Source organism: Phalaenopsis equestris, unplaced genomic scaffold, assembly GCF_001263595.1.
Source record: "Phalaenopsis equestris unplaced genomic scaffold, ASM126359v1 Scaffold000090, whole genome shotgun sequence".
In the NCBI taxonomy this organism is placed as follows: Eukaryota; Viridiplantae; Streptophyta; class Magnoliopsida; order Asparagales; family Orchidaceae; genus Phalaenopsis; species Phalaenopsis equestris.
Window position 1 is genome coordinate 282,098 of NW_018164532.1, and position 72,089 is coordinate 354,186.

Consider the following 72,089-nt stretch of genomic DNA (forward strand, 5'->3'; position numbering starts at 1 on the left):
GAAGATCTCATTTATTCATAATATGTATACTTATTTATAAACCTAACTCCCAACATTATGAAAATACATGTCCGCCCCTAATCATTAAGCTCTCAGGGTATATTTTTTTGTAATTTACAATATTATTTGCATATGATAAAGCTCGGGACTCATTTGATTGATAAATATTGTTCATCTTCTGACAGATCTTGTTTGATTGATTTATGGCCCCGATGAGTGCTCTTCATCGTCGTTTTGCAAGTTGATGACTATCTTGAAGGACTTTTGTCTGTTGTCTCCTGTCGATCGCTTAAGCGAAGGATTTTTGTAGTCGCTTGTGTGGAAATAATCAGTTATTGCTTCATCTGATCGGTCATACTTACTTCCTGGATCACCCTTTTACTTTGAGATTCATGCAAACATATTTTCATGTACACATATTGAGTTTTTTGATTTTCTTGCTCCTCGGAATCTACTCAGCACACGAGGACAAGAAAAAATTTTTATACCATATGCATGAATAAATAAATAAATGATATTATTGCGCAACAATGAACTTTCATGGATTTCCTCGCCTCAACCATTATAAAATAGGGTTTGGGGCAAGGGAAATATGCACCGCTTCAGCTCTTTTAGATTCCTTTGTCATGTGTCATTCTCTTTATTTGCTCTCTGCTGTGTTTGGGGAAGGAGTCTCGCTTTCTGATAAGAGTGTATTTCTTAAAGCTATGAGTGACATACAAGTGCAGACTTGTAAGTTAGACGTGAAGTGTGAACCTTCACGTCAGGCATCTACGAAAGGAGTGGATAGGAAGAGAGTCGCCTTCAAGCGCAAAGCTGACGATCGAGATATTTGATTCGTCTCTTTTGGTTTCTTAGCAAACACTCCTCTTGAGAGAGTTGTGGTCTTACGGACGACTCTTCGACGGGGCGCTCACCTAGGGCGATTATCTCACCCATGGGAGTGAGGCTATTGACTTAGGCGGCTATGGGGTTATGATACCCCAAAGAAGTGTTGGCTGTCAATTCTTTGTCGGCAGATACTGACATGAGCTTAAAGACGATGTGGAGGCGGCGGATCAATTTTTGGTCCATACGGCGATTGCGGCACAGGTCGTTGCGGGAGAAGCATGGTGGGACTCAGCGCTCCGGAGCAATTTGTTGAGCAAGATGCTGGAGGAACAGGTGCTGGGCTCAAGGCGACATCGACATGAGAGAGGGATGGTGTGGGGGGGGGGGGGGGGTGTTGCATGTTTATGGACTTCATATTCTGCCGTTTTGCCGAGATGATGATGAGGTGATCAGAGGGTCTTAATGGTTGTGTTGAACTATGGGAAGCTACGAAAGAATGAAATATAGTATCAAGTGATTCGAACGAATAGCCTGCACAAGTGACATCAAGATTTGATACCAACAGGTGATAAAGTGTTATGTTCCACATATACATCTCTAGTCTTATTTCTTATACAAACTAAAAATTCAAAATTAAGGTATGAATCGCAAGTGCTTCACTCATTATTCTTATCTCTCTAATTTTGTTTGTCACTGGAGCTAACTCAATAGGACACAATGGATAAAGAAGATTGAAGGTTCGTTTATGGTAGCTTGTGCGTTTCAGGATAAGCTGCTTATCCTAAAATGCGGCCCGCGGGCCGGCTGCAGGGGTCGACTCGCGGCCTGCGTTTGATGTAAAAATCCAAACACAGTTTCGGATAAGTTAGCGAAACGCGCGAACCAACCAAACAGTAGGGCGGCTTTTTGAAACCCCCCCCCGCACTTATAAGCTGCCCCAAACGGACCCTCAGTCTAAGGACTCTATACAGATACACATAAGAAGTCAAAAAATAAGACACCTCTCTTACAGCAGAGGATGAAATTAACTATGTAAATTTCCTCGAAAGTTCAACAGATATTAGAGCTGAGGATAGCAATATAGAAAAAAATTAGCATCTTGCACCCAAAAGTAGGGGCTGAGCACTCTAATAATTGGCATCTCCACAGCATGAGAGCTTCTCATGCACGCTACGTTACCTAAGGCCACGACGAACAATTCATATGCCGTCGTGCTCAGCAGTTTAGGGTTTCATGTATTTGCATATCAAACACTCTAACTTTACTTTTTATCTATCTACCATCTAAATGTTATATGTATATTAGAGATGTAAATACATAGAAATTAAGTGACATTTATGTAAATCTTTCAAAATTGTTTGATTGAGAGAGAGTGGATATCAACTAAGATTAAAAATTAATCCGTTAAGCACAAAGTTGTTGTATAAATGATTATATTTATTTATTATTATTTTTTTAATAACTAATCTGAATATTATAAGCCCGTATTAGCTGGAATTATTGCATATTAATAGCGTTGATATTTTCGTTTACTATCGATAATATAATCCAAGGAATCATATTTAAATTAAGCTTTTGCATGCCACAGCTCCCTTGTTTTAATTGTAAGGGAATTTTATGTACATGCCACACAATTCATATGTAATTATATATCTACTATTCAAAGTTTCGTTTTTATATTTATAATACATTGGTATTAAAAGTTCATGCATCTAAAATACATAATTCATTTTTAAAAAGTAGAGATTGTTATTTCTTGTAATCGTTGGGGTGATCGACGATTGTAATTCCTCAAGCTAATAAAATGCTCTGCAACTTCGTCGATGTGGACAATTTGTCGAACCATGTAAATATGTGTGTTTCTGTTGTGTTTTTTGTTTTACGATTTTTCTTGATCCGATTTTTCTCTTTATTGTCTTCGTTTTTCACAAAAACTAGTATCAGAGATCAGGTTTGAATATGAGGGAAAGCGATGGTCAGAGATGATGTGATGACATCGGGGAACGAGAAGTTTAATGACACGGATTTTGATTATTGGAGGATGCAGATAGATGACTACCTCTATGGGAAGAAATTTCATTTTTCATTACTAGGAAATCAACCGAAAAAGATGAATTCTCTGCTAGGGAATCAAACTTGGGAGCTGACAGAACTTATATCGGAAAATAAAATATTGCTCAGCAAGTGGGTGCACTAGGTGAAAACAGCGCTTGATGGTAGTAAAAGGTATAAGATTGAACTTGTTAAAAAAGACTTTCAACTGAGACTGGATATTGCCCATGCAGTGTGAATTGTTAGCAGATACAAGAATATCCCAGGAAAAAAAACTTGGTGGTACAAAGCAATGTTGATGTTGATATATCGATTGAGGGTATTATTATTGAGAAGCTAAAGTTGTGCTTGACTTCAACTGATCTTCTGACATGAAGATCGGGGCTTTGAGTTGCAGAGGTGAATGATATAACGTTTGAAGAAAAGGGCGACGCAGTTGGTGGATGATGTAACCATTGTACCAGTTTCAAAGTGGGAGATTTGTTGCGAATATGAAAACCGGTCAATTGCTCAATTTGACATTTTCTTATGTTTGACAACAAATTGGATTTGATACTCAAAATTAATTGCTCTTAATTTCTTCTATGATTTGTTGCAGGAGAGAAAATGAATTAATTAATGGGGGGCTTCATTATTTATTTGATTAATTCCTCAATGTGCCTAATGACATGATGAAATTAATAAATAGACATGCTAGATTGCCTTGTACTATCTCGGGATTTGGTTTCCTATGCATCACTCTTCGACATTAGTAGCTTTCCAGGTTCTGCTTCTGACGTGCTTCGATTTGAAGCTCTCGGGTAGAGAGAGAGAATGAGAGAAAAGAGAGAGAGAATGAGAGAAGAGAGAGAGAGAGAGATTGTTTTGTTCTTTCTTGTAATTATCAAGGTGATCGACGGGTGTAATTCCTCAAGCTAATAAAATCTTCTGCAGCTCCATTGACGTAGGCAATTTGGCGAACCACATAAATCTGTGTGTTTCCTTTGTGTTTTTTGTTTTACATTTTTTCTCGATCTGATTTTTCTTTTATTGTCGTCGTTTTTCACAACAAAGACGAAATAGATCAAGCTCTTGGTGAGAATGTCGGCATAGGACTTTGACAGATTGTCCATCACAGTGCCTGAAAAGCATAATCCGACCGACTCAAACAAGGAAATGCACGTATCAAATCAGGAATGAGGATTCACTCCATGCCCTATTTATAAGAATAAAAGTCATTGAAATCAATGGAGTTCAATAATTGAATCATTAATTAAAATTTAATGTGATCTACTTTTGTGTTAAATTCTATTTTTCTTATCATAACACCACTTTCAATGAATAAAATAATCGAGGAACTAAAATATATACATAAAGAATGTGTCTACACTAATTACAAAGAGATATAACTCTCCAAAAAAGAAGAGTGCGACAGAGACATGCCCATTGCTAGGAGATCACGAGGCCCACTTGACAAAATAAACAATGTTGTGCTAGCTAAGTCAACTAGGTTAAATTCAGTAAAGTTACGAGACAGACAAGAAAAAGATCAAGTGATCCAAGCACCAACCATCTGACCGGAATGTCCAAGCCATACACTTCAACTAGATACGAGAACTTATCCCCAATGGAGTCAATCCAAAAAAGATCCAGTTCCACATAGCATCTTTAATCATTATGCGGAGACCCCAAAGTCTCATCACTATAAATTGAAGACAGTCAACGAGGTTGGATGAACCATTTAAACCATTCCGACCGAGCCAAGTCGACTGAGCTGACCCCGTTGACCTGAAGTAACCTAAGCTCAGTTGACCGAGGCAGATGACAACCAGACGATAATCCCACACTTCTAAAATACCAAAAAAATCATTGTACATACCCCTTCCAAACGGAGGTAAAAATGTAATATTACTAATGTACTAACTCTTCTATAAATAAGGTAATCATTCTATGAAAATACATCATTGAATACTATACATCATTGAATACTATTCATCGTAATCATTCTATGAAAATACATCATTGAATACTATTCATTACTGTTCGTCTCCCTTTTCCTTTCACCCCCTTTCTCTCATTATTTACGTTCTTTTCATTTGCGGTGATTCATGAACAATCTCAAATTCAACAAAACTAAATATTAAAATATACAAAATTCATAATGAGACGTGCAACATAACATTTTTTTTTTAATATTTTGCTAATATTTGTTGTTTAATGAAGTATAACTATTTGCTTAGAAATAGTCATCCAATACCTTTGATTGCCCCCATAACAAAAATGCTTGGTTTGATTACTTAGAAATGACACTTAAAAACTTTTAAAAAAGTCATTTTCCTTCAAGGAAAGAAAAATGCGCATTGTGCTATGACCAAATCAATTCATAATCTCAAAAGTGTGACATGTATAAATCAAAATTTCATGATGGAATTAGATGAATAAATCAAAATTTACATGTTAAATCTATTCACAAAATAAAATAAAATCACATCTGCAATATAAAAAAAAATATACATATGTTGAGATCAATTAGTTTAAATAAATGAGTCCAAGATAAATGATGACTCTAAGTGAAATCGTTGGGTATGGTCTCTAACTCGATACTGTGGGCTGGGTGGGTGGAAGACTAGCCCGGGCAATTATATCAATGTAGTGGAAGATAGAGCGTGGGTTATACTTATGCGGAGAAGAAAGAGGAAGCTAGCTCTGGCGAAACAATACTTTGACATGTAAGCGATATGACAAAGTAAGAGGAAGGGCGAATATGAGATGATAGCTCGCCTGTGGTTTAGCTCTCATCTTTCTACTATTTTTGTTCTGGTCCTACTTGAAACCATTTAGGAAGGTAACCCTAGTCTTTCTCCCCCTTGATCCAACCGATTTGCGTATGCTTTAGTTCCTCTAAATCTCACAAATCTACATTTTAATTGGATTTACTGAATCATCTAACATCTTGCTACCAAATAAACCTTTATCCAAAAACATAAGAGACTTTTTGGTTCAAAACAAATTTTAATTTATCCCATAAATTCATATTCAGTAAATCCTAAAAAAGATTCAGTATGATGGATATTAAAGACTATTAAATTTTGCAACCTTATTTTAGGAATTAGGGATGTTTGTTGGATATGTATTGAATATTACATATTAATGATCTAATTATTAATTATAATTAAATTTAATTTAAAATTTTATTTCTAAGTATGATAATAATTAATAAACTATTTACTTTGGCTTTGTTTGACCTAATAGTGATGCTCTTTTTCATTCAGTGCAATACTGATATCTTAAAAACTTTCGTTTCTTAAACACACGTCTCTCCCGTGTCTCCCGACATTACTTCAACAAAACGATGAAATTTGGACTTTGTGGATCGCGCAGGGCCTGCCCCGTTCGCGAAAACAACTTTTGAATGGAATAGTGATGCTCTTTTTCATTCAGTGCAATACTGACATCTTAAAAACTTTCGTTTCTTAAATACATGTCTCACCCGTGTCTCCCGACATTACTTCAACAAAACGGTGAAATTTGGACTTTGTGGATCGCTCAGGGCCTGCTCCGTTCGCGAAAACAACTTTTGAGTGGGCCATGCTAAACAAAACCTAAACTAATTAATCATAAAAAAAAAATATTAACCTAATTATTTATCAAACAGTGGTCTTATGCATTAAGTAATTATTGATTATGTATTAAACTAATCAATAATTAATTTTTAATTGTATAAATTAATTAAAATTTTGAAAGAAATTTTATTTGCGTTAATTAATTATAAACCAGTCACACATTAATATATATTTATAGTTAATTTGATAATCTATTTATGGCTTACTAATTATTAATCAATGAAATTTATAAATTAACTTCTGTAAAATTAATAGGCATTTGCTACCACTAAGTTATTATCTATTTAAATAAAGTAACCCCCCAAAATTTTAATATTTATATTCACAATGACTTATTTTACATTTATAACCTCAAAATCTTATAAATATAAAATTTAAATATTAAAATAATTAATGCATGCATTTTTTTTTTCAGAAAAAAATTATATTAAATTCAGAGACCTGTCTGGTCCTTCCCCTCTCGTCCTCGCAAACCTCTCCTATCTGGCTTTCTCCATCGCCTGGTTTCTCCCGAAACCATAGCCTACCTTACCCTTCCCGCTCCTCCCGTGCTCGAAACCCCCGCGGCACAGTCGCGATTAGAGATAGCCGGGAAGGGAACATCGGAATCGAGGCGTACGAAGATATCTAAAATTCCCGTATGTCTCCGCTTTCCAATCCGCTCTTAGCCGACAAACCCTAGTATTTCTCTTCCTTCATCTCAGCAACCTTTGCGTGCTTTTAAACTACCATAAATCCCGTAAATATATAGCTTCCAACGGGATCTACCAGACCAGGGATTTAATACGAAACGAATGATTTCGTCGATTCGATGCTTCCGGTCTTCTTCCGACGCGTTACCTGCTGATCGATCGGCTTGAGGATATTGTTTGTGGGACTATTGAGTTGTCGGATGCGATGGCGTTTTGAAGGACCCTGTGCCGTGCCCTAGATCATGCGATCGATTGAATCGGTGCACGAGGGTTTCAGATCGTGGAGCTGCCGTTTGTTTTGACTCTGCGAGAGTTTCCAATCTGCTGTACCGGGGAGATCAACTTTTGATCCTGGAGTTTTGTGACCCTTTCCAGGCGTTTGCTGTTGTTCTCTACCTGGAAGTTGTCCTGATCTGTGGATTTTGTAGCTGGCTGCTGGATTTCTGTTTTCTGTTCGGTTGTTCTGGATAAAAGGATTGCTTGAGGAGCTACTTACTTCCTTAAGTTTTTTGGCTGCTATATTTGAAGAAGAGTTTGTGCCCTGCAGCGAAAGAATAGAAAAAAGATCATATTATTTTGTATTGGAATTTTTGTTTTTGTTGTTCTTGCCTAATATTGGGCCTTTTTATAATTTTGATGGCCTTTTATTTGCTTTGCAAATCATTTTGAGGCAATTTTGTCCTGTTTGGTAGACCAATTTGCTCTTAGATAAGGGGAAAACTCATTGAAAAGAATATGGCTGTGTACTACAAGTTTAAAAGTGCAAAAGATTATGATTCTATCTCCATAGAGGGACAATTCATATCTGTTTCAAATCTGAAAGAAAGAATTTTTGAATCCAAGCATTTGGGAAGGGGTACTGATTTCGATCTGATGGTTTCAAATGCTCAGACTGATGAAGGTTGGTTTTTTTTAAAATCTCAGGTGGCTTGAATACATTTCTACGAACATTCAATATTGGGAAATAATTAATTTAGTGAGGAGTGATTAGGCAAATGATACATGATATAAAAAAATTAATGCCTAAAAACAATTTATAATTAATTTAGTGGGCGGTGATTAGGCAAATGATACATGATATGATAATCTTTCTACCTGAAAATTGTTTACTTATGATCAAGAGTCCAATTGGGATTACTTTTCTGTTTTATTTTCTATTTTTAATTTTTATTTTGTTTTGTTTATGTTTTGATTACTGTTTAAAGTTGCGCAATTTAAGGCGCGCCTTGAGGTTTGCTTTAGAGCATTTCTGAAGAATAATGCTTGGAGGCGTATGCCTTGAGCAGCTCCGGCTAGACATACGCCTCATATTGGTTGAGGCATGCCTCAAGGTGCGCCTTATCTCAATTCCGTTGAGGCGCGCGTCTCTTGCTCTTAATTTTTTTTTACCCTATATTAGATGGTTTGAATATGAACTGATGCCACACTCTCATGCGCAATAGCTCCTCTCTCTCCAATTAGGCTTCCCAGCATCGCCTTCTGCTTTAGGTGCTACCTCCGCAGCTTACGGCTTCTATCGCCACTATAGTTTTTGATGCTTCTGATACAACAATAGCCTACTTCTTGTGCTATAGTTGTTTGTTGCCCCTGATGCTATCATTGTCGCCAATTGCTTGTGCTGCTGTTAGCCTATCACTGCCAGTTGCTCTTGCTACCATCGCAATTGCCCGCAACTCCATTTTTTTATTATTTATTTAAATCTATGGATGTTATTATGTTGGTTAGACAATAGGAGTGAGATAATTCTGCTTATGTTAAAATCATCTTATGTCTTATTTTGATATTTTATGCTTTTTCACTTCATGTTTTATGTTTGTTTGATGGCTTGATCAGTTGATTTCTTACATTATATTTTTATTTTGTGCAAGCTCTTAAATTTTACATTATAGCTTACAAAATTTGTTATTTCATGTAAACGCTATGTCACTTTTTACCATATATATATATATATATATTATGATGCTAAAATATTTATTTTATCCCTTTATTTTGACTTATGTAATTTTCAAACTGCCTCGGCCCGCTTCGAAGCTTTCGCCTCGCCTCAAGAACGGAAGTCGTCTCAATACCAAGTTGCGCAATTTTAAACATTGTTTTTGATTTAAAATAAAACATATTTGGTATGTTGGATTAAGATATGATTGTTTTTTAAAACACTTAAAACACCTAAAAGTTGTTTTGAGTGTTTTTAAAAACATATTTAATTGTTTTAGGAAACATATCTTTATATCTTAAGAGCACATTAAACAAATATATTTTTAAAACAAAAGAAAAAACATAAAAAAAAAAACTAAAAACAAAATTGATCTGAAAGAAGCCCTAAATTGGGAAGTTGTGGAATTGGGAGCATTTATATGTGATTAGTAGTTTGTTGATTCTTTCCAAACATGTTTATTTTACTTGGGAATGGACTTCATTCATATCTCATTTCACTTTTAATGGATGTTGTGACCTTCACTTTCGTTTTCAGAATATGTAGACGAAGCTGCGATGATTCCTAAAAATACATCGGTACTGATACGCCGAGTACCAGGGCGCCCTCGTATACCTATTGTTACCGAGAGAGACGAGTACTGTCTTACATCCCAAGTCTTGGTCTTTTGTTAGTTTATTTACTTGCTCTCTTAACGGCTAATCAAATTAGGATTACTGAGGTTTTGTACCACATAAAATTGTCGGAGCTTTTCTTGAATTAGCATCTATAATAATAGCTATAAGTAACATTCAAGGAACAAACTTTCTGGTGACAAGATTTTAAACTTTACACTACCTGCAGGCCCACAATTGTAGAGGATAAAATAGAACATACTCTACCCTCTAATAGCTTGATGCTTGGCGATTCATCTACAGTGAAATATGTAAGCTTATCGCAATGAACTAGCCTTAATTACTTTAGATGCCTATATCTTCAACTACAAGTTATGTCATCTGGTAAACAACTGGCACTGCATTAGTAAGGAATGAAAATGAAAGTAACTTGTATCATTTTTGTATTTTGCAGCCTGATGAATCTGAATGGGATGAATTTGGAAATGACTTGTACAGTGTTCCTGATGTCCATCCTCCTCAGTCAAGTGCTGCACTTTTCGATGTTTCTCCTGTGAATAAAGTTGATGAAGAGAGCAAGATTAAAGCTTTAGTTGATACACCTGCACTTGATTGGAATCGGTGAGATTCTTTTGACTTTGCAGCTACCTTGTTTATTGCACCATGTGATGCTCTAGAGAATAGAATATTTAGTTTTATTTGTTTGTCTTCTGGATTTGTAGATATTCATAAAATATGCTGTGTGATTTTATGGTCTGAAATGACTTTTACAGCCAAGGACATGATTCATATGGTGCTGGCAGAGGATTTGGTAGGGGAATGGGTGGAAGGATGATGGCCGGCCGTGGCTTTGGTATTCAATTTATACCCTCTATTAACTGTTCTACTTCTGAGTTTATTATGAATCCTTGAGCAAAGTTTCTTTGTTTTTTATTTGGTAGAGATGTCTCAAAGTTACTGTTTAGGTGCTTACTGGCCCGATTAGGCTAAAGGAATATATTAGAAGGGTTTTTTGGTTAAGCTCTGCATATTCTACTGTTAGTCTTAAATAACTTGTAGCTGTATTTTCAAAGGCACTTTTATCAGGGAAAAATCTGCTAATTAGTTCGTTCATATGGAGCATTTGTAGCTAAAATTACTACATTTTCTTGCTTTTTTTAAACATAATGCACAGGCCCCATTTATATTTGTTCTTCTCTTTCAGCTGCATTTATACTCTTCAAATATTTATAGCCAGATGTTTTTTCATGTCGCTTCTTTAATAGTATTTCACTGAGGATGGGATTCGAAAAAGAGAAGTCTTTAGAACTAGATAAAAAGGCTTACCCCATTTTATTAGTTTCAGCTTCAGTGATTTGCAATTGGCATTTGTAATTCACCGCATATGCAACGAGAGAAATATTGGAAATTAGAAGTATGAATTCCCATGTATATCAGAATAAAGAGATTTGGTGTCTGGATTTGAGACCAACGGGCAACGACAGAGATGTACATTTCATTCTTTCTTTTATTTGCATGCCCTTCCCTCTTTGCTTTCATTTGTTTATTAAATTATGAAGGGCAAAAAAATAAAATTGGACATTTACTGTGCTTCTTGGGCCCATACCCCTTCCTTCAGAAGTGCACTGATTTGATTGACTTCGATCGCTTAGAACTTTCTCAAGGCATGTTGGGCATTCGGAACGATTCTCCTATTCACAGAAAAGGATAAAAGTCATCTCAATAGATTGATTAGATTCCCCTGACCATAATATGGAAAGGCCGTTCATCTACTTGCTGACATTGGTGTAAGTTTTTCTTCTTGGCCCGTGAGTGTTGGATCTTTTCGATGTAGGGCAAGCAGGGCTGCAAATGAACCAACTCGGTGAACAATTCTAACTTTGCTCGATTAATGCTTTATCAAGTTTGTTTAAATTAGTAGATAAATAAGTTTTAATATTTTTTAAAAAATTGAAGATTAAATGAATCAAACATGAACATTATTTAACTTGTTTATTTATTTACGTTCAAGAACAGACTCGTTTAAGTACCTTGTCAAATAATCTATTGTTATATGATATATATTTAAACAAATTTTATTAAATAAAATTTATTTAATTATATATTTTATAGTAACATTATAATTTAATATCATTATGCATATTTATCTAATCCATTTTTTTTTTTGTATTTCATTACTTCAATGAAATATTTTGTTAAGATTTCCTTATATTGTTTAGTTATAAGAAATCTTACTTACAACTTGTTACATTATTTATTTAGTGTTTTTTTTTTGTATTTCATTACTTCAATGAAATATTTTGTTAAAACTTCCTTTTATTGTTTAGTTATAGGAAATCTTCAACTTACATGTTACATTATTTAATTAGTGTATTGTACTGATTCAAAATTCATTCAATTGCTTATATGTTTAGATTTCTAAAAATGTTTATTAATAATTTTATATCTAAAGTCAATAAATAATTCAAAGTTTTATCTTGTTTATTAATTGGTTGAAGTTTCGTCCGATTGAAATAAACGAGTCAAGTGCATAGTAAGCACAATTACTAAAAAATTTAAACAAGCTAAGTAAGAACATTCATGTAGAAGTTTGGGTTGAGCTCGAGTCAAACATGAACAACTTATAATACGACCAAAGCAAGTCCAGTCCATGACATGCTCAACTTGACTTGGCTATCTTTTTTGCTGTCTCATTTTTCTCCATATTAATTGTTTGCCCAGTTTTGTAATTCACATCTGTCTGACTTTGCTTTTTTTGGTTCAAAAAGCTTATTTATGGGACTGATGAGAGATTTATTAAAGATGCATTTTTGAATTTGTTTTTTTAGTAGACTTCCTTGAGTTAGAAATGATAATAGAATAAGGTTGATTGTTAGACCAACGTTATCAATGATTTCAAGCCTCTATTTGTATGAGATTTTGCCTTTTTTTATTTAATTTTGCTTGCATGCTCATCTTTCCTTTAGCAGTCTTGCGAATGTGCCTGAGATTTTTATTGTCTAAAGTAAATGCTAGTCAGCTTGGCATGTTGACACCTTTTATATAAGCATTTCCACTTTTTGTTCTAAGTTTCGACTTTTATGTTCTTGATTGATGCTTTGTTTTTTGTACTAATGAAGGACGAGGTATATTGGAGAAGAAGACGCCTCCTACTGGTTACATCTGCCATAGGTGCAAAGTTCCCGGTATGCTGATTGATTTTTTTTATTATATTTTTGCATGATTATCTTTCATAACTTGCGTATTTCGGTTTCTTTATTCAGGTCATTTTATCCAGCATTGCCCCACAAATGGTGACCCGAATTATGATATCAAAAGGGTGAAGCCACCTACCGGGATTCCAAGATCCATGTTAATGGCAACTCCAGATGGATCTTATGCACTGCCAAGTGGCGCTGTTGCTGTCTTGAAGCCAAACGAGTGAGCTACATCTTTGTCAATTTTTAATTATTTTCATTAGAAATCTCATTAGCTATATTATCGTTATTATTTTATGTAACTGTTGTAGAGCTGCATTCGAGAAAGAGATTGAGGGATTACCTTCCACCCGATCTATTAGTGATCTTCCGCCTGAATTGCGTTGTCCATTGTGTAAAGAAGTAATGAAGGATGCTGTATTAACCAGCAAATGTTGTTTCAAGAGTTTCTGTGACAAGTGTAAGCTTAAGCTTCTGCTTGCTTAAGGAAAATTTCAAAATGACTCCTTTCAAATGATTTCAAATTCTTTCATGATTTTTTAATTTTCATCTGAGATGAAGTAACTCTGCATATTTGTACTTTCAGTTCCATATGGATCTACAAAATCATGGTTTTGAATTTTGTTATTTGCAAACCAACTTGATATTTTCACCCAGGTATCCGCGACTACATCATAACCAACTCAAAGTGTGTCTGTGGGGCAACTAATATATTAGCTGATGACCTCCTTCCCAATAAAACGCTTAGAGAGACTATCAGCCGTATATTGGAGACAACCACAAGTAGTACAGAGAATGCTGGAAGCTTGGTACAGGTGCAAGGTAATTATTTACTTATTTTCTATGTCAGATGGACTGCTTTCTTGTTCCCTGTATTCTAATTCTTTCGCCCTTTAGATATGGAATCTGCTCGCCATGTACAACCCAGAGTTCCATCTCCGACTCTTTCTGCTACCACTAAGGATGAACCCAGGCAGCCTCCTCTATTAGACCAAACCGCTTATAGCAAGGAAGTTGAGGGTGCCAGTGAGTTGAAGGCTGATAATGTTGCTCCAAATATTGTAGATAAGAAGTCAGAGAAAACAATGGATCAAGCTGAAGCTACACCTGATTCGACAAATGCAAAAGAAATAGCATATACAGAAGCTATTCCTATTCCAGAAGAGGCTCAAGAAAAGGTGCTTCTCGGTGATCAAGGTGGGTGGGTGAACTTCTACCATTTTGGTCTTTCTGGTAATATGCACAAATATTAACGTGTATTTTTTAATTTGCAGGAAAGAAGAAGAAGAAGAAGAAAACTCGAATTGCCACTATGGGTTAGTTCATAATCCAAGATCATGTTTTTATCTATTTTTTGTTTTATAGTAATACTGCATGGGAGATATATTTTGTATTCTATTTTGTTTAGGTGGTGACATGCAATGGAGGGGCTTTCAAGATTTTGGGATGGAGAACTTCACTGGCATGCCTATGGGTCCTTCGGCCTACAATCCTTATTGGGGCAATGGGATGCCAATTGGAATGGATGGATTCATGCCACATTTAGCTGCTTCGATGCCATATATGGGTTATGCTCCTACTCCCTTTGATGTTCCTTTTGGGGGAATCTTACCGCATGATCCATATGCAGCACAGGGCTACATGATGCCTGGCTTTCCTCAGAGGTAATTTTATGGTGTAGTTACTTTACAAAAGTTTTGTTTTGGATATTATGATAAAACCGGTAGACATCAAGCGGGAACCTTAATATATTGAAGGTCATGTTTCGTTTATTAATATTTTTCTTTGGCTTTATTTTGTTTTATTCTTTTTTTTTTTTTGAGTTTCGAAGAAAATAAAAACACATATGGTTTAAAAATGGAGCATTTACATACATAGAACACAATTTTTATGTATTTATATCTCACTTTTATGTATTTACATATCTCACTCCTAAACTTTCATATTTATACACATAGCACTCAAATCTTTAATATCATGTTCTGCACCAATTCCACTTTTTAAGAGTGAAATGCACCATTTCATGCATGGGCTTAAAGCTCCAAAGGGTTATGTATGTAAATATGAAAGTTTAGGTGTCAGATATGTACAACGAAAGAATTTGTGCTGCCTATGTAAATTTCCCCTTAAAATTATAATATTAATTTCAATAAAGTGTTATTTTCTTATAATGTGTACTTATTTTATTATTTGGGATAAAGGTTTGCTTATTGTAAATATGTCACTATTCCTTATTCAATAAAATTCCAGGAAAATTATATTTGTTTGTGGTAAATTATGATTTGTGGTATTGTTAAATAATTTTATTGATGAGGGTTAATTAGTTAGAGTATTATATTTTAATATAGAGTTGATTTACTAAGGTATTGTGGACTTAAGAAAACAAGTCCGTATATTTTTGATGGGTTTTTGAATGATTATTGGCTAAAAGCAAGTTTAATAAATCCATTTGACTTTCTAAAAATAAAACCAGAAGACAAGTGGAAAAGAGTGGATTGTGTCAAACACGCCTAAAGTCTTATGGCTACTTTATGAACATTCTTCGGCATGTTTTATTTGATTGGAAATGAATTGAAGTTTGAATATAGTTTGTCCAGTTTTGTGAATTCTAAGGATGCATTGCATTTAATTTGGTTATCTCCTTTGTTGATGCTTGCTTATTTGGAAGAGTTACTATGATTATCAATATTCTCAGGGATCTTGCTGAGCTAGGGATGAATGGATTTGCCATGAATCAAGGTCCTCCACTTATGAGCCGTGAGGGGTATGAAGCTAGGAAAGCTGAAATGAGGAGAAAGCGTGAAATGGATCGAGCGGAGAGATTAGGTGAAAGGTGTGTCTACCTGTGCAATAGTCCCTTAACAGCTATTTCGTTAATGCTGTACCTTTATTTTATTTGCAATATATCTTTCAAACCGTTTGGTGGTGTGGAATTTTAGTTTTAATCTCATTACCAAATTTATTTAAAGCTCTGATCTTAGAAAACTATTCCAAAAATGGAAATGATTTTGTCAGGCTTCTGTTTTTTCTAGCTTGCGTGTACTTTATACTTTATTTTTTTTTTCTTGTAAATTTTGCTTTAATTTGATTTTCTATTGTCTCATTTCTATTTTCATGTTGTGTTTGTGCCGTTTTGGGCTGTGTGATGTATTACTAATGTTTTCAATCCTTTTCTCATACAAATTTTTTATGTGAATTTTCTCCGCCACTTTTGAATTTACAAGAAGAAATTGTCGGCATGTTTACAGATTTTGGAAAAAAGAAATGTAAAATATAGAATTATACAATTAAGACAGAACTGACTGCATTTGTTGGCATTGGAAATAATAAAAATAACAGGATAAACTACTAGTAAAACTAGATATAAATTGTTCATCGGATGTTTGTTGTAGTTTTGGTTGATGAGGAGTTAATTATGCTTCCAAGATCCTTCAAATTTTGATTTAGAATGTTTAATGCTTGTAACTTGCATTTGATTTGCTCTTGCAATTCTCATTTTGTTAAATTTATATGTTAACCATCATCATCATCATCATCATCATCATCATTGATTTTATCCTAATTTTTTCCTCACTCTCTTTTTTTCCCTTTCTCCTTAACTTGGCCTTGCTTATTTTTCATTGGATTTTAACCTTATGAAATGTTTTTAAATATAACTTTTGTTCAAATTATGCTTGTTCCACCTCTTTTTTTTGAATCCTCAACGAATTAAATTTAATTTTATCTTCCAGGTGTTATTCATGCATCTTCTATTGTTTGTTGTACATGACCAAACTATATCTATATATTTTCCACTACCTCTTCGTCAATAATTGTACTCCTACATTCTCGCTTATATAATCATGTTTTAATCTATTATTTTAGGTTGAGAATGTAATAACTTCATCACACTAACTTCAAAATCATAAAATTAGATGGTCTACTTGTAAGTTTTGTCAAGGAAAATTATTGCAAAAGAGTCTCTTTTTAATTTCTCCGCGGAATAGAATCATGAGATTCAAGAAAACCGAAATAAAATTTAAACACAAAAGTACAATCAAAGCAACCAGAAAAGCACACAATGATTTTACATGGAAAAAACAGAGAATAGGAAAAGACCACGGAGCCAAACCACCAGAAATTCTAATATAAAATTTAGGAAATTTTACAATAAGCCCACACAAATTTCTTCTCCACACTCACACGAAGAAACTTACAGGACTTTTATCATCAATTTTCTCTCCGATTTGAAGCAAAAATCGTGGAGTATCATCGAAATTCATCTCTTCGACACTCTTCACATTCATCGGGATGTTCATCGAAGAATTCAGATAGGAAAAAAACAAGCTTTACAATCTACGCTAAAAAATGGCTTAAAAACAAATTTTTCGTGTAGTAACCTCACCGAGCGCTTACGTGCCCAAACTTGACGCCCAAGCGCCAAGCGCTCTGTATCGACGCCCCATAATGGGCGCCTAGGTGCCTGCTCCTCTGTTCAAGCAATACCCAAGTGGGCACTTAAGCGCCCAGAACCCGAACATTTGCATCGGGTGCCTTGTGCTTAGACACCATAACCCAATAATCTCTCACTTGGAGACTATAACACCCAACACCAATCTTGTACATGTACCTCCATCTGAATTACCTTCATAGTCACTTACCGTGGTCACGTACTGTGGTATGGCTCACCACCAATCTCAACATTCATGAAACCCAACTGAAGCCAAGCATATCTTTAGTTTCTCAACAGTCACCACCTTGATCAACATATCCCCAGGATTTTCAGCTGTATGTATCTTTTTCATAAATAATCGCCCATCTTCCAAAAGAGATCGGTTGAAATGATACCTCAGTTGGATGTGTTTCATCTTGACATGAAAAGTAGCGTTCTTAGCAAGATGAATCAAACTCATACTGTCAATGTATAGTCTTTCAATCCCCTGCTTCTTGCCCAATTTTGCCATGAAACTCTGTAGCCAAATAATTTTCTTGTTAGCATCAGTAATAACAACATATTCGACCCCGTAGTTGAAAGTACAATAATCTTTTGCAACCTAAAAACCAAACTCACCGTTGTGCTTCTTAACTTGACGATATATGTTGTTGTACTTCTTCTACTGTTTACATTTCCTGCAAGATCTGAATCTACAAAACCCTGTAAATTGATCCCTGCATTTTCATAGCAAAGTGTCCTGTTGACTGTTCCCCTCAAATATTTGAGAATCCATGTTACCGCCTCCCAATGCATATGCATTATCTGGTGTGGTACCATAAATTAAACTTCCAATTGCTAAAGCATACAAAGTTCTCTCCATCTGTGTTTGCTCTACTTCAAAGTTAGGCGATAGCTCTGTAGATAGTGTGAAATGACTTTCTAAGGGAGTATTAACTGGTTTCACCTCACTCATGTTGAACCTGTTGGATCTTCTCAACATACTTCACCTGAGACAACTTCAGTGTTCTGACACTCCTGTCTCTGCCGATTCTTATCTCGAGGATTTTCTTGGTTGGACCTAAATTGTTCATCTCAAACTCACTTGATAAGTGTTTCTTGAAGTCCCTAATTTTCTCAATATTTGCGCCTACAATCAACATGTTTGCCATGTACAAAAGAAGCAAAATATAACATTTACCAAAGTGTTTGATGAAACAATAGTGGTCTGTTTGACACTTCATGTACACATTGCATGACATGAATCTGTCAAACCTTTTGTACCACAGTCTCAGGTTCTACTTCAAGCCATAGAAGATCTTCTTCAATATGCAAACCAAACCTTCTTTGCCTGGGACTTTATAATCTCGTGGTTGCATCATATATAACTCAAACTCCAGATCTCCATGTAAAAAAAATGTTTTTACATCTATCTGCTCTAAATGTTAATCTTCCACTACTATCAAACTCAACACAACCCTGATATTAGTCATTTTCACTATTGGGGAGAACTCTGAGTAATCCACCCATCCTTTCATGGCGCTTGCTACCGTCTGACTTCTCTTTCAGCATGTAAACCCACTTGTCAGGCATTGTTCTTGTCATTTGATAGTACCGTCAAATCCTAAGTATGATTTGCATAAAAAAATTGCATTTCTTCGTTCATGGCGAGCTCCAACTCCCTTGAATTTTCAACTTGAGCGGTCTCCTCATAGCACTCTGATTCACTACTATCAATTAGTATCAAATAATGTAAAGACAGAGAATACGTGTGTACGGGTCTTGTCACTCAACTGGATGTTTTGATTTCTGTAGTAGGTGATATAGGAACTTTCATTCCTCATTCTGATTGAGCACTACTTCTTTCTCTATCTTCTTGATCACCAGTATCTTCTATCTCGACATATCTGGATTATTCAAACGGATGTTCGGAGTACATTTTCATTTCGTTGATTTTCTGATTTTGATAATCTTATAACTTGTACCTTAACTCATCTGAGTCATATCCAATGAAGGTGTACTTGACAGATTTTGAGTCAAGCTTGCTCCTAGACCGTGCATCAGCAGTCATATATGCAAAACACCTAAATACTCTTAAATGAGATAGACATATCTTTTTGTCATTTCAGACTTCTTCATGTAAGCCTTATTTTAAATGTACTGATGGACTACAGTTTATAAGATAAACAACTGTGTTTACTGCTTCCATCCAAAATTGTTTTGGCAAGCTTGCATGCAATCTCATGCTGCTAGCACGCTTCGTGATTGTTTTGTACATTCGCTCAGCCACACCATTCTGCTGCGGTGCCCTTGGGAATGAACTCATGCCTGAGCCCCTTTGTAGCATAAAAATTCTCAAACTTTTGATCATGATACTCACCCCCATTATCTGATCTGAGATACTTCAACTTCATGTCTGTCTCATTTCTACCTTAGCCTTCCACTTTTTAAGAACTTCAAATGGATCAGATTTCTGCTTTAAGAAATAAACCCATATCTTTCTCGTGTGATCATCAATGAACGTGATAAAATAACGAGAATCTCCAATGGACTGAATTTGAGTAGAATCACATACATCAGGATGCATTAACTCTAGTTTCTTTGATTTCACCACTGACTTTCTCTTGGAGAAAGAAAGCTTCTTCTGCTTGCCATATATACAGTCTTTATAGAAATCCATATCAACTGATTTTAAAACCTGAAACTTATTCTTTGAAAGTAGGGATTTTATACCTTTCTCACTCAATGACCAAGCCTGTGGTGCCTCAAACTTGCAGCCACTCTGGTTCGAGCTACATCAATGAAACTAGTCAGTTTATTGATTATATAAATCGTGCTTTCAATGTTGCCCTAAGCCATTACTAATGTCCCCTGGTCACCCTCCACGAATCACCTGTGAAAGTAGTCATGAGTCCTAACTCTGCCAACGGGTTCACAAAGATGAAATTTCTCTTCAAATTTGTTGAATGTCTAACTTCAATATGCTTCTAGTCTGGCTTGTTTGACAACTTGATATCATCATCACCCTTTCCAACTATGTTGCATGTCTTGTTATTTCCCAGTTAAGCCTTCCCTAGATCACTCAGAGTGTAGTTTTCAAATTTCATTTTATTTGGGCAAACATGAAAAGAGGCAGTTGAATCCACTATCCAGGATTCAGTGCTGACTTGAGATAACACCAGGGAGACATTTTAGATTTAATCTGTGGACGCATTAGTAGAGAACTACTTTCCTGTCATCCATCACTGGCTTTCCTTGGAGCTTTGCATTCATTCTTGAAATGCTCCTTATCGCAGTTCCAGCATTCGCCTCTGCTTGACTTGGCTTTACTTTTTTAGACTTGGATCTTCCTCAGCCTATATTCGTGCCTAGATTCATTCTCCTGCTATCAACATTCAATGCAAAACCTGAAGATTTATCATTCGATGTTTTTATGTGAACTTCATTTAGCATTAGGCCTATGATATCATCTAAGTTCAACTTCGAAGTCCCCAAAGAATTACTCACCGCCATTACGAAATTATTCCAACTTTCCGACAATGAAGATAGTATCACTAGTGCTCTTATTTCATCATCAAACTAGATCCCCGCAGAACACAACTGACTCGTCACAGTGTTGAAGCTATTAAGATGCTTTGCCACTGAACTGTCTTCCACCATCTTCATATTGTTTAATTTCTTCATCAGAAAAAATATTTTTAGAAGCAGAAGGTTATTCATACATCTTGGTCAGTGCCGCCATGAGATCCACTGTAGTTCTCACATTCGCAATGTTGAACGCAACAAATGAGGAAAGTGTCAACCTGATCAAATCTAGTGTTGTTCGATCCAACACTTCCCATTTCTCCATAGACATAGATTCCTACTTCTTTATGATTCCTTGTAGCGGTAAGTACATTTTTTTTAATATAACAAATCCTCCACCTGCATCTTTCAGAAAGCGAAGTTCGTCTCATTGAACTTCGCCACTTTGAACCTTGCTTTTTCAGCTATTGCTCCCACTCGAATCAAATCTCACTTTGATACCAGTTTGTTAGGGAAAACTACTGCGAAATAGTCTTCTTTTAATTTTGTCGCAGAATATGATCTTAGGATTTGAAAAAACTGAAACAAAAGTTAAAACGGAAGCATAAAGCAATCAGAAAAGCATTCAATGATTTTACGGGAAAAACCCTAAGAACAGGAAAAACCCCAGAGCCAAGCCAATAGAAATTCTATTATGAAATTCAAGAAATTTTACAAAGGAATCACACAAGTTTCTTCTCCATATTCACACGAAGTAACTTACAGGACTTGCACCAACAATTTTCTCCATGTGATCCGACAAAAAATCACGTCGAATCACTGAAATTTACCTTTTTGACACTCACGTTCACTGGGATGCTAGTCAAAGAATTTAGAATGAAAAAAACAACAAACCTCTACAATCCACACTCATAAATTGGCTTAAAAACAGAATTTTCGTGTAGTGAGCGCCGCATTTTGCATTGTGCCAATAGATCGACACCTATAGGCACCGTTCTCTCGAGAATAAGAGCAGTGCCCTGCCACAGACTAAACTTTGCTCGTTACCCGTGCGGCTTTAGCGCTCCCCTTTAGCATTAAATCAGTCTAATCTTCACAACGCTTGGACTTGTGAGCACAAAACACTCTTAAGAAGTCTAGAGAAAGGAACACTTCACACTTGAATTCTTGGAAGTTTTTACTGAATGCTTAGATGATTACAAATGAGGGGAGGGACCTCTATTTATAGCCCCCCTCCAAGTTATGGGAATATTCTAGAATTACCTTCTTTCTAGAGTATTCCATACAATTCTTGTATAAATACATAATCCTAGATCCTTCTAGATTCTTCTTGAACTATGCGTACTCCATCATTGAGTTCTTCATGGAGTATTGCCTTCCTTTGATCTCTAGAATTGGGTAGAAGTTTCTAGAGTTGTGTGGAACTTTCTCTTCTACCTTCTTGGCTCTAGAAGGTTCTTGTCATGCATGTCTCTTCTAAAGTTTTCCTTCTCATGCTTGTCTTGTCATTTCCTTGAAAATGTCGGGGTGTGACAGCCCGCTCTATAGCAGGTCCATATTCGCCCAAAACCGGCGCTTAGGCATGGGCTCCTCTGTTCGAGCAGCAACCAAGTGGACGCTTAAGCGCCCACAACCCGGCGCACACGCACAGAGTGCCTCGTGCTTAGGCTTCACAGCCCAACAATTTTATAATATTTATTGCTATGTTTCATGATACTCTCTAATCACATGGTTCTCCCGAGCCACTCCTTGTTTTAATCATCCAGTTTTAACTCTAAAAAATAAAACTTTTCTCCATTTTTCTTAATGATAGATTAAGATTTATATCTAACATACTTAAGGACTACTTTTTAATATATTATTGGTCAACAGCTAGCAATTTCACTTCTTCAGTCTTAAACATCTTCTTGATTTTAGCTTTTCATTTGTTCCATTAAAGGTTCTTTTTTTTTAGATCTTTGATATTTGCAAATGTATGCATTATGGTAGAGCACTTCAAATATTTTTTATAGGTATGTTCATAAATATCACAAGAATATGCAGATTTAATGCCAAAATAATCTCTCCCAGTTTTTTCAAACTTTTCATTTCATATATATTTATCCACTTAAAGTCTACTTTCTATTTACCATCTTATAAAGGTGAAACATTAGATAATTTTTTTTTTAAATTCACAATTTGAAATTATGATTTTTTATATTATATTTTCTGAGAATATTATAAAAGAAGGGAATTAATTATTTAAATAAACAGATATGATGTTGGTGGCAGGAGAGAGAAAATGGCTTTGGGAAAGGAGAGCAACAGCAATGTTGAAGCTGCTCCCTTGCTGAAGAAGAAGGCTAAGCCTGTATGTCTCTCTTTTGGTCTAAAATTCATTTCTTCTTCATTTCCTTGGATCTCTTATTCCTCTACTTTCTCAACTATACAAACCATTCAATTAGGGTTTGTTCTTGAGTTTTTTTATTTTATTTTATTTTATTTTATTTTATTTTGGGAAATTTACATATATACCACACAATCTACCTCTATAGTTTGATATTTATAATTATACCACTTGGATCTCATAAATGTATGCATGAAAATATGTATTCCACCTTCAAGAGAAGTTAATAATGGTGGTATTTTTGATGTGATCTTAAAATTGAGTGTTGATGTGTATGTAAATATTAAAGTTTTGATGCTAAAAGTTAATAATGGTGGTATTTTTGATGTGATGTTAAAATTGAGTGTTGCTGTGCATGCAAATATTAAAGTTCTGATGCTAGATTTAGTCTGGTTTTTTAAACTATGGTAAACACGAATTATGTGGTATGTATATAAATGCCCCCAATTTGTTATTATTATTATTATTATTATTATTATTATCATTATTTTGGGTGGATTCAGTCACTTAGAGTCTGTTTGGGGCAGCTGCAACCTATTGAATAATCTGATAATAAGTTGATTAAAAATAATTTGTTGATAAGTTAAGTCTGGTGACTATCACAAATTTTTATTTTTTATTTTTTGGAAATGCCACTGTTGAAAGAAAGTTGCCCCCGCACCTAGATTGGTGCGGTGTGAAAACGTTGTTTTCAGTGTTTTGAAAATGCATAAGTTGCCAAAATGCGGTTTACCTAAACAGGTCAGGTGCGTTTTCAGAACGCCACCGCACCAAATAAGCTGCCCCAAACGGTCTTTAGTTTTCTTTTATTTTGCTTTCAGCGATGTGTTATGAATTTTGTGTGCAATTTTCCCGAGCTTCACAGCGGGAAATCTACATACGTAGCACACAATTCTTATGTATTACATATCTCACACCTAAATTTTCATATTTACACAAAAGGTATATTTTACTTTTAAAAAGTGATAATAAATTTTTTTTTTGGTGGTATATTGAAAATGTTGAAAATGTTGATGCTGTGTAAATATGAAAATTTAGGTTGTGAGATATGTAAATACATAAGAATTGTGTGCTATTTATGTAAATGCACGTTTTTTTTTTGGATAATGTTTGATGGAAAATGGCTTACGTAATAATGGTCTTAAATTCATTTTAAGATGAGTGCAATGTTAATTTTAATTGATTTATTATATATTATATTCATTTAAAATTATTACTAATAATTTTGGGATTAAATCTGGTTGATTTTTGGTACCAGTATTTTTATTCTTATACGACCGTAACATTTTTTATGGTATATAAACAATTAATTTTAGGACTATTTACATACATTACACTTAATTTATATTTATTTACTTGTGTCAGTTTATTTATACATGAAGAAGGAATATTCCACTGTTTAAAACCCATAATAATGATATTATTGGTGTGATATGAAAGACTAGGAAGGTATAAATGTAAAAAAAATAAAAATTAGTTGGTGGATATATGATTACATAAGAATTGGGTGGTATGTATGTAAATGCCAAATTAGATAAGATTTGTAAAATTAAAATTGTTTAGCCACTTGATAGCACCCAAATATGTGATGAGATTTATAATATTTAAAATTATCCAACTGGTGGCTACATTTGCTGCTAATCCAACCGTTTGATCCAGATCGGATGGCTGGCAGCATTTAGAAAACTAATTAGTAAATATTTTATTGTAATACAATATTATATATAAAAAAATATGTACTGATATGACTTCGGCATTGCAGAGATTGAGATCAGAGGCAGCCAGCATCGACCGGCTCGACCGGGATGATAGACCGGAGAAGCAGACAAACATGGACCACATGGACCGGCAAGCCGGTCCGTCCCGGGACCCGGTTCGGCAGTCGACTCCGCCTCCCCGACTCCCAGTGAAGAGAAAATCGTCCGAAAACGCGCCCGCCGGCGAGCCGTCGGCCGGCGGCGATGTTCCTTCCAAGCCGGAGCGGAAGCAGAAGGGCAGCGTGTTCTCTCGAATCAGCTTTCCGGCGGAGGCCGGCAGGCGGATAGAGGAGGAGCCGGTAAGCGGAAGAAGACCTCGCCGGAACCCCCCAACGGCTTAAAGGATCAGCATGAACGGGAAAGAGACCGGCCGATCGCCAACGGTTACCCTAGTTCATCGGCCGGCCGAAGGAGCGGCGGAGGAGGATACGAGCATGAGTCGAGCGATGAGGAGCGGCACTTCAAGCGGAGGTCGTCGGCGCGGCGGGAGTCGGAGGAGGAAGAAGCCGCCGCCCGGGGGCCGCTTAATAGTAGGGGGGTATCGAGGGAGCGTGATCACCGCGTGAACGATGTCAAGCGTAGATGAGATCGTGGCCGTACGTCGTTGATCGGACGTACGGAAAGACGACGTCTGGCCCCGTTTCGGAGGTCTCTTATATTGGGATGAGTTGAGATGGAATTTCTGTTAGATAGGTGTTTGTGACTTTAAAAAAATCTATTGCGAGTTTTAGTTTGAAATGTAAAATAAAATTGGAGTTATTAAACTGTTGTGTAATGAATTTTTCTTGTTTTTTTGGTTGTATGCTATGTATTTTTTCTTTCATAAATTTAAAGTTTATATCTCTCTCATAAAATTTTGATGTGGTTTTGTTTTAATACTCTAATAAAGGGTATGTTAGTTTTGTTTTTTCTGTTGTATGCTTAGTACTGCTAGAATCAGTGAGAGCAGGGAGTTTTTCAGAGAAACAAGAGTAGATATTGCAATAAATAGAACATGCTGATACATCATTGCTTCTAGTATTAAACTTAAACAGATATTCATATTCAATTAGATTAAATGAAAATTTTAGTAGTGTGTTGAAAATCTCCTTTGTGTTATATAACAATACACAATAATAAACATATGATGCTTGAATTATTGGTTTAACATAATTGATAATTGTTTATACTTAAATTAGACATGAGGATTATATTTGGATATATAAACATATTTAACCAAGTATTTAAATATGTCACAATTATATTCAAAGATTATAAAATAAATTATCAACATTTGAGCGATCTATAAATTTGACATAATATATCTATAATGAAATAAAAAAAAATTCATAATAAACATCACATGTTTATGAGTAATTGAATTTATTTAATTTGACATCTGTTAAACATACTAATTTGGTCATTTTAGTGATTAATAAATTAAACATAATATAAACATCAAATAAACAATAATTTCTCAATTCACCGATTAAATCTAGTGATCTAATTCCAATAACTAATTTATAGCTGAAATTTTATGTAATTAACATAAATAACATTAAATGAAAAATCACAAATTCAACCATCAAGTCCATGATACCACATGTTAGGATTTTTAAATTTATAAAAAATCAAATTTCATGATCCAAAATTCGTACAACACATAACGACCAAAATCTTTGAATTCATGATTTTCACATTCCCATAAATAAAATAAACATGCATGTATTAATTGTTGTAGAATTCGATATGAAGAGATAAAATTTCTCTCTAATTACTTTATATACTTTCTAATTGAGAGAAAAGATATTTTGTTTTTTTGTTTGACGAGGGATGACTCATCTTATTTATCAGAGAAAAGATAAGTGTCTCTTGGGAAAAAAATATGACCCTGTCTCTTGAGAAAAAATATGATCATTCTCTAAATTATCCGTTATTAACCATCATCCATCAGGGTGCTACTAGATAATTTACTTTAATTAATTAAAGCGAAATGATACGGTGTCTATTGGGAAGAAACATGACTCTTTCTCTTTAATTAATTAAATATTATTATTATTAAAATAAATGACAGTGGAGCTCACAAATAAAATAATGAAAAACTAACAATGCGAATGCTTAAGAATTTGAAATCTGGACAATCAAATTAAAGTATACATGTTCTATATGTAAATGTAAGTGTTAGGGTTACAAAATCAGCAAACCTACGCTGCATGTAGATGATTAGGGATGATGAAGAACAACAAGCATACATCTCTTTTATGTTTTCCCTATGTAAATATGTGAGAAGTCTTAAAAATTCTGCACATAAGCACATGAAAGTTATGTGTTATAGACGCAAACCTATAAATTTGATTTTGATTCAGCCATTACATTAGGAAGGAAAACCTTACTCCAATCAAGGGGGTTTTACATCCATCCCAAGTGGTAACGCGGATCGGAAACCTTACTCCTTTTAAGGTGGACTTACTTCTATCATCTAAATTTCTTTTTTTTTTTTTGTTTATGAAAATTTATGTGATTTATGGAATTTGTTGGTGAATTATGAAATTTGTGAATAATATGAAATTTTTAGAGGTTTTGAAATTTTATGGAACTTTACGGGCTTATGAAATTCATGGAAATTTGTTGAATTTACGGAGTCTATGAAAATTTATGGGAATTTCTGAAATTTTATAGGATTTATGAAAGTTACAGAAAAATGATACTGACAAGACTGAAAGATCTGAAGAAGGATTTCAAATTTGATTTTAAACTTTCATTTTGTTTCGTTTTGGAGATTTCTTTAAATTTAATATTTTCTTTCTTCCTTTCCTTTTTTTTCTCATACTGCTCTTTATTCAGCAATTGTTACTGAGGGAAGCTCAATTCAATTGCCTTTAGAAATGATAGTAGAAAGTGTAAATTGTGCATGATGTGCATCAGTGGGAGAAGAAGTTTGGAGCAACATATTTTGTTTTCTTACTTAGAGAGGGTAGTGAGTGATGGAGAGCAAATGTATTATGAGAGTGTAGATAGAAATTGTCATACAACAAAATTAACACCTTAGACTATTCCTTAAGATTGCATATGAGTAAAATCAACGGTTTATAACGGTGGAGTAATATTTACAAATAAGCGTAATTTTGCATATGATATTTTGGCATTTCTTTGCCAGTTTTTTTGTTCTTATCATATGCCACTTTTATGTTTTTTAGCATGTTTACTTTGATATGCATGGTAGTATATTAGGGCGGTCTTCTGCAGGGGGTCATGTCATATATATGCACACACAAAGGTGCAAAAAAAAAGGGGAGGCAACATAATGATTATTAGTTGCTTGTGTCAAACGGGCGGAACCATATGACGAGGACCGAGAGTTAGTTGCTTGTGTCCCGTACTTAAATTTTAAATTTCATCTATGTATAAAATTAAAACTCAGCATGTATATTCGGAGTTCGATAACCTTTTTCTTTTCTAGGATATGTCGCCGACCTAATGACACAAACTTTACTATTATTTTATTTGACTTGCTCTCTTACTTTTTTTGTATGTTTTCATGCTTGGATTGTTTTCTTCTGTTACATTATGGTTGTATTTGGGATGATATGAAAATTACAATTTAGGCTCTTGATAACCTTAAAATTGTAATTTTTTCTACAGTAATCCTAATCATAAAATATTGTGATAATCTACAATTTATGATTAAAATCATCAGAATTTTAAAAACATATTTTTACTTTCCTCCATGGCATTCAGGCTATTTTTAAAATGAGTTGCATAACATAACCCTCACCCAAGTTATATCATAGAGCCTTTTGCCCATGGAACACTATTTTCTCTTGAAAGTCAAAAGTTTTTTTATTTTTATCTTTTTGACATGAGGAAGAAATCCGATTCAAAGATGCTGCCAACAATCTTATTTTCAGCACATTAATTTGCTTTATCATTGCTCCCTTTCTTCTTGATAATACCTTTTTTTTTAAATAGATTACAATTTAAAAACAACATATAAAAAGTAAAAAATAAAATAAAATTCAAAGATATTCTAGTTTTCAGTTTTATCTTTTAATCTTTAAACTGCTTTTTCTTACTTTATAAGAATTTATCTTTTTCATAAATTATAAATATTTTTTACATGATACTAAAGATTTGAATTGTATAAATGTAGAAACATCTGCAATAAGAATATATATAAGTACATGGCATCTAAATCATTATTTGGTGGGCATACTTTTCACCAAATCCAGCCAAACTCTTGAACAAGAACCTAACACTTATTCTTCTCCTCCACTCATCTTCTTAATCTCTTCATTTCTACTGAAAATCAAGCAAACAAATCTTTCTCCATCTTTTCTGAATCATGGCTGCCGAAGCATCTGAAAATCTCATGCCTATTGTCAGTAAGCTTTTCTGTTCTTCTTCTCTGACAGCATTTGTGGTTCGCAGAAGACCTCATGCAATCAATGGAGGTGGACTTGTCGTCACTGATTGTAGCTTGCAGAAGGTTGCTTTTAGGGTTGATGGCTGTGGAGTGCTTGGAGCAAAGGGAGAGCTTGTTGTTAGAGATGGTGATGGATCCTCAGTACTTTACATAAATAAGAAGGTTTGGTTCTCGAGCTTTTGCTAAATCAAACTTTGCATCATAATTATTGTTCATATTTAATGTTTAATTCATATTTGGATGTGAAGAATTAAAATACTATTTGCATGTACATTTTATGTATAATTTTGTTGTACATAAAGACCAGTTGCATCCGGACTCCGCATAACGCATTATTCGCTCATGAAAAATCAGCTAATTTCTTCACTGCATACATTGATTAATCTCTCTATGTTCAAACACAATTTTGTTAAGTATGACTCGTATACCAGATAAAGGACATATGCTGGAGTGGAGCGGAAGCGTTTGTCCAATTAAGGGAGTTTCGTTAAGTGGGTTGAGGGTGCGGGGCAACACCCCCGCGGTACGGTGAAGAGTAATATTGTAATTACATATTGTCCTATATATATATATATATATATACTCTAAGTGGATGTACGGTTTTCAAAAAAGCTCCCGAGGAAGAGTATATATATATATATATATATATATATATATATATATATATACTCTAAGTGGATGTACGGTTTTCAAAAAAGCTCCCGAGGACGTAGGCATATTGCCGAGCCTCGTTAAATTCTTGTGTTCTTTCTTGATTGTTCTGTTGATTCTTGCGTTTCTTTGCCCTAATTTGTCAACAACCTTCCATTGTTTACGCCAAACTACTACTCTTCTGTTTTCTCCACTCTGTCATTGACGTTATTGAGATGATGGTGTTGTAGATTTTATTGACATTTAAAAGAAGATGAAATGTTTCAACAATTAGATCAAACTTATAATAGTCTCTAGCTTAGCTCTCTTTTAAATACATCTTATAATAAATGCTCGTCTTTTATTTTGTGCTCTGCTCATAATCTCTTATTTGATATAGTAAATTCTACCTATCTGCCCGTGCTTTTCTCGCCTTACATTTTTCACGAAAAAAATTTATGTGCTGTTTTCTTATATTATTATTTATTACATGTACATGACAGCAAGGAATCATCGAGGCAATGAGCAGTTGCAGCAAGTGGAATGGACATGTAATGGAAGTTGATGGAGTTAAGGAGAAAATATTTAGACTAATTGATTCAAAGCCATTCTTCGCTCGGTGTAACGCAACGAAGATATACATTGAACCTAAGAGGATTAACAATAAGGAGTATTGCTTTGAAGTCATTGGCTCATTTCCTCAACGAAATTGCATCATAACAGCTCCCAAAGGGATTATTGTTGCTCAGGTAAGTAATTTTATTTTACAACATATTCAATTTTGATTATATTTTTAGTACATATTATGATTTAGGATTAAATAATTCAATAAAGAAAGTAATTAGAAGATAAAAAATATGACGGACGCTGCGTTTGGGGCGGCGGTGTGGCGTTGCACTGGAGTTTTTCCCGTTTGGCAAAACTGCAGTTTGTCTGCTAAAAGCTGCGTTTTTTCATCAGACCTGACTGTCTGCAGTGGCTGCTAGAAAGTCACAATTTGACTTTCTTAATATATATATATATATATATATATATATATATATATATAGCTACCAAAGCTTTTGAACTACAATTTTTTCTTCACCTGTCTCTTCAAATAACTGCAACTGTCCTAAATTGACTCTAAAATATGCCAAATAATATTTTTTTTTAATGTTTTTATTTAAAATAAAATATGTTTGATATCTAAAACTAAAATAAGATTGTTTTAAGAAAATAATGAAAAAAATATTTAAGAGATGAATTTAAATTAATTAAATTGACTAGATAATTTTGTTTTTGCAGGTTGGATTGAAGGAGATGAATGGAAGCAAGGATTTATACTCTGTAGTGGTGCACCCCGGCTTTGACCAAGCATTTGTAATAGGGGTGATTGCAATCTTAGACTACTTAAATGGCGAATCAACAGCTTGTTGATTATGTCTTTTGTTTCCCTTGACTGACTTTAAGATTAAGAAATTATTATTATATTATTCCTAATTCATATTAATGTACAGAACCTCCTCTTCGGAGAAAATATTACGTCTATAGTTTAGGCGTGCTGGTCAGCACCACTTCGTGCGTCCGATGTTGTGGGCATGAAGCAATTCACGCCGTCAACCACGGAAAAAAATTGCGTATGATAGACATACGCAGCGCTGCGTGCGATATTGGGGTATACCGAGGGTACAAGTGGGTTACATCCACGGTACAAGCCCTTGTAACCTCCTTGTGACCTCCATGTAACTTACGTAACCTCTTAATATATGATAACAAAAGCGCGAAACTGTTACAGGTAGGTTACAGAAAGTTACAAGGAGGTTACAAGGGGTTATACCGCGGATGTAACCCCCTTGTATCCTCGGTATAACCCCAACATCGCACGCAGCGCTGCGTACGTCTATCGCACGCAATTGTTTTCCGTCAACCACACATCCGGTCTACTGGATGTAATATTTTCTCTTCTGTTGGAATCTGCTTCTTGGAGGAGTCTAATTAAATGTAATATACTGTGTTTATATAAATGTAATCGTGTAATTATTCAAGTATTTAGCAATATTTGGCTTGTTTAGACATTCTTGTACACTTACCAACCTAATGTGAGCTCATTTGGTACTTAATCAAATCATGATGAATTGCCACTCTTTATCATTTTATTTTTGTCACATAATTACTATTAATCATAATTTGAATGGGAAGGGATAATCATGCTTTGATAGCATGGCACAACCCACTTACACTTGCATTGATCACACATATGTGACAACATGTGCAAAATGTGAGTCTTCAATAAATTTGGTGCAATTACGTACAGACCTCCTGAAACTTGCTATTACAAATCAACTAATATCTTCGTCCATTTTTCAAAGTCTCACTCAAATATCAAAATTCATGATAAAATCATAACCCATATTTTTCATTTTTAACAAGTTCTCAATGATTTGATCATGACACGTGTAAATATATTGGTTCGGTAGTTCAAAAAAATCACCTGGGCGATTAATTTGTAATATCAATGTTTCGGGCAGTCTATGCAATTATCCTTAAAATGTAATATTAATTTTTTAATACATATGGCTAGCACGAATTTGTAATTGGAGTTTGATGAGGGAGCTTACTGGGTCATGGTACTATAGAGACTACATTACCACGGTGCACCCCTACCCTCTTTTTTCTTATTTGATCCATCGCCTTTTCTCTATTCTCTTATTGATTCTATTCCCTTCGTACTCCAATTCCCTCTTATTCTAACTACTATTAATTGTTATAAGTATGTTGTTTGATGTCTGAGGGTCGAGTTTTGTCTTTCAGATTTCAGATTCCTGCCAGGAGAGCCGCCGACATTCGTTTTTTAGCAAATAGTCGAATCTAAAACATCTACTCTCTCAATAGGATTATCATATGGTTGGCATTTAATATGATCAAACCATCTAAGACGACTCTCTCTAATATTATCGATTAACTACCATTGATTTTTTTTTATGGTTCAAAATTGGTATCATTATTAGTTCTTTTTTTCAATTGCTTTTGCGGGGAGATTTGGTGTTCTTATTTATCGTACACCTAAACTTTAATTTTTACACCTAAAAACCTTTTTCTACCTATGAAAAGATAGAAATACTCTAATCCACCTTTATATATATATATATGTTAGGGTGAATATGACGTAAAAATCAAAATTTGGGTGTGAGATAGATAAATACATTTATATTGGGTGATATTTATGTAAATTATCATCAAAAATAAGTTTTTATCCTACTAAGTGTGGTCGATTACATGAATCATTTTTCTCTATTGAGTCGTATTGAGAGTTATATTTTTATTTAATTATAATAAATTAATATCATTAAAAAAAATTAAGCCTAACTAAATTTCTCAAAAAAAAAGAAAAAAAAAAGAAAAAAAAAGCGGGACCTACATTTTCATATGAAGTTAATGCGGACCTGAAGCTTCAGACCGAGCTTCTTCACCGATGCCATGGCTTCGAACCCTAATCATCCGACAGGACAATCCAATGATTCTACGTCGCTGGAGGACCTCTATACCATAAACGTCGTGCCTTCAGAACTTTTCTTTAAGTTCCGGAAAGAGATCAGTGGTTTCCGTCTCGGTCTTAACCTCGAGGTAAGTACCCTTCCCTTCTCTTCTTCTGCTCTTTCAAACGTTTTTTATATGAAGATTAGAGCATTGAATTTATTTTCTCATTGGTGATGAAAGTGAAACCTACAGCACCATTAATGCGTTATTATGTTTGTGTTTCTCATGTCATATTAATAGCAATATTGAACTAAATTTTTTGTATGTATGCTAACTTTTGATGATTATAACCCCAGTTTTGTAGACAGAAGCCTCATTTCCATGTCACAATTGCTATCAATTTGATCAAATAACTTTCCATTTCACTTTTTTCCAAATGGTTTATTACTTTTTATCCTCATAATTTTTTTTATTGACACCAGCCTCATTTCCATGCCACAATTGCTATCAATTTGTGTTTTTTCTTTTCTTTTTTCAGTTCTTTAATTTTGAGGTGAATGAATTTGAGACGAAGCTTGTTTTGAAGCCTCTTGCACATGATCGTAGATGGAAATTCATTATTGAACCTATACATGGGGACATAAGATTGCTATCTAAAAAGATTCCAATAGCAAAGTATCTCAACCTACAGGTAAATTACATTTTTATGGTTGATGTAATTTTTGTTTTGATGCCTCCAACAAGTTAAAGAAATGGAAATTCATTATAATACATCGACATGAATTCTATAAGAATTCGACATTTCTTTAATTACACTTTCCCTTTATAAAATAGTTTTTTTATCCTTCAATACAATATCACAAAGAGTAAAGTGTCAAAATGGTTCCCTAACTATTTGTAGGAAGTCATTGTACTCCCAGAGTCTATAAAATTGTTAATTTAGTTCACAAAATTTTTTGATGGGTGCTAAAATAGTTATTTATGGGAACTATTTGAGCCCATATTTGAGTAAAGGGACTAGTTTGACACTTTTATTTACTCTGGGACTATAATGGCCCCATGTAAATACTGAAGTCTATTATGAAACTTTACTCATATCCCAAATATTGTAATGTTGTACTTCAACTTATATGTTTTGTAACCGAGTATACTTTAATAGTTTTAACATATTCTCTTATTATCTCGTTTTGCTTATTATTAATATCTTATCGAGAATTTAAAGGTACTTAAACCATTTCATTTATGATGAAGATTAGCTTACAAATATATTTTTTTCTACCTTAAGCATTAGTGATATGGACTTCTAGAAATGATATTTGGTATTTAAAAATTTGTTGCTGCTTTTTGTTTTATAAATTTTATTTATTGTCTAATAATTTTTTTTTTATTTTTACTAGTATGTTGTTCATTGTAATATTACATGTTAAGAACACAAAGAATACAAAACCAGCTGAATATAGTTGTGTTGCGTGTTAGCTCAGACTTCAACATTACCTCTATATTATTTTTACAACTTCATGATGCTTGACTTATTTACATACATACTATCTAATTCCTCTGTATTTACATATCTAACACCTAAACTTTACTTTTTAATTCATGATACCTATATCTTTCTTATCACATAAAAATAATACTATTTTTAACTTTTAAAAAGTGAATTACACATTTTCACGCACAAATGACCTGACTTTTTATGGGCAAACACAAGTATATGTGTCGCTCAAGTAATACAATGAATTCCGGTAAGAGATCATTCCCATAAGTATAAGTTGTGATTATTTAATAAGAATGTTGAACGCTAGCTTAAAATTCTATTTTCTATCAAATGTTAAATTTTTCAAAAGGTATTATTATTAATTTTTTGTTAAACGAAAATACTCAAAATGTGAGAGATATTTGAATTTGCAATTCTTTAAATTAAAGTTCATAGACATGTGTTTTCATATCAAGTTTTTGTCGTTAATCAGGAGTAAGAGTAATTTCTATCTCTATTGATAATTCAAAATCCTAATTTTGAAATACTTAAATGCTATACCCCTATGCAAATAGATGATTTATTATTATTATTTTTTTGTAAATAATTGCTAAGCTTCAGAGGCAATATGTTTATTTTTCTAAACTGTTGTTATAATTCTTTTTCATGTAACCAAGACTTTGTCAATATTACTAATTTACACTAAATTTTAAACAAGTGTGACCATCACTATTGCTAAATTAAAATGGAAGAAAAATAAACAAACATGTTAAGTTCAATACATTATGAAAAACACATTTATTGGAAATTGAAACCACAAATTCAAAGGTGAAATTGCTTAACTTATCACGCTCTTACAAACAAAACAATGCATTTCATTAACTTCACAAATATTATAAGAATTTATAATAAAGGACACAAGAAAAAGAAAAAAGTATATAAAAAAACCAATACTCCTTAGTTTGTAAGAGATTGAGGGTCTGTTTGTGGCAGTTGCAGCTTATTAAAAAGCTGTTACACAGTAGTTGTAGCAGGAAGCTGTTGCTTAGAAGTTGACTGTCTGTTTGTTTTTTGCAGTTTTGAAACAACAGTGTACAATTGTTTTTGAACAAATGATCTTCTTTACTTATGTACTATAGTGTTGTTTATAACAACACCACCCCAACATCAACACAAACCACCAACAACACAACCTTCATGACACTGAAGAACCACACCCAATAGTTGCACACCACCAACAACGCCACCACCGTGACACTAAAGAACCATCCCGAGGGCAACCGAGGTACTATCACGCAAACGAAATGCGGGCTGCAGACGCGAACCTGTGTACCTTAGTTTACTCAAATAAGTCAAAGGCACCACAACTTTTTTTCCAAGTGCCAACTTCTGCATTTTCCCACCGTGCGCAGCTAAAAAACTGCCCCAAATGCAACCTGAAGCTTGATCAAGGCCCTCTACTTCTTTACTTTTCAGTGTCTTCTCCTCTCTTCATTGAAGCTCTCCCTCTATTTTAAGACTTGTCATCCCCACTAATTGCAACCCCCCCTTAAAAATTTGAATTTTGAAATGAATAATTTTTCAAGTCAGTCCGTAGTGCTGACACATACTTTTTAATTTCATATGAACTTTTAATTCATATTTTATATTTTATAATTCTTAATGAATGTATACATCAATAGTTTTGTATAATCTATTAGCGTTTTGGTTAATAAAAGCGCCACTTCGCTCTACGCTTTACAATTTGAAGAAAAAATAAAGTCTTGCGCAATTGCATCGTGCTTTACTCTTTGATAGCACATTTTCGATAAGGTCTCCTTTATTAGGGGAGTTTTCTCAAAGGGTTTATCACCTTGACGGTGATTATAAATCATAAGCTCAACCTCATACTACATTGTTAGTTCCCAAGTCTTTGCAAAATAAACAATTGTTGCATTTTTTGTTTTGAAGTAAGAAGTCTATGGTTGTTGGATTTGAAATATTTAGCCTTTTTTTTTCACAAATTCCTATCAATTTGACAAACAAAGCTTCACGTCAGTCGAAGGTGGATTATCTTTTTGATGTCCAATATCATTTTGATGAAAATGGGCATGTGAAAGCCATTTTACTCGTAAATTTTGACATCAACCATCTTCTCTAGCAAAATGTGTGAATATACAATGATGTCAATTGTTTTTATTTATGTTGTTTTGTACTTTAAGAGAGTGTTTTAAGATTTGGTTGAGAATCTCCAATTTCTGAAACCTTTTTTATGCTTCAGATGATTGAAGATTGTCTCTGATTCTGAGCCATGAGTGATCTAGAAGAGCATTATACTTTGCAAGACCAAGAAGTTCATAGATTTTTTGACCTCACTACAAGTTCAACTAACCTTGTCATCTCTTATAGTCTTTGACTTTTCCGGTAGACAAAATCCCTGCATTGGCCATTAAAATTTTTGCTTCTTAGATTTTTTGCGTGCACTAAATTTTTGGAAGCTAGGAACCATCCAACTTCATATTTACAGTGGCTTTTAGGCCCCCAAAAAGGCTATATCTTTCATGGATCGTAGTCATCACATATATATATATATATATATATATCTTGCGAAGAGTAAATGCTCGTCTATTTTTACCTACAAAAATTTTTGAAAGATTTACACGCGTACCATTCATTTCCTATTTATTTACATATCTAACACCTAAACTTCAATTTTTTACATCAATGCCACCTTACCTATGCCTAAAAAGGAGCATTTCATTTTTTTTAAGTTAAATGATGGTACTTTTTATGTGATATGAAGGATTTGAGTGGTATAAATATATGAATAAAAGTTTAGGTGTTATATATGTAAACACATAGGAATTGCGTGGTATGTATGTAAATGCCACAAAGTTTTTATGTTTCTTTCAAAACAAAAAATTGGCTTTAAAGATGCTAGTTATAGAAAAAGTTACTTCTTTGGTTTCCATTTTATGAATTTCTTAGATGAGGGCAACTTCTACTTAGTACACACAAATCATGTTTATGGAAATTTATTCTTTCAATAGATGAGAGTTGATGAACGCAGGCTAAATTTTTTGGCATAAATTTAAATACTTAAAACAGTAAATTGCTATTTTGGTGGCACCTCATGTCCGCAGTAACTATAATATGCTATTTTTTTTTCATTTTTTAATTATTCCAAAATGGTAATCATTGTTCAGTGAAAATGATTAAATTTGAAGAGTTTTGGATGGTTTCAATAAGCTTAATCATTTAGTAAAAAGTTGTGATTTGGACAACAAAGACCCATGATGGAAGTTACTGTTTTTCTCAATGTGATGCAATGATATTTAAATAAGTATTAGCTTTATATTTATATTAGGTACATAATACTATACATAATTATGCGTTTAGGCAGTTTTTTATTTGATCAAACGGCAAAATATCATTAGAAAATATATTTATAATTTATATTTTACATTGCAATGCAGGTAGGAATAGGCCACAATTTTCATACGAATGGAACAGGCTGGAAATGGAAGCTCTCAACATGTTTGGGTGGAGATGGTATGTCTCAGATCCGAAACAAAACATCTGTCGGTTTGTTCCCTGGATTTGATGTAAGAATTGGTTGGAGGGCCGAGTACATCCTACCTCAAATTCAAGGGTAAGCTATCAGCTTTCTTTACCCATTTGTTTACATTATTGGGAACTAGGGCTGGTGAAAATAATAAATTGAAATTGGAATACATTTGGCTCAATTGAGTTGATTTTTAAAGGAGTTTTAGCCGGATATTTTAGTCAAAGTTGATTCTTAGTTGATTTTAAGCTTGACTGGACTCAATTAAATATAGCTTGATCTGACTGAAAACATCGCTTTGAATGTATGTGTATATTAGTTTAATTGCGCGCACCTCAAGCACATATTTTGATTAGTTTGTCTTGTTGATTTTAATCTAAGGAGCAAGGTCATATTTTATAGTTTTGAAGACTTTTTGAAATATAATTGGTAGGTATAGATATTGTGAATAGCTTCTCTTGCTGATATACTTCTAAGGAGCAAGGTCATTGGAGAAGATTGAATAATTGAATTAAAGACCACTAATAACATAGTTTGTTTGCCATGGTTTTGTTTAACTGTGTTGTTGTAGCGTTGCAGAGGCTTCTAGCTACCATAGTTTTTTTTGGTTGCTAAATTATAGACCACTAATAACATAGGTCGCTGAAGTTGTTCTCATTCAACCATTTTTTTAATGCTCATGAATACTTTTGTAGATGTTATTTAGGAATTTTTTGTTGTTATTCTCATTGATAACATCTTCATTACAAGATCTAATAAAAGTCGGTCTATTAATGAGTAACCGACGAAATAACTCATTCTTAATATTTCTGATAGTTGTGGCTAGTTTGTTTAATATCGATGGATTTTATTTAGCTATTATTTGGTAATCATGTGATATGAAAGAGAGGAGTTTTTCACATAAATTAGGCCAATAAAATATTTTATTTCACTAACAACAAACAACACAACTCAAATACATAAAAGAGAAGCACCAACAACTCGAGAGATAGGTCATCTCTCCCGAACTCTAACCCAAAGATTGAAGACAATAATCACACATGCATCATCTAACCCTAAGCATGATAAGCCCGATTTATACCTCACAATAATAACTAACAAATAACTAAATTGTCCTTTTAGCCTTCTGCCTAACATAAGTCTTCAAATTCTTTGACGGGCTCGGCGTCGATTTAACATTACTCCCGTCCCAAAAGACACATTGCCTTAAGGTGAAAGAAATGAAATTTTTATTGGATCAAGTAATGTGGCTCCCATGTGACATCCTCATCTGGCAATTCTTTCCGTTTAATTAGAAATTCATAGTAAATCTCATGAATTCGAAATGCAGTCTTATGCATATCTTTTTGTCACATTTGAATCTATTGGTGCCTTAACTTCAAGTCAATCTTGGAGGATAGTGCAGCCCCAAACAACTCGTCAAGCAACTCATTGGTTACTGGGATGAAAAATTTGTCAGGTGTTGTTTCCTTTTTCACTGTTCGATAATCCATACAAAAGCACCAACTCCCATCCTTCTTCACTAATGAGACTGAGCTAGAGAAGGCTCACACTGGGTTGTATGACCCCGACCTCCAATATTTCTCGGTTCTATATCTCAATCTCGTCCTTTTGTACCTGGGAGTAGTGATATGGACGCACACTAATGTGAGAAACTCCAGTTTGTAGGATTATTGCATGCTCAATCCCATGACTCTAGATCTGCTAAAGGACAACTCCCATCCTTCTTCACTAATGAGATTGAGCTAGAGAAGGCTCACACTGGGTTGTATGACCCCGACCTCCAATATTTCTCGGTTCTATATCTCAATCTTGTCCTTTTGTACCTGGGAGTAGTGATATGGACGCACACTGATGTGAGAAACTCCAGTTTGTAGGATTATTACATGCTCAATCCCATGACTCTAGATCTGCTAAAGGCAATTACGTCGCTTTGATGCCACACAGGTCCTTTTGATTACTGTCGCTCTCGTCCAATCTAGACGTCGTTGTTCAATCACACGGCAGGCAGTGGCGGGTTTGTGTGAAGCTCTACGACCTTCTTCATCATTTCTTTCAGAGACTTGAATCTCCACTCCATGGGTGAGAACCACCCCTTCATGAACGAGAAACGCACATCCATGGCTGAGAAATGTTCTTTCATTTCTGATATGATTTGACTCACTTCTTTCTTTAATTTCTTCTCCATAGCATCTTTTTTTTAGCTGCTATTATTCCCAAAAAGATTTTTTTTATCATGAAGGCAAAGCTTTGAACGCCTCAATCCCATTTGTTTTTTTTTTCCTGACTAGCTCTACTTGTGACTTTGCGACAAGGGCATGTTGTGATGCTTTTCAGAGAAATCAAATCGCTATTGTGCCACTAGGCCATGTCATGATTATGTCGTTGGCTTCCCAGTACTTGTTGCGATCTCGATCTTGGCTTTCGGTACTCAATCACGACTATATTCACATTGCGATCCCCGCGATCCTATCGTTGGCTTCTCAGCTAGGTAAAACCGTGATCTCATCGGCTCCTTGCTACCTTGAATCGCGGCATGATCACTGCAATCTTTTCACCGTCTTCTTGGATTGCCACTAGGGCACTCCCGATCCCTTCTCTGATTTAAAACTTGTACGTGATCCCGTCGTCAACTTCCTTGCTATCACGATCCCATCATTTATTTGCCAGAATGAACTTCTCTGGTACTGACTTGATAGGAATGAGAGGGGTTTTCCACAAAAATTACTGCAACCAAATAATTCATTTCAATAACACAACCAAATAATTTATTTCAATAATACCAAGCAACGCAAATCAAATACATAAAAGATAAACATGCATCACCTAACCATAAGCATAATAAGCCCTATTTATACCCCACAATAATAACTAACAAATGGCTCAATTGCTCTTTTAGCGTTGTGCCTAACATAAATTTTCAAATTCTTTGGCAGGCTTGGCGTCGGTCTAACCTCGTTTCTAATCCCATTGATTATGCAATGGCTATTAGCAGCTCAAATCAATTTGGTTCACTCATTGCTGCAGTAAGTTCTAAATGCTTAGTCTTTAATTTGGTGGATCAAAATTCAACATTATTTGAAGCAACACTAACCTAAATTTAGTAATCTGATTTGCCAATAATAACTATAGAATAAAGAGAAGAACTATCATTCATTTATCAATTTAATAACTATAAATTAAACCGATTCTCTGAAACTATTGTAATTTTTCAAAGTCTATGATTCATTAGATTCATTATATGACTTAAAAGTTTGATTCTTATTTAATTTGCACAATCTTGCATCTCTTCATTCTTTAATATCAGTTCCAAAATACTTTCGTACCAAGCATATCATATAAATCGTAAAAAGATGTAGCTTTTGCTTTACTCACTACCCTTTTTGCAAGACTTCTGGCTTTCTCATAATTATTATAAGATTTAGTAATATTTAACCTTTCCATAGTTTAAAAGCATAATTTTTCTTTGATTAGCTTTTAGACTTCCTTGTTAAACCACCATTTATTTGTGCTAATATACAATTTATTCCTAGAACCTCCTATAATAAATTGAATAAGCTTGAACTAAGCTTGTCTTATAAATGAGTAAGCTTGAATCTTGACCTGCTTGTCCATTTATTTATGTTAGTAAACATGCTAATTCGTTGTTTAACAATCAACCCACGAAGACCTTAACAGATACTTATTTAAATAAGGTTTAATAGCTGATTTGATGACTTAATTATATATTATTTTATTAATTTTATTATATTGTATTTAGTTTAATAGTAATGAATGTTGTTAGAGGTATGAATATGATGAAAATATCATATAATTAGTTAGATATATAGATTAAAAGTCTCTAATTAATAGATGTGCTTAACCAAACAGCTTTAATAAATCACTTTAAATCAAAATCTACAAATTCAATTATGTCCAATAGTAAGTGTTGCGTTCTAGAAAGTTCTCAGTGGCAGAGAATTCATGAGCGTTAGCTAAGTGAAATTTTCAGCACACACACATATTTAAAAATTTAAGAGATAATCATAAATTTTACATGGAAAAATCCTAGGAAGTAAAAACATCATGGAACGTACCCCAATTAAAATGACATTATATAATTTCAGTTACAGTTTGATACTCTTCTCTTTTAGTGCAGAAGATTATTGTAGAGTAAAGATCGAGTCTGTGAATAATAATTGGGCTAGAGAAGCCTCTAGAAGTGATTGACAATGATCTTGGGTGGTCAGTGATTATCTCTGGTGGTCTACGACGACCTCTGGTGATTGGTGACAAACTTTGATGGTTGAAGACGTTCTTGGGTAGCCATCGACAACCGAAGAGATTTTAAGAGTTAAGCTTTAATAATGAACTCACTCCCATCATAAGTGAAGAATAGAGGTCTATTTATAGTTTTTTTGAGAGAACATTTTGATAAATTTAGCCATAATCTCGAAACACTTCATCGTACGGATCATATTGATTCGATTAATCATAATTTGTTTTCGCAGTATTTAAGTTCCTTAACAAACTCCAAATTACATGATCTTGTGCTTGTTGGCGATTTGATTATAAGCAGGCCAATTATAGATATTATTTGGCCTTCTAATTAATGCATTAAATCTTTCAACTATAAGTGTTTTATCGGGGTATCTGTAATTGGGTGCTCCTATTGTTGAGATGTTTTGTTTAACCATAAATTTATTGAAGCCAGAGTCTATAAGATCCTGAGTTTGAATTTGGAAGATCCTTTACCTAAAATGCATCGAATTTCATGCCCAATGATTCATTTACCTAAAATGCATCGAATTTCATGCCCAATGATTCAAAATTTCTTGGTGACATGTCCATAAGATTACATGTTTAAAACATTAGCCACTATAATTTATTATACTCAATTAAAATTCAATCTCACTTCCAATTTGATAAAAAAATAGACAAACTTGATCCAGATCTAAAAATTCATGTCATATTCAAACTCGACTTGAATTCAATAACAAAATAAATGAATGAGCTCGAACCCGATAGTATTCTATTCAACTCCGTTCATTTGCGCCTCTAACATGATGCACGCACAACAGTGGCAGCACGTCTCGAACGACATAGATTGCTTTCGCAAGGTGGCCTCATAGCCATCCTCTGAGGGGTACAGAAAGCCCAACTGGTGATCCATTAATTTACAATCACAATAGGAACTCCAAATTTTAAATATGAAATGCTTCAATTTATAAACCAGGCCATAGGCCATGCATAAATATATGATTATTATGAAAATCTGATTTGATATCTGCATTCCCATAACCTGTTAAATTGTGCCTAACCTGTTGCTCTTCCTCCATTGCTTGCAAATTTTTGGCTTTGTAGGGCTGTTGGAACCGGGGAACCCATGTTAGATATGGACTTTGGGCGCCTGAGGGCATCCATAGACAGGGTGGAAACCATTCTGACTCATAAAAGTTGAAGCTTTTCTCATGGCATCATCAGGTTTTGGGAGAATTCTGCAGCAGAATCTATTTGAAAGCAATATTTTGGCTTATTTACAGTTCTGTCATAAAGCTTTTCTGCATTTGATGATGGCTGGCTCGGATCTCAAAGCGCTGTGCTCTTAGAGGAGAGGAGATTCTACAATAGGCTGTATTGAGGAAGCTGCTGAAAGTTATCATTAGCAGTTGTGATAAATTTTGATTTATGGAATTTTTTTTTTTTTGACTTTGTATTTAGATGATACTTTTGAAGGACATTTGTAAAGTTATAATTTGATGCTATATTTTATATTGTGGCATTTACATACATATCACCCAATTCCTATGCCTCTATTACATATATAACACCTAAAGTTTACTTTTTTTTTACATTTATACCGCTCAAATATTTCATATCACATAAAAAATGCCACCTTTTTGAAGTTTGAACTTGTAAAAAGTGAAATACATATTTTTATGCATAGGTTAGGTAGGATATATGTAAAAATTGAAGTTTTGGTTTTAGGTATTTAAATACATAGGAATTGAATGGTATGTTTGTAATTTTTTTTTCTCTATATTATACCACTCAATATCTATGTATTTAGATATCTAACACCTAAATTTTAATTTTAATGTTTACATGTGCACCGCCTTTCCAATGTATGAAAAAGTTTACTCAACTTTTCAAGAAGTTTTGTGTTTGTTTGGGGCAGCTACAGTTTATTGATTAATCTGCTGATAAGTTGATTAAAAATAATCTGTTGATAAGTTAGGTATAGTGGTTATTACAAATTTTTATTTTTTTTGGAAAAACCAGACCGCTGCTAGAAACCTGCAATCGTACCTAGATAGGTGTGTGAAAATGCATGAGTAGTCACAACACAGTTTTCTTAAACAGGCTGTGTGCATTTTCAAAATGCCAACTGCCCCAAATGGGCCCTAAAAAATGATGACAATATATGAAAGATTTTGGTGGTATATATGTCAAAAATATAATTTAGATATTATTTATATAAATAGATAGAAGTTGACTTGATATGACTAATAATCTTGTCAAATAGGGGTGTTTACATAACAACCGCCCAAATTTTAAATATTATATTTTTAAGAACCCAAAATCTTACATGTTTGGAATTGAAATCATTCCCTGTTTCCTGTTCGGTGTCGCGCAGCTGATCCTCTCATTGCCACAAGTGCGTTCGCTATCCCCTTCCCGCGGTCCCACCTAAATCACTTCGACACGGAAATTGGCGGAAGCATCCTCCCCATTTTTCCCGGCATTTCTTTAGATGCGGTTGCGTTACCGCCGTAAACTGGTCGGAGCGGCCGGTCGATCACTGGAACCCTAACACTAGCTTCCCATGGATCACACCTCTCTAACCCTAACCCTAACCCTTATCTTCCTCACTCTCTTCCTTCTCATCGACTCGCTCTCCCTCTCCTCCCCCATTCATTCCCTAACACCCGCATCATCCCCCTCCCACCCTCCACTCAACCACATAATGTCTGAACCATCCGGCGTTGCAGCACTCTCGCCACCCCATCAAAAGCACTCCCCGAAGCCAGTCTTCCACCACCATCAGCGGCAACCTCCGCCGCATCCTTCACCGGGGAAGCTAAATTTCGGTAAGAAGCTCGGCTTTGCGTTCATCGCCATCGCGGGCGTACTCCAAGTAACTTTTGCGGGTTTCCTCATTTATAAGAGGCAGCAGCTGAAGAAGATTGGGAGAAACTATAGAATGAGAGTCTCTTCATGATTTTTTGCAATATGGAAATGAGAGATCTTATTCTGCACTAAATTGAAAGTTGTGGATATAACATTGCATATAATGTTTTCTGATGGAAGCTGGCTTGGATTCTGGGAATGCTTCCGGGCTCAATCTGGGTAGAATTTGGTGGCAGAGAATTGAGCGTCTTGTTAAATTCGGTACATTGATGGTTCTTTACTCGTTCTATTGTTTTGTTTTGTTTTTTCTTAATTGTTGACTATATACGGCTGTTAACGCTTTGGTTCCTGTAACAAATAGTTCGATCTTCATAGATTTTTTTATTTTTTTATGTAATAAACATTTCTGATTATCCAATTCAACACGTTGATGGCTGCTTGTGGAAAATCTATTTTATGATATGAGTGCTGAAGATTGTGATGTTAATGCTAGTGATTTCAAGTACCCCGGCATGTTGTACAAGAGTAGAACTTCTGGTAATGTAGGGGAAGGGGGAGAACTGGTTGAAATATTTTGGGCTTTTGTATTCATTTCTGGATCATGTTTGTATTTTCTTTGTTTCTTTTGTTTTGGTTTTTTTGAGAAAAAAACCAGTTCTACTTGTTTTATTTTTTCATAATTGATTGATTGGCCAATAACAGGTGCTTTTTGCATAGAAGCATGTACCAGACCGTTATATTGCATAAAATCCTGCACTTCTGATTCCTTTGATGATTGTGCCTCAGGATTTATGTTGACCAAAATTTGGAAAATCTCTTATTAAAAAATGGGGTATTTACATACATACCACACAATTCTTAGGTATTTACATATCTAACACCTAAACATTCATATTTTCATGCCTGTCACTAAAATCCTTAATACACATAAAAAATACCACCATCACTGTCTTTTTACAGGTGAAATACACATTTTCATGCATAGTTTATGGCATCGAGGTGGGCTAACTGTAAATTTCAAACTTTTAGCTGGGTTTTTATTTGAAGAATATAAGATGAGGGCATATGTGGTTGTTACTACTTACATATAGGTATGTTAGTAATGTTGGTTGCAAATTTCTTCCTGCTCGCCGTAATCTACGAGAAATAGATACAGTTATGAACATATTGTTACAAGTTAGCAAGGCATATAAAGCCAAATTGACATTTTTAATTTACTTGCAGAGAATAAATAATTAGAACTTAGATGAAATTAACTATATGACTACAACTAAGTCATTAGCTTTGGTATTGATCTTAGCATGGCTTAAGATTTTTTTGACTTAGTTTTCAAACATATAACCCAAATTTAAACTATATTTTTAATCAATTAGAAAACTATATGACATTCTGTTGATGAACAATTAACTTCATGCTAAAAAAAGTTGACTCCTTAATCACATCTAGAATTATATTTAATGAACCAAAATAGTTTAGGAATGTATTATTTATATCATATTATAGTATAGTAGTTTAGAATGCTACAAAGACTCCTACTACTATATCTAGCAATAATCCCACCATAGCATCACCTCTCCTATGCTAGGACACCACTTCCTATGTGTATGCATTTGGTGGATGTCGTGCATCAGTACTACAAGTGTCAATGTCTAGTTGGGCTTGCAACATGGACTTGCATGACTATTTTTAGTTGTCACTGTGAGCTAATAGGCCACCATGATTGAGAAGGTGATCCAAGTGGAGGTGGAAATTGAACTCCTATTTAGTACTCAATGGGACAAATCAATCTAATACTGATGGAAGGATACTAGATGTACTTGTGTGATTGTGTCTTCCTTTATATATCATGCTAGTCATCCAAGTGTTTCTTTGAACATGATTTCCTATCCTCATGTTGTCATCATTATTGCATCTTAAATTTGAGAAATTCAATTAGTGAATAATAATGAAATCACCTACATTCAATGAAAATGCACTAAGCACTACGCTCAATGAATCCACAGGGGCATAATTATTTTTGGCTTTCATAAAGTTTTATAAAATGAAAGACATATGATGGGGTATTTTATTTATCATGAGACAGGATGCTAGCCGTGAGGCACATGATGTAAGCTCCATGATTTATACATTTTTAATATTTGATAAAATTTTTTAAAAATATTAGAAAGGAGTGATAAAAAAATTGAAATAAATTTTAAAATCCAAAGTATATAGCATATGATTTATATTTTAACTGTAAAGTCTAATTTACCCAATCATATGAAATCAAACTAAAATAAAAGTGAGCAAAGGTAAACAAGTTGGGAGGGAGATGAAGGCAACTTGGGCTCGGAACTTCGATTTTTTTTTGGGGCTTGTGTGAGAAAAATCAATTGGATAAAGCTTAACTCTTAAGAGATTAAAAATAAATTATCCTTTTATTCATATTCTTATTTAAATGAATAAGAAGTATATTTATGCAAGTTAAAATATAATAATTTGATAATTCAATTTCATTTTAAGCTATATCATGATGTGATCGCCCTTATGATGGGGTGTGAAAGGCAAGCCACAGGTGCCCATGACAATGCCTGTGCTTACACTTTTTTCCTGATTACCTTGGAATAGTTTTACCTCATGTCACTCTAAAAAATGTTTTAGAACATTGGGCTCGGTGAGGCTTCAATCAACTAAAATTTAGTTTAGGAGCGAACTATTTAGGACGGTTTCTCCCTTGCACCCTTATAGCATTCCACTTAAGATGTTGGTCATTTTTGCTAATGTTAATTTCTTAAACTTCAAAATTTTATGTTTGAACTTTTGAAAACTTTCTTATTGGTATTTTGCAAGTGGTTTCTCTTATTTGAGAAATTGGGTTTAATAGATGTCGGAATTTTAATCAGGGGTATCTATTTAGATTAGTGGGGTGGGTTTGGGTCTGACTCGACCTAAAGCTGCTTAACTGAATCCACCCTATTTTATTATATGGGTCTAGATGTTTAACAAACTCGATCTAACACAAACCTGATTCACTCATGCTGGACATATCTGACCCATTCACTATGTGCCATTATTATATGCTTCATTCATTTTTTTGTGCCAACACAATCCAGTTAGCATGAATGTGTCCAGTAGAGATGAAGAAGGATTATCAACTAATTAAAGAGAGGATGCATTTTAGACTAAATAAGTAATCAAGTTAGTTTTGGGTTTTTGGGGTCAGCCTTAACTCAACCTAAATTTTAAACGAGCTGATTTTTTATACCTTAACTTTCTTTGTATATTATTCAGATGATCCCAACCTGGTTTTTTTGAGTTGGGGCCACGTCAAGTTATTCTACGTTCATTTGAACCACAAGTGTTAGATGCTCAACAAAGCTGTCAGTATTATTCTAATATGTATTATTACAAATAAAGGTCAACCAAACCCTAGTTTGAAACAAAAAAAAAATATTAATATATGAAACTTAACAAAGGTTAACAAGCTATTTATCACATCAGGAGGTTCAACATCCTAATAGGCGCCTGCTTACACACTCTTCCACAAACATAATGATTTCAATTCATGAATATATGATTTTCTAAATTTTTTTTTCTTCTTCATTTTGTGATTGAGTAGAATATTAATCATGTAATGTGGTATTTTAATCACACAGCCTTAAATTGTGGTAAATACTGTTTATTAAAAATTATTTTTGATTAAAATCTTTATTCTAGATTTCCAAATAAAAAATTTTCAATTTCATCAAAACTTAGATGATCAAATTTCTTCATGCTTAAATTTCAACAAACAAAACACAAAATTAGATTTTGTAAGAATTGAGTTTCTTCCAACCATGAAACCTAAAACTGAAAATTTCAGAACTTTAACATGATTAATGTGTTCTGAGAAGTTGATTTTGTGTCTTCCGGGCCCTGGCATGGCTAGGAGCAGCGAGGTTCGGGGATATACTGTGCTACGTTGAGGCTGTGCCATCGAAGGAGGAAAAGTTCAATAAAATCTGGGAGATTTAATTCTTACTTTGGAGGATTTTAACTTTGTGTTTTTTTCATACCAAAATGGGGCATATTTGAGAAGTAGGAAGAATTGTGGCATTAGATTGTGCGGAGGAAGAATGGAGGATTGAAGATGGCTGAGGATTTTCTCATGGAAAGATACTGACTTGGGAGCAAATTATGATTCTTTTCAAGTTCCATTGGTTTGCTCCAGCTTTAAATCATGACTCCATGGAAAAGCTTTAGAAAAGCAGTAGACAGGTAGCTGTGAATGCAATCTATTATTTTTATTTTATTTTATTTTAGATTCATTTACATACGTGATACACAACACACAATTCTTATGGATTTACATATCTCACATCTAAACTTTCATATTTACATATGTAGCACTCAAATATTTAATATCATTTTAAAAATAGCACTATCGTCATTTTTTAAAAATCAAATACATCTTTTCATCAGCACCAAAGTGCTTTGTATGTAAATACCAAAGTGCTTGTGCTTTGTATGTAAATATGAAAGTATAGGTGTGAGATATGTAAATACATAAGAATTTTGTGCTACGTATATAAATTTTCTTTAATTTTATTATGTTGATTTTTATTTATTTATTTATTTGAGGTAAAATTTGTTGTTCATTGAAGGCATTCATTTAGTATGATGGCTATCGTATTTGATACGGGAAACAAGGTAAATACAATAATATGTAGTTTCTAAATTCAGAAAGGAAAGAAATCTGGACCCAAAAAAGGGAAATAAAATCTATAATGAATATGGAAGGGCGCCACTCCAAGATAATGATTTCTCTTCTTATTATGGAATGATATGGGAAAGGTTCTTACAATCAATCAAAATACATTATCTATCATCAGGCCACATGTTAGACTCTCCTAATTACAAGTATGTCATCCTAAAACATAAAGACACAAATAACAAATTAAAACACATAAACCAGGACATATAACCTAAAATAAAATCTCTAGCTCCCGCATTATTCTCTCAGGGTTGTAAGGTTCCCTTATATTGAGCAGTCTTACAGTTTAATTACTAATGAGCAGCCAGCTTAGAGACATTGAAAAATGACGAAGTCACTCTAATCCTCAGGTAGGTCAAGATAGGTGATCCAAACATCCGTTATCTTCTTTATAGTAATCTTATCCTTACCAGGACTGATTTCATGAATTGAATTCAATATCTCAACAGGGTTGAAAGTGGCATCAAGATCTACTTGCATAGAATTTATCGCTTGGAACTTCACTTGGTCAGACCCATTAGCATTTCCATCTTGAACTTCATTTCAAGTTTTTGCAGTTGCAGATGGTATTGTAGAAGCTTCATGTACAGAAAGCTTGGAGAGTAACTTAGAATGCCCCACTTAGAGTACTCGTGTTCATCATCTAGTAAATTCAGATAGGTCCTTTGATTTTCATTTAAGTTAGAAGATCCAATGGCAAGATAATCCATTTTCTTAAGCTCTGAAGTAGAAATCAAATGACTTCCAAAATTGCCTGTACTAGTCAAATCTGGAGGTGTCGTCTTAAAGGCATTGGAGCTGAAGGAAGGAGATCTCCATGGAGGCAAGGATTACATCCAAGATTTAGCCATCTCAATTGGAGAACCAACATCTTCTTTCTACCTACATTGATTCATGCGTGTGTTTGAAATGCAAGGTCCATAAGTTCGATCATAAGTAAGACTACGAGACAACTTTTCTCTTCAAACAATTTATTTGCCTCCATAACAGCATTGTTGTAAAGATCACGAAAAACTGCTTTCTGAGTATACAATAGTGGAGAGAAGGATGCTAAGATTCTGGAAGAAAAATTGGATATTCCATACTGATTCCTGCCATTGTTCAAAGTTGGCACAATATTCTGAGTTCCCTCACCAATTTCAACAGAATCTGAATCTGATACTTGTGATCGAATTCTCTCAACCAATTTGCTGTATTCATCTCTCGTAAACGTCTCCTGCATAAGCAATCGCTCGATATCAAGCTTTATTTCGCTTTTTGGAATAATGTTTAGTACCTCCACATTTATATCCGCCTCACATTCTCTAATTTTAAAAACAACTAAATCCTCGGAGCGCAATTGATCCTCATACTCCTATGTATGTGCTGAACCCTGAAGATGCAAGCTAATGCAGCCTGTAATTTCTCAGTTGGAAGATCAATCAAACTTGGAAATATTGGTAAAACCTCATCATTTGATTCAGATAATATAATAACATGTGTGGTATAGCATAAGCATTCTGAGTTCATGTTCTTTCTTACTATCCAAATCTAAAATAATATGACTTTGTAATAGTGAAAGCATATCACCATCAACATCACTTTTTCTCGCAGTGTACTCAGGCGCCAGACAACATAGAAATTATTCATGAAAAATTTCTACTAGTACTGGAACCTTGTCAAACATTATTGTCCAAGAATAAGGGGAAGGATTGCAAGAGAATCCCCACCTCTGGTGCTCCTCTAATGCAAGCCAAGAATAAGAGCCATCAACATCATCTGTATCTAAAGAAATATCATAAAGAGAACCAAATTGTTGAACAAGTATACCAATCACATCAAAAAGTTCTGAAGAGGCTGTTTTTGCTTCATTTTTTAAATTATGCGGCAAAGAGAGTGAAAAATGCTTTGCCCTTTGGGAGCACTATCTGGACACCAAACACCAACAAATCCAATTACTGGTGCATCCAACCTTCTAATATTAACATCACTGCAATTCTAATATGTAGTATATTTGTCTTCTTTTTTTCATGTTTGGGGGGAATCACGTCAGGCATGCCACTAGCATCTAATGAAATGAGATCAAGCATAACATTCCCACTTAGTTTATTCAAACCAATATGAACTCTATTGTTAAAAGAACAGGAGCCATCATTATCAGACTGATCATTCGACGATAATTCAGATTGCCTTGAGTTTAAAGAATCATATACTTCAATAGTGATAGCCCTTCTAATTTCAATGTTGTTCACAATATAACTCTTCCAGATCATGCTGCCAAACATCGTACCATGAAATTTTGACAACAGGAACTCCAATGCATTTCTCCTTATCATACACGGGCTGATCATGTATAGTTAGTCATGATGATTCCGACAACAGACCGTCAAACCCATCAAAGCTTTAGGATTCTTGATGAAATGGGTTTTCATCTCCCTCTAAAATTTTATTTTCTTGATCATTCGCATGTTCTTCCAATTTTAGTAGTTCGAGAACAGGTATCCTTTCTTGAAGACATTGGATCTCCAGTTGTAAACATTCCATAACCAAATCTTGGGTTGGACAGATATTGTTCCTCATGCACGGTAACTTCAGTTGCTTTAGTCACCGAAAAAGAGAAAATGACGGCTAGAACTTCTTCAGCAAAGATGAAGGCGTGGAGGACAACAGCTGGGTGAATTTAATTTTGAAGGCTAGGGAAAATAGCAAGACATCATCACCAAGTATGACCTAGTCCTAGAACAGCCTGCACTAAAACTCTTGAAACAACCACAGTAATGTTGGAATGGGATAACCGAGACTCCTCTACTTCAACTGGATAAAACTCTTAATAAAACAAAAAGGAACAAGCGAAGAGCAGCGCAAGCTTGGGAAAATAGCAAGACGTCATCACCAAGAATGACCTGGTCCGAGAACAGCCTGCAGTAAAACTCATGAAACAGCCACAGTAATATTGGAATAAGATAACCGAAAAATGCGGCCAGAACCCGCAAGAACTTGCTGGAATAATCAGAAAACCAGATTTCTAAAAAAATTGGAACTGCAAAACTGGAAGAACTGGAATCCAGACAGAAATCAACAAATATGAACTGCAGAACAGTGGAAAGCCTGGACAACAAACCCAGGAAAATCTGAAGGTCACACTTAGGGGGTACTGTGGCTGCAAGTAGGATTTAAGTTAAATATTAGTAAATCCGGATTTATGAAATCTAAATATTATTAAATCAGAAATTAAATTTGGTTCAATTAAGGTTAAATCCAATTAATTCCATTTGGTTTGTTTGGTATAAATCTATTTGATTCCAACTAATTAGTGGATTTAATAAAAGAAACAAGCAAAAATTGGATTTAACTTCACAACCGATTAACCGATTTATATTGTTTAGCTTGATTTACGTTAAATCTAACTTAAATTATGTTGAAAATATCATACCAAACACCCCCTTATGTGAGAAAGGAGAAGTTCTTGGAATTCCAGATAACCACAAGACAGCTCTTGAAACCACCGAAGTCTGGAAAATAGGAAAGAAAAAAGGGTTAAATGTGCAAGAACTTGGAGAAGGAAGAGAAAAGATGTGCAAAAATTATGCTCTGATACCAAGATGATACCGGAAACAAGGTAAAAACAGTAATATGTGGTTTCTAAATTCAGAAAACTTGGAGAAGGAAGAGAAAAGATGTGCAAAAATTGTGCTCTGATACCAAGATGATACGGGAAACAAGGTAAAAACAGTAATATGCGGTTTCTAAATTCAGAAAAAAAAAGAAATCTGGACCGAGTTCTCTAAGAAGGGAAATAAAATACATAAACTGAAATAAAGATGACTTATCATCACCTGAGCACCACTCCAGGATACTTAATTCACTTCTTAACCATGAAGGATATGGGAAAGGCTCTTACAACCAATCAAAATACTCTCTCGATCCTCATCCCATACAAAACAACCCTTATTTATAGAGGCTAGACTCTCATAATTACAAGTATGTCGTCCTATAACATAGAGACACAAATAACAAACTAAAACACATAAACCAGGACCTGTAAAGTGAAATGAAAACTCTGGCTCCCACATCATTATTTGGTTGATCTCAGTTCTACTCGATGACATATTTTATGATTTTTTTTAATTTAAATGAGTAGTATACTTGCACCTTTGCTTGACACTCAACAAAGTTTCATTTTTCTGAGTTATCAGAACTGCTAACTAATTATTGGTACCGTAAAATTATGTCTTTAGAATTTTTATCATTATTGAACTTTGTTCTATAGTTTTGAAAATGAAAACATGATCTTAGTGTTCTTTTTGCAAATATTTCCTTTTCTTTCCATCAATATGAAGTTTAGCTTTTCTGAAAGATATAGCGTAACAATTTACTTTGAAAAACATCCAGAATATCGAATAATGGTTATGCTGGTATCTTGTTCTCTTTATTGGTTGGATTTCAATTTTCATATAAAGAGAAGCCTGATCCCTCCCTTCACAATGCTATGTTCTTCCCTTATTTTCTCCCTTGATATATAAAAATGGGACATTTACATGTATAGCATACAACTCGTATGTATTAACATATCTCACGCCTAAACTTCCTTATTTCCACATATAGCACTCAAATATCTAAAATCACATAAAAGATAGCACTATTATCACTTTTTAAAAGTAAAATTCACATTTTCAGGCATAGGTATAAAGCACCAAAATGCTATGTAAATATGAAAGCTTAGGTGTGAGATATGTAAATACATAAAAACTTGTTCTATGTATATAAATTTTCCTGTAAAAAATTGAACTTATATAGCCCACATACACGTGCTTAGCTTCACTGGGCAGACTTGTGAAAACTGCTTAGATTTTAAGACAACTGTCCTGTGTTGTCGGCTGAAAATATCCCTGCATCACTATAATTACTCTCTGATTTCAACACATACTAACTTTTGGTCATGTGATTTCCTCCAGTGATGTCTGCAATATCCGTCTCCTCTATAATAATCATTTGTTTCTGTCTAACTGCTTTTACCTTTTGGAAAATGATTTTTTTTGGGGCATTTACATAAATACCGCACAATTCTTATATATTTATATATCTAGCACCTAAACTCTCATATTTGCATACAAAACACTCAATTCCTTGACATCACATCAAAAATAGCACATATTTTCATGCATTGGTTTTTAATATTAAAATGTTATAAATCTAAATATTAAACTTTAGGTGTTAGATATGTGAATGCATAAGAATTGTATGGTATGCATGTAAACTCCCCTTCTTTCTTTACTAGATACTATGCACCATGTATTGTTTAGGCTTGCTAAAAGAAGTTTTGTTTGTGCGAGCATGCGTGCATGGGGGGATTAGGCGTGCAACTAGAAGTTCAAAAATTTTCTTAAATTCTTCCAACTCAGTCTCACAAATTTGCATTGCATATTACAAATAAGGCTATCCAATAGTTGCAATAGAAATGTAGGCAAGTGTAAAAGATATGATATGGCTAACAATAGAGTGACAAGCAGTGAGCGCAATATAAATGATTTTGCTTGATAATATTAACACACAAACTAGTGAATCAATTAATGTAGCTAACAACTGTAATTGTACACAAGTATACCATGTTACTAATAAGCTCAGTTATTATAGATCTACTCAATCGCACGAGCTTTGTTCTATAAAATATATCAAATACTAATCTAGAATGATGTATAAAATAATGATGTTGATAACTAAGTACTGTGCTGTTAGTATTGAACAACTGAGCATAATTGAAAAAAGGGAAATTTACCACATACCTCACAATTCTCATGTATTTACTTATCTAACATTCATAAGCCTATGCATGAAAAGGTGATATTTTTTGAAGTTTATTCATGTAAATATGAATGTTTAGGTGTTAGATACATATGATTTGTCTGGTGTATGTAAATGCACCTTAAAAAAATTTACTCTACTACAATAGCACCAGAAATATTCCCTTCATATATCACTATACAAACATTTGATTGAGCAAGTACTGCCGCTGTTAAATTAATCTATATTTTTTACATAACTATTGTATGTTGATGTTCAACCTTTAGATGAAAACTATGCTTCAGTCTTGATAAATCCTCAGGTTTTCTCCTAGATTGAACAATGGAATCAATAAATGTATTAGTTTAATTGGAATAAATTAGTTATAAGTATTTTTTGAGTTATAGACACACATGTGGTCAAAAGAGATGGAGAACAGCTTAAGACATCAAATCCTAACTAAGCAAATCAGGCTAGTTATCACTCTCAATTCGCTATGATTCCTAGTTGTTACCTGCCAATTTTATATTTATGGGTTTCATAAAGTACTTTATAGGGACCTATAAATTGCTCGAGATTTAACGAGACGTGTAAACTTTATGACGGTTCGTTAACCTCACCTACATTAAACCATTGGACAAGCTTAGTGGGGACCTAGTAAGTGCTTTGGGTTTTCAAACTATTTTATGGTGATTTTACTTAGCTTGCAATATAAGGCACATATGATATTTTCAGTTAGATTTAAAATGAGTTTACTTACAGATATACATGAATTTATCAAGTCCTTCAATCATACATGTGTGATCATTAAAAGTGAGCTCGTCAATTAGGCGAGCGAGTGGCGTCAATGATCTCTCTCCTTTTTTATGTTAACTAACATTTATTAAATGAAACAAAAAAACAGGTTTGAGGTGCAATGAACCTCCCTTTGAAACATCTATATAAAAACTATGTAACATTTTCAGTAAACTCCACATAACATTACCAAATAGCAACATACCATGGTTTTTATCTTGGATAACATTACATTACAAATTACATAAACATTCATAAGTAGAAGTTTTCATAATTAACCATCCAACCAAGGCCTCCTTTTTGTAATTCAAAGCCACAAGTACTTGATATCATAGTGGTTATCTACATTTATCATTGAATTTGGGGGACTACGATCAACTCTTGAGCCGAGTGTGTTTAGATTCGGCTTCGCTTAATGCTAAATCAAGTTGTTTGTGGTGATATCGATATTGAGTTTGTTAGCATGGATCAACACAAATCTCTCTCTATGAACAATTTTTTTATGTGGAATGCTTCCTCCTTTTATCCCATAGATCCACTTCTCTCAATTTATAATTCACATTTTATAAGAGGGGCATTTACATGCATACTGCCCAATTCTTTTGGTTTTATATATCTTACACCTAAATTTTATGTTTTACATCTATACCGCCGAAATCTTTCACATCACATCAAATATACAACTATTTAAACTTTTAGAAATTAATATACACCTTTTTATCAATAGGTAATGCGACATATGTATAAAATTTGAAGTTTAAATGCTATATGCGTAGATAACTAAGAATTGATTGGTATGCACGTAAATCCTCCTTTATAATATTTCCAATTTTAAGTTTAATGTTCCAATCTTGTACTTATACATACTCTTTCCATTTGTTGAATTCCTTTAATATATTATCCTTGATGATGTACGTATAGAGCATTTACACCCGATATCCATGCCGCAATGCAAGATAGTGTTAATTAAAATTTTCATAATCATTATAAATTTTGCAGTCTTTAAATAACTTTGACCAAAGTTAAGAGAAGCATAAAACAAAGTTACATGTTGAGATGTGAATGCTTAGGTGGATGTGGCTTGTCATAGTGGTTATCTACATTTATCATTGAATTTGGGGGACTACGATCAACTCTTGAGCCGAGTGTGTTTAGATTATAGAGAGTCGTATTAGATGGTTTGGTCACATTAAACATCAACCATCTGATGATTCAATTAAAAATGTAGATGTTTTAGATTTAACTTATGTACTTTTAATGTCCAGTGAATTACTTTGATTGGGTCATTTCTATATTTTTTTCTCATAAAAAATCCAAGTGTCTTTTGCATCACTGTCTGTGTGTGCTTAAAAGTTATATTGAGCTAAGACTTAAAGATTTTATCACAATTGAAAATTTTCTAGCACATAATAATAATAATAATAAAGTTTTGAAACTTGTTCATGGCAGCGAGACATCAGATAGATGGGAAATTAATAGTGTAACCAAGTCAAGCCAAATTCTGAGCAATTTGGAATCATCTTGATAAATGGCTCACGGGCTCAGCGAAATGAAGTAATAAACCAAGCTCAAGTCAGCCCCACTCATCTCTTTAGCTTCCGAGTAAGATTATTTAAGAATATATTAATACTATGTCACTCAAAATATATCAAAAATCAAGATTCCATTTATAAATTATCATAAATATTAAAAATTTAAATAGTATTTTTATATCAAATGTTTTTTTATTATCTAGCTTTTTTGTTATTCATTATATTTATCATTTTATTATAACACTATCGTTTCCCCCATTCATATAGAATATATTGATTTGTGAGTTGACTCAAAACTATTAGAATTAAACTCGAGCTAGATTAATTAATCAATTTCAAACTCCTCTCAAAGGTGGCTAAAGCTTGAACTCATGTTGATGGTGGCTCAAACTGGGCTCGACTCATTTACACAAGCAATTATTAGGTGCAGAGTCTCAAAGTCTGCACATACAGATTTAATTATATTTTAATTGTATTAGTTTTTGGGGATGTTTGCCAACAATGAGATTTAAGTTAATAGGATTTAGTATATCCTGTAAATCCGAATTTAGTAAATCTTGAAAGGGTTAAATCTTAAAAACAGTTCGACAACTAATTGAATAAATCATCTTAAATCCTATGAAACAGTTTGACAATTTTTCAGGATTTAAAAATATGTTATGGTTGTTAAACTTTAACAACAAATCATAATAGAATTTAGTAAATCATGTAAATTCGACTTCTCAAAACAATTCAAAATAATCAAACTAGCTTCTTAAATTCAACTAATATTTTATTTCAAAATATGATAAATAATAATTATATTTTTACTCAAACTAATGAATTATTAATAAATATTTTTTATAAAATTAATGATTACATAGAAGTTTAACAATTATAAAAGAATAATTAATTACTTATTAATTATATTTATTATTAATTACTTATAAATTTATTGAATAAATAAAGTAATTATATTTAGTTTTCATTAATAAATAAATAAATTTATTTAAGTAAAATTAATTTGATATTATTTTAAATGAATTATGAATTATTAATTAATTAAATTAAAAAAATTAATTTAAATAAAATTAAATTAAGAAAATTAAATTAATGAAATCTTTGTCTACATCACTCCTCTCTCTCACTCTGAAATTCTCGCCCACATCGCTCCTCTCCTCGAAACCCTCTTTGTTTCATCCAAAAACCATCGCCTTCATCATCGAATCCTCGCAATACAATTGCAATTAGAGCTAGCTGGGAACTCAACGACCTGATCGAGGCTTACAGAGACTCGAAACTCCCATTTTTTTCCTCCTGCTCCTCTCCTACCACCATTCAGGAAGGTAAATTCACGTCATTTTTTAACAAAATCTTTGGTAACTTCACGTCATTTTTCTCAAATCATAAAAAACAAACAATCAGCCAACATATCTGTAATAGCTTTATGGAATAGCTAAGCCAAACAAACCCTTAGGTTAAGCTCTAATTCGTAGGCCCTAATTGATACCATAAATACAATTAATACGATTAAAATAAAATGAAATAGGCATGTGTTTCGGGCACTGTCTAATTATTTTTCCATTTACCCAGGGCAACATAAGCGAACGGCCGGCCTTCGACGCAAGGAGCGAGAGTGAAGGCAGTAGAAACGAGAGAACTCATGGCGGGCGGCACGAAAAACCCTAAGAAGGCGAACCTCCTTGATCCCCATGCCATTAAACATGTTCTTGACGAATCCGTCAACGAGGTATTGAATTTGAATCGCTGTTCCTTTCATTACCTGGTCAGTTAATCTCTATTTTGCTCGCCTTTTTTCTTTACTGGGATTTTATAGAGATCTCTTGACAGATCGTGACGAGTCGAGGATACGCAGAGGATTTCCGTCTGAGTAACTTGAGGCTGTTTATCGGGACTGTGATTATCGCCGTTGCTCTCGTTGCTCAGTTCTACCCTAAGAAGTTCCCGGAGAACAGGGATATCCTCATCGGCTGCATCGTATTATATCCTTGGGTTATTCATTCAATCGGCTTCGCGGTCTTTTTTATTTTGACTTGAATTGGTTTGTGTGATGTTCTTCCTTGACTATGGTAAGTATGTAGTTCTCAATGGGATCTTGCAGTTCATTAGCTACACCAAGGAGAAAAATGCGATCCTCTTCACTTATCCTCCTCCCGTGAGTTTTTTCTTTTCTTGGTTGGTTAAACTAGTTTCTTTGTTTTAATGAATGATATGCGTGGGGTAGTTTGCTAATGTTTCTGGATTCAAAATTGTCAGCAACATGGACCATGTTTTTTTTATTAAGCCGACTTACACCTATACGAGTCTGTGTGTGTGTGTGGAGGGGTGGAGGTGATAGTTTGCAGAAAATTACTTGAAGAATTGTTTTATAAGGAACTTGATTGATTCCCTTTAAGCGAAGAAGGGCAAGCCAAATCAAGTTAAGGAAAAACAATTCAGAGGAAGGGAGAGGGAGAAATTTCTCATTCAAAGTTTAAAATAAGAGCATTTACATACATGCCGCCTAATTCCTATGTATTTACATATCCAACGCCTGAACTTTACTTTTTACATCTATACCACCCAAATCTTTGATATCACATAAAAAATACCACTATTTTAACTTTTAAAATCTAAATACACCTTTTTATGCATATGTAAGGTGCTGTGTATGTAAAACTCAAAGTTTAGGCTCTAATATGTGAATACATAGGAATTTACTGGTATGTATGTAAATAATTCTTTGAACTATTAATGCCTTAAATTTCATTTGCTCTTGTTAAATTTCATTCTATGGAAGCAAACAACTTGGCAATTAATTGGCAATTTATTTTTCAATATGCTCGATGACATATTTCTAAGCGAAATGATAGTTTGAATTTAGACTAGGGACGTCCTTAAGCAGAACTAAATGAACTTAGTTGTGTAGTTTCCTTAACCGACTAAATCAATAATGAGATTTAGATAGAAAATTTAGTGAGGTTTTTTTAAAATTTATTTTTGAGAATATAAGCGGACAAGCTTTATTCTGCTATTTTCATGTTTATAAAATAAGGCTTTTAAATAGTTCTAGCTAGCCCCTTGGCCCATGAGTTTGACCTTCCAATAGTTTTAGTGGGATGGTTCTGATGAGTATAAGCTTAAGGCGGTGTTTGGTACGCCATTTTAAATAGGATTTATGTCAGTGTTAACGTAAATACTGCCAAACATGAAAAAAACAAAACTTAAATCTTGTTGTATCTTAAATCCGAATTTTTCTCTGTTTTGATGGAAATCCTTGATTTATTAAATCTGGTTTTTAGGTGGATTTAACAGATGTAAAGCAGAAAACATACCTCTAGATTGTTTAGGATTTAGAGATTTTCGCTTCCCTCATAATCAAACACTTTAATGGGATTTAACTGGATTCAATCATAAACGAACCAAACTTTATACTGGATTTAAATGCATCTGGATCTAATAAATCCGGATTTACAGGATTTACTAAATCCTATTTAACTTAAATTTTGGGTGCAGCCAAACACCCCCTAAATGGTCTAACATTAATCGGCTTAGGGCCTGATGAGCTCATTTATTATGTTGAAGCTCTACCGTAACCGTCTTTATTAGCTATGAAGGGAGTGGAAAATAAAACACAATTGATATGAGAGTTGTGCTTTGAACTCAAGATTAATTATAAAAATAACTAAATTGCTCCATTATGCTAAATCCATGTAGTTAGGCCTAACTAAAACAAAAATTACTATGTTTATATAATTATGTGAAGGTGGGCTTAGAACAATGGTTTAAGATGCCTCCATTATAATAGTGATTCTGAGACTCAAGTCAATGAAATACTTTCTATTAATGAAGCCAAGGCCTATGTACAAACTGCCTTCATATCATATATTGAGTTAAGTTATAAGCTCGATACTCATTCATACAAGGCTCATTTATATTTATTCACTTAAGTTATTAAATATGTTTGAACAAAATTTTAAAAACTTGACATATAAATACTCAAGTTCGAAATTGGCTAACTCATTCATTTATGCTTGTGGCTTGCTATTTGTTGCTTAGCAAGTGCTTTGTCATGAGGTTGATAAAATACTTAATGGTAGTTTAATTACTTTTTTGGTGATGTATTTTATATGTTGATATAAATTATCTTGTATCTCATGTATCTAAAAAATCATATATATCAAAGTATATGCATGATATATATATCAAACAAGTAACTAGATTTATAAATTAAATATATATTTTATAAATCTTAGCTAAATAATATCAATAATACTTAGGTTCAATTTGAGACAGTTTTTCATCTGTATTGTGTTTCAGACTGCCATGATAACTCTATCGGCTAACTGCTTTCTTACTTTCTTTTAGAAATTTTTATGATGATAAATTATTTTTTGTACCCAAGTTTGTTAAAGTGCGATAGTTATAAGATAGCTATTATCAATTTTTTTGAAAAAAAGCAATTATAATTTCTATCTTTGTTTTCTAAGGGTTTGCTTTCCATATCACAATTTTACAACTGCCTTTATAAAAAATTGTAGTTGTCTCAAAAAAGCTCTGTCTATTTGGTTAGTCTAATCAAATCCATAAATCCATTTATGTTTGCTAATAAGTATATATATCTAAATCATTTGGATAAAATGCTCCGACAATTAAGCTCATTTAAAGCTCAGTTATAGCTCAAACTTGCTAAATCCATTTATGTTTGTATGCATTGGTGTGTGCATGTGCTTTATTTTCGTTATAGTTTTGGAAAATAATGCTATTTTTCATTTTGTGTGTTCATGATGAATGCTTCTACTAGTTCAAGTTACACTTGAGTTTGCTTTATTTTACTCGTATTGATTGTTAGTCGCTATGACCGACGTTGCTGTAATTGTTTCATTCATTGGCTAATACTTTTTGATGATTGTCATAAAAGTTTATTTCAACAATTTTATTATTATTACTATTATTATTGGTGGCCAATTATTATATTATTGTTATTATTATTATTATTGTTTTGGATTGCAATCTAGACTATATGAAAAAAAAAGTAAAGTTGATTTTTAAGTTTATCGCAAACTGTAGAACTCAAGTCAAGTTTATTGTTGGTGGTCTATTATTATTATTATTTTGGATTGCAATCTAGACTAGATGAAAAAAAAAGTTAAGGATGATTTTAGGTTTATGGAAAACTGTAAAACTCAAGTTAATCCCTTTGAAATGAATCCAAATTTGAAATTTGTTGGTGCCAGGCTGTTTGTCAAAAGTGACAAGCCATGACATGACTCTAATGTATGAGAACTAAGCAAGGGTTGGCTAGGACGCCACTCTAATGTGATGTACCACTAGTTAACTTGATTGTTGTAACGATGGTGGTTAGGATGCCAAACTTAATTGAAACAAATACCGTAAGTTAACTGATTATGGGGAGAAATAAGCAAAGGTTGAATAGATCTAAATCCAATTTAGCTTTATCATATATAATTTTGAAATTTGGAATAGGAAAGATAAATAATTGATGGATATTATGATAGGAAGAAGAATAGTATTGCTTATTTATTTAACAAATGAGTGGAAAAAGAAAAATCCAAGGACATTGAGGGAGTTCACAAGTTATTGAATGTTAGAAATGTTAATAACAGGAATAGCACCTGGCTTTTAATTGATAAAAATAGTTGAATGTTACATTATTGATTTAGTAGGATTAGTGATAGATTGAGTGCTATTAATATAATTACTTTGATTTAGTTAGTGCTGATACTGCTCAACTTAAATTATAAAGTTGTCCAAAAAATTAGTTTCTTGAAGAGATGAATGAAGTGCTACAATGTATACCTATTGAAGAAGGGATAATTATCGGAGATGATTTGAATGTGCATATAGGTTCAAATACGTTGGTTTATGAAAGAATTTATGATGATTTGGGAATTTGTAATAAAAATGTAATAAGAGAGTTCTCACATCCTATGATCTTGTAATGGAGAATGCATCTTTAAGACATGAGAAGAAAATTCAATTACTTACAACTGCTAAATCACAATATTTTTTTTTATTATTTAAAAAGAAAGAAATTTTAATAAGATTGACGGTTGATTCAATGAAAAAGGCAAAGTACATAACGTGGGTATGGCTTAGTATCGTAATAGTATATAAAAATATTCAAAAGAAATTATGGATATAGGAAAAGGTGGTGGAATTTGAAATTTGGGAACAATTGATCTTTCATGTTAGCTTAATAATAGAAAAATTGAAATTCTCCTACTAAGCAAAGTCTGATGTGGGATAAGATGGTTAGCTAAAAGTAGATTATAAACCAATATGAGTATTTAATGGTGCTTGACAAGGCACAGAGAGTTATGATGGGACAAATGTGTTTTTAAAATGTAGAAAAATGAATTTTATTTGGGCTTATAATGACTATAATATATGATACACTTTAATTATGGTAAGGAGTAAGTGATTATGAATTTTGGTTATGAATATAATAAGATCTTGGTTAAAGATTAAGACATTTAGGACTCATGAAAAAAATAATTTGATAAATGATTAAATGTATGCTTTAAGGAACTAATTCTTTTGAAACAGCATTATGAAAAAAATTGGGGCTCATTTGGCTTCACATTTATTTTATGTTTTGTCTTCGTTTTTAAAAACATTTCTTGTTGTTACAATTTTTATATGTTTATGTTTTTGTTTTTAAAAATAAATCACATTTTTAAAATAATCAGAAACACCTAAAATGATGCAACTACAGCCAAACTTGTTTTAGTTTAGATCAAAATATAAAGAAAATAAAAATAAAAATATAGAAAATAAAAGCGATCCCAAATAGCCCATAGTGTAAAGTTTTTTAAATTGATTAAAAGTAATGTAGCTTAGAAGAAGATACGTAAAGTTAAAGTTTTATGCCATGATGAGTTATATAAATTTTGGAGATTGATCGGGCGCATTGCAATGTTCAGAAAATATGCATAAAGTTAAAGCATTATGCTAGGATGAGATACATTGAAATTTGGAGAGTTATGGGGATCATTGTTGTGATTGATTAAGAATTATTTCAATGAAATTTTAGAGAATGAGTGGATCTCAAATGATTAGAGAAATTAATTGATACTAATATTTAAGAAAAAAATATTGCTCAAGATTGTATTAACCACATAGGAATCAAACTTTTGAGTTTACAATGAACAGATACAAGATATGAATGAAATATAGAAAAATTTTATTAATTTTAGACAACCTAATTGATTCATGATTGTGGTGTAATTGAGCCTTATCAAGCTTCTTTATGTATTGCTCGAGCTAGGATTGTTTATCAAATCATGAGCTCGAGCTAGAGTCGAGCTCAAAGGGCAAATTTGAGCTCAACTCGTTGTAATAGCATCAGGTCTCATGAGCTTAAGCCAAAGAAGGTCTTCGGAGAAGGCATCAACGTGATGAGCAGCTATATATACAAGTCGATGAGTTGTGCCTCGATGAGCTTGAACTTGGGCTCGTGTAATATTTGAGCTCAAGCTCGTACCTCATTATGCTTGACTCGTAAACTCATTTGTGAGTTGAGTTTAAGTCGACTTGGCTCAGTTACTCCCCTAATTTATGTCATGGTTTTGTATTATGACATTTAATGGAGAATACAAAACAAAGAAGGAATCTAATTATACTTATAATTATCTTAAGTAGGCATAGAAATGAGTGCCACTAGAATTGATTTGAAGGGTAATGAAGTTGAAAGGTGTTTGTTAAAATTTGTTGATATTATTTGTAGTGCTAACTAATGCTATTAGTTGTATAATTAACCATGGGTTTTCAATTATTTTAGTGTAGTATTAGTAGGTCTGATATTAACCACTATATTTAATATTATTAGAAGATACGGACTTACCAAGCAATGATGTGTTTCCAAGTAATTTGCATCTATTATATAGAAGAATGAAATATATAAATGGGGATATAATTTCTAGAGTTGAGGATTGTTGTAAAATGGAAAATTGTTTCAATTGTTTTATAAATGGATATCAAGCTTAATGGTAAATTTTATAAATGTCAAATAAGAATGTGATGTTGCATGGACTTGAATATTGGACTGTTAAAAAGTTATTGATATTTAAGGTGAGTTCGGTAGAAATTAGAATTGTAAGATGAATGTGAAATAATTAGTAAGGAATAATTAAAGAATGATCATATTTAAAAAAAAAATTATTTACATCTATTAAAGCTAAGGTATGTGGAAGTAGACGATAGGTGGTTTGGGCATCCATAATAAAGGGTAGAAAATATTTCTGTTAGACGAATTGATAAAATTGATGTAGAAAGATTGGGGAAAAAATGAGCACGCTTAAGGTTTCATTGATAAAATTATTCAAAATGATTTTTAAGAAGTATGATTAACGCTTCATACAGTACTTATGTGAATAAATGCAAAATGAGGATTAATAATGCCATTCTTACCTTAAATAGTTGGCATAAGGCTGATCACGATGATGGAAAAGCTCTTACTGATATGCAAAAATCATTCGCTTATAATGTATAACAAATATGTTTCATGTATAAATATTAATTTGTCATTGTCATCGTTGTTTTCATATGATTTACTGCCATTTATTATGTTTATGTGAGAGTTTATTTGGGAATGGTTTTGTCGTCATTTCCTTCGATTGAAAACAACATATTTTTCATTAATATCTACTTTTTGCTAATCTTGAAAATCTGCTATGTTTGTAGGGATCTTTCAACACCACAGGGTTGATTGTATCCTCAAAGCTTCCGAGGTTTTCAGACCTGTACACTCTTACGATAGCGAGTGCAGATCCAAAATCTATTTCAGCCAACAAACCCGCGCAACTTGTCAAGAGCGTCACAAAATGGTAATAATAATAATAATGAATTTATCTGCCCTTTTGTTTCTAATTAGGAAAATTTACATGTCACACAATTCTTATATATGTACATATCTAACAACTGAAGTTTAATATATACACACATTACATACATTTTATTGCTATAATCACATCAAAGCTTATGCATAAAAATGTGCATTTCACTTTTAAAAAGCTAGATTTAGTGGTTCTTTTGATGGGATGTAAAAATTTGCGTGTCATAAATGTAAATATTAAAGTTTAGGTTAGATATGTAAATTTATAAGAATTGTGTGATATGTATTTAAATCCCGCTTCTATCTAATCTCCCTCTTTGATGAATAGATTCATAAATCTATGCCCAATTGCTCAACATTTGCTTTCAATATTTTTTACAAATACACCATATATGATTATTTCAAGAATTATCTGTGGTGAATTTTATTTATTAGAAAAGGCCATGCAGATTTATAATCTAAGATATATGTGGTTCCTTGTACAAGGTTATTTGCTAACTTTTTTGCATTCCTTATATGGTACATTTTAGGTTTTGTTCGGTGCAGTTTTTTCATTGTTTTACTTTCCAGACCGTTGCAACACTTCCATTTTTTGTTATTTTCTAGAAACTTTTGCAGTTTTAAGTTTCTTTTTATAAATAGCTATACCAGTGTGTAGTAACTATAAAAACATACATAATGCTAAATGCTTATGTATTTACAGATCCAACACCCATACTTCAATTTTTACTCATGTGCCACCTTATCCATTTGCATTTAAAAAGTTTTTGATGCGATATAGTATACATATAATAAGTAAAGTTTGTGTTAGGTATGTAAATACCTAGAAATTTGGTGCGGTATGTATGTAAATGCCCCTAAAAGTAAACTGTACACACGATAGCCTTTACATAAGTTGTTTTAGTTACAAAAATTTCACAATCATCTTTATAAAGAGCCTACTATATGAGGATTTTTTATAACCCACCTCTTTAATTAGTATATATATACATATGTAAAGTACTTTTTTTCACATGAAAAAATACTTTTGATTTATCATTGTGCTTTAACTCAACAGGTTTACAAAGGATACTCAATGGGATCTTGCAGTTCATTAGCTACACCAAAGAGAAAAATGCGATAGCGAGTGCATATCCAATCTTTTTCAGCCAACAAACCCGTGAAACATGTCAAGAGCGTCAGAAAAGGTTTACAAAGGATGGTATACTCGTGCAGGGTCTATTTTTGAAGGATTTGGAGAGACTGTTAGATGATTACAATGGAGAGAGGAAGAACAAGTGAACTAGACGTTGAAGCGAAAACCAAAGAACTGCTGGTATTATTGTTCCCCATTCTTGGACCTGATTTAGAACAGATGTTTTGATTTTGTGAACTGATTATAACAATCCTCTAAATTTAAGATCTAAGATTGGCGAATAGAAAATGTAGATGTGGTTTCTTTTTATTTCTAATTAGAAACATGAAGTTATATTGCAGGTCCCATGATTTGTGTGGCTTCAGAATAGGCATTTACATACATACCACCTAAATCCTATGTATTTACATATCTGCCAGCTAAGTTTTTTTTATATATATATTTATACCACCCTAAGCTTTCATATTACATGAAAATATCATTATTTTAATGTTTAAAAAGTGAAATGCACCTTTTCATCCATACGTAAGGTGTCATAGATGTAAATGCATTGGAATTTAGTGTCATATTTGCAAACCTTTTCTTTTTTTTTTCTGTGTTGCCGATTTTTATACCAATTTATACCTCTTCCTTTTGAGATGAAATGCATTATGAGCAAATACCTGATCTTTGCAGTGTTAGACATTTGAGGATATCATAACCTTTTTTTAAGTAGAATTGTGCCAAAAAAGGATTGCTTAGACACTCATAACCTTGTTTGCTACGGTTATGAACCAAACGTTATTGAATGGTGATTGTCCAGCACTTGAATTAGCTTTGTAAGGGCTCATTTGGTTGCATGGTTTAGTAAATTTAATGACTCAATTTGTTAAAATTACTATTTCTTTTTATGTAGTTAGAGTATACAATTCATTTTTAATTTCACTGTTCTTGTCATGTTTCTCAAACTCAGCGCTTTTGTTTTTACCTTTAAAATGAGAAAAAGAAATTTTTTATTGTTTAAAGTTGAAAATGAGGGAAGAAGATGGTAGAAGGGTTAATCTATGATAATGAAGTAAACATAGCATTTGAAAAAAAGATACACTGAGGTAAGGTCTTAATGATATTGTAAGTAGGGTCGTAAACGGACGAGCTCAGGCTTGGCTTGTGTACGGCTTGTTTGAAATTAATTATGTTCGAAATTGACTCTTGTTTGAAATTGTTTGTGATCAGTGTTTTCGTGTTTGATTTGATTTACATATTCTTGTTCGTGTTTGGCTTATGTACGACTTGAAATTAGCTTGTCTAAATAAATTAAAATAATAGATGTGAGGGAAAAAATAGAACCATATGATCTCACGAGTTGTGACAATTTAAACTTATATAAATATAACATGATCGAATAAAACATGGTATGTGTCCAGCTTGTTTATAATTTGAATTTAACAAACTTATTCGTGTTTGACTCATTTATTTAATGAATAATTCAAACAATGAATCTAACACGAGCTATTCAAATGGTTTTTTTTTTTTTTTTTTTTTTTTTTTGACAGCCATGCGACTAATAATAGTAATATATTTGTATACAAACCACCTAATTTTTTTGTATTTACGTATCAAACATTTGTTATCTATTTATTTTTTTAGATTATTTTATATTACACAAAAATTGTAATTATGTTAAACTTTTGGAAAGTGAAATGCCATCACGCGTGCCGGGACCATGGCTATATGTTAAGTTTTATGTTTTGGTGTCAGATATGTTGGTACGTAGGGGGGCAGCGGCCATGAGCTTGATAGTATCTGTTTAATTAGACGCACATGCCTCATCCGACGGTCAAGAAGTACCGTAACGGCAGCTTGTCCGATAAACCTACTAGTTAGGAGCAGAAAGGTCGTTCTGCAGGCTCTAAACTTAGTACTCATAACTAACTCCCTTATATTCTTCCACTTATTTTTATATAAAAATTCAGGAGACATATCTATCTAAGTTTATTTATTTAAGCGGCCTGAGGTGAGAAGAAGAAGCAGCAGCAGCAACAGTAGCAGCGGCAGCAGTAGCATCAGCAGAAGAAGCAGAGATGAAGCAGAGGGCTAAATATGATGAGGATGGAGTGAATAAGGGAGCTTGGACTGCTGAGGAAGACGAGCTCTTGGCCTCCTATGTCAATGCCGTAGGTGAAGGCAATTGGACGAGTGTTCCCAAGAAAGCAGGTGAAACCATGCAGAAAATATTACGGTCATTCATACATCTAGATTAGTATTTTACATCTTGAATATCCGTATGTGCGCATATATAAACATTATATATATGAAGTTTTCTCTCTTTTCTCCATTTCTCCTTGAGAATACAAAAAAATTTGAGAGATATTGTAAAGTGTGTGTATATATATATATATATATATATAATCTCAAAAACATAATGCGCGTGTATGTTTATGTAATTGATGAAGGTCTCAATAGGCGTGGAAAGAGCTGCAGGCTAAGGTGGCTGAATTACCTTCGCCCAAACATAAAACGTGGAAATATCTCAGTGGAAGAAGAGGAGCTCATTATTCGACTCCACAAACTCCTTGGCAATAGGTTCTCTCTCCCACACAAGTGCAAGATTAGGGTTCCATTTTGAATGAAAATACGGATTCAATTTTATGAAAATAAAAAAATAATAATTAGAATTTAAATAATTAAGTAAATAAAGTATGTTCCCTATCATCATCTAAATGCTTTTATCCATAAAAGCATCATGTATTTTAAGTATCATTTTGTATGACGTTAAAATGAATGTTATAATTTATTTTATCCGTTGATTGTGACTGCGGGAGAATCCGAGGTTCTTCTATCATTTAACCGAGACTTCAAATTATTTGCACTTATCACAACATAGTAGTTAAGGGTATCGCCTGTCACCATTAGATCGCAGGTTTGAATCATGCATATTGTCTTTTGGTGTAACCTTTTCCTAAAAAAGAAAGACTTAAACTACTTATTCAAATCATATTTGTAAGAAAAATTTTAATAAAAATAAAAATATATATATATTAATGGATTGAAGATGTCTCAAAATTTATGTTTTACTGAATTTGAAAATAATTCAAAATTGAGCTATTTTCAACTTATGATTAAATTTTGTTAAACATATTCTAACTAAATGTTTTCACCCATATTGTCTTGATTAAAATTTTCTACTCTTACTTTAAATTTGTTTTTTGAATCAATAGGTGGTCTTTAATTGCTGGAAGGTTGCCTGGTCGAACAGATAATGAGATCAAGAACTATTGGAACACGACTCTATCGAAGAAGATTCAAACAAAAAAATTTACGATTAACATGCCAAATATTAAGGCATGGAAGCCTAAATCAAATCCTCTGGAAACCAAAATTACTTCTTTTATCTCTTATTCGATTCAAACTATGGAATTAAAGTGCACCAAAGCTTCTTATCCATTACATGTTCTACCTTCCACAAGTGAAGTTATTCAAACCCAACAAATGAGCCAGCAAAACTTTCGAGAAGAACTAATGGAGGAGAAACAAGATAAGGTATTGGATTGCGATTCGTTTTCTTTTGATGATGAAATGTGGATCGCTGGATTGGAGTTCGGGGGTGAGATTAATGTTGTTGATGATTATGATAATGATTTGGTTTGTAGCTTATTTGACAAAAATCTTTGACTGAATTTTTTATATTTAAGAGAATGGTT

General features: G+C 33.4%; 6 protein-coding genes across 8 annotated transcripts in view; all 6 read left to right on the top strand.

Annotated features, from left to right (window-relative positions):
- The first annotated feature begins 6,946 nt into the window (after nt 1–6,946).
- On the top strand, nt 6,947–25,795 carry LOC110020059 (E3 ubiquitin ligase PARAQUAT TOLERANCE 3-like). Its single transcript, XM_020718033.1, has 16 exons — nt 6,947–8,078; nt 9,648–9,747; nt 9,954–10,035; nt 10,179–10,345; nt 10,498–10,577; nt 12,844–12,909; nt 12,988–13,144; nt 13,233–13,381; nt 13,579–13,743; nt 13,819–14,118; nt 14,196–14,237; nt 14,330–14,585; nt 15,617–15,754; nt 23,111–23,207; nt 25,006–25,091; nt 25,151–25,795. The coding sequence occupies exons 1-16, from the start codon at nt 7,913–7,915 to the stop codon at nt 25,584–25,586; spliced, it is 2,487 nt and encodes an 828-aa protein (XP_020573692.1). The 5' UTR covers nt 6,947–7,912; the 3' UTR covers nt 25,587–25,795.
- A 3,518-nt stretch (nt 25,796–29,313) lies between these two features.
- Nucleotides 29,314–31,467, top strand: LOC110020101 (protein LURP-one-related 6). Its single transcript, XM_020718083.1, has 3 exons — nt 29,314–29,564; nt 30,536–30,781; nt 31,317–31,467. The coding sequence occupies exons 1-3, from the start codon at nt 29,322–29,324 to the stop codon at nt 31,446–31,448; spliced, it is 621 nt and encodes a 206-aa protein (XP_020573742.1). The 5' UTR covers nt 29,314–29,321; the 3' UTR covers nt 31,449–31,467.
- A 2,004-nt stretch (nt 31,468–33,471) lies between these two features.
- On the top strand, nt 33,472–44,283 carry LOC110020015. Its single transcript, XM_020717957.1, has 4 exons — nt 33,472–33,635; nt 34,027–34,179; nt 38,421–38,596; nt 43,853–44,283. Exons 1-4 carry the CDS (start codon nt 33,489–33,491, stop codon nt 43,947–43,949), a joined length of 573 nt encoding a protein of 190 aa, XP_020573616.1. The 5' UTR covers nt 33,472–33,488; the 3' UTR covers nt 43,950–44,283.
- A 900-nt stretch (nt 44,284–45,183) lies between these two features.
- LOC110020025 lies at nt 45,184–46,176 on the top strand. The gene has a single exon (XM_020717978.1). The coding sequence runs from the start codon at nt 45,315–45,317 to the stop codon at nt 45,708–45,710; it is 396 nt and encodes a 131-aa protein (XP_020573637.1). The 5' UTR covers nt 45,184–45,314; the 3' UTR covers nt 45,711–46,176.
- A 13,802-nt stretch (nt 46,177–59,978) lies between these two features.
- On the top strand, nt 59,979–70,177 carry LOC110020032 (probable signal peptidase complex subunit 2). The gene is made up of 6 exons (XM_020717990.1): nt 59,979–60,167; nt 60,269–60,420; nt 60,512–60,593; nt 67,124–67,266; nt 68,462–68,551; nt 70,147–70,177. Exons 1-6 carry the CDS (start codon nt 60,081–60,083, stop codon nt 70,160–70,162), a joined length of 570 nt encoding a protein of 189 aa, XP_020573649.1. The 5' UTR covers nt 59,979–60,080; the 3' UTR covers nt 70,163–70,177.
- LOC110020031 (transcription factor MYB114-like) overlaps nt 70,171–72,089 on the top strand; it is a 1,993-nt gene continuing 74 nt past the window's right edge. Inside the window, exons 1-4 of one of the 3 annotated variants that reach the window (XM_020717989.1) lie at nt 70,171–70,282; nt 70,394–70,602; nt 70,842–70,971; nt 71,607–72,089. The exon at nt 71,607–72,089 is cut by the window's right edge and continues 74 nt beyond it. In XM_020717989.1, coding sequence (XP_020573648.1) covers nt 70,470–70,602; nt 70,842–70,971; nt 71,607–72,060 — 717 coding nt within the window. In that variant the 5' untranslated portion in view covers nt 70,171–70,282; nt 70,394–70,469 and the 3' untranslated portion in view covers nt 72,061–72,089. Of the gene's footprint in view, nt 70,307–70,361; nt 70,603–70,841; nt 70,972–71,606 lie in introns of all 3 variants that reach the window. The other 2 variants (XM_020717988.1, XM_020717987.1) reach the window with 2 other exon arrangements.

Bases quoted from the DNA above. Each gene is read 5' to 3' on its own strand.
- LOC110020025 (XM_020717978.1), top strand. From the start codon at position 45,315: ATGGATCACACCTCTCTAACCCTAACCCTAACCCTTATCTTCCTCACT.
- LOC110020032 (XM_020717990.1), top strand. From the start codon at position 60,081: ATGGCGGGCGGCACGAAAAACCCTAAGAAGGCGAACCTCCTTGATCCC. The intron at 60,168-60,268 runs GTATTGAATTTG...ATCTCTTGACAG, and splicing joins TTGACGAATCCGTCAACGAG to ATCGTGACGAGTCGAGGATA. The intron at 67,267-68,461 runs GTAATAATAATA...GCGTCAGAAAAG, and splicing joins GTCAAGAGCGTCACAAAATG to GTTTACAAAGGATGGTATAC.
- LOC110020015 (XM_020717957.1), top strand. From the start codon at position 33,489: ATGGCTTCGAACCCTAATCATCCGACAGGACAATCCAATGATTCTACG. The intron at 33,636-34,026 runs GTAAGTACCCTT...TTCTTTTTTCAG, and splicing joins GTCTCGGTCTTAACCTCGAG to TTCTTTAATTTTGAGGTGAA. The intron at 38,597-43,852 runs GTAAGCTATCAG...TTGGCTTTGTAG, and splicing joins ATCCTACCTCAAATTCAAGG to GGCTGTTGGAACCGGGGAAC.
- LOC110020059 (XM_020718033.1), top strand. From the start codon at position 7,913: ATGGCTGTGTACTACAAGTTTAAAAGTGCAAAAGATTATGATTCTATC. The intron at 9,748-9,953 runs GTACTGTCTTAC...CACTACCTGCAG, and splicing joins ATTGTTACCGAGAGAGACGA to GCCCACAATTGTAGAGGATA. The intron at 14,119-14,195 runs GTGGGTGGGTGA...TTTAATTTGCAG, and splicing joins GGTGCTTCTCGGTGATCAAG to GAAAGAAGAAGAAGAAGAAG.
- LOC110020101 (XM_020718083.1), top strand. From the start codon at position 29,322: ATGGCTGCCGAAGCATCTGAAAATCTCATGCCTATTGTCAGTAAGCTT. The intron at 29,565-30,535 runs GTTTGGTTCTCG...TGTACATGACAG, and splicing joins TACTTTACATAAATAAGAAG to CAAGGAATCATCGAGGCAAT. The intron at 30,782-31,316 runs GTAAGTAATTTT...TTGTTTTTGCAG, and splicing joins AAGGGATTATTGTTGCTCAG to GTTGGATTGAAGGAGATGAA.